The sequence below is a fragment of the Equus caballus genome, chromosome 5 (genome assembly GCF_041296265.1).
Source record: "Equus caballus isolate H_3958 breed thoroughbred chromosome 5, TB-T2T, whole genome shotgun sequence".
NCBI lineage: Eukaryota > Metazoa > Chordata > Mammalia > Perissodactyla > Equidae > Equus > Equus caballus.
Genome location: NC_091688.1, coordinates 3,023,204 through 3,084,151, shown reverse-complemented (window position 1 = coordinate 3,084,151; position 60,948 = coordinate 3,023,204). Strand labels below are relative to the sequence as shown.

Below are 60,948 nucleotides of genomic sequence, written 5' to 3'. Positions count from 1 at the left end.
TACATAGAAAGAGCAATTTTATTTAGTTTAAAAAATTTTATTCCTTTTAAACACATTCCCTTCTCTTGCTTTTGAATTGAGTCTTTATCAATAATGTACTGTTATGCTGTCCTGAGATAGGGTAGGCTAGGAAGCTGAAAAGACACAGCCCTGTCCTCCAGGAACTTGTCCAGCAGGAGCAAGGCACATTCGCTCTCCATCTGTGTGGGAGAGGGCTGGGCAGACAAGTTACACTGGACTATGTTAGAGAAGGCTAGAATCCCTGAAAATAGGGAATTTGGGCAACCCCATGCCATGATGGGAACGAGAGATATGACAGACTTTTTGTATTCTTTTGAGTCACCCCACATCTGGATTTCATTCCTAGGTTTGGGAGACGTCCCTCCTTCTGAGAAGGAGCCCACCTTCCATCAGATGGAAGGCTTGTCCAGCCTCCCTGTCATCCCGGGGATCACCTAGTCCTGCCCAACCAGATGTGTTCCCCTCATATTCTGAATCCAAAACTGGTGATACAGGAACCATGCAAATCTCTTCCAGCAATGGAAGGCAGTAGCAGCCACCTCTGACCCCCTGAGACAGTGGTATCGCATCCAGCTTCTAGAATTCAGAATCATCTGTTCCAATTCTTCCATCTTACAAATGCAGTGTGGAATAAATGAAGACCAACCAAAGGAGAACAGGCAAAGGCTATTTATTCAGAGCTTGCTATAGCAAGGAGGTCAGCCACCATCACTTACGTGTCTGCAGAGTGTGACAGCTTTACAGGAGAGAAAAAGGAGGCCTCAGGTCTGCCTTGATTGGAGGCTGCTGGGCTGGGGAAACTGTCAGGGCTAGCTAGAAGCAGGGTATGCCATGTGGTTGGTTAGGTGTGCGTATTTGGCTTTTTCTGCCTCATGCTAAGTTGGAAGTGGAGATAAAAATTAGTGAAGCTGTCATTTATTAATCAAGTCCTGGCCACTTGGGGCAGATTGCTACAGGGGTTACAGTTTGACTTCCTAGGATGGTTGCTAGAGATAGTGGTCTGACTTCGTACAAGTCTGACTTATAGATAGCAGACTGGCTTTCTGAGCTGGTTACTGTCGATAATGGGTTGGTTTCCGGGCTGGTTGCTGCCAATTATGGATCCGAGTTCTATTTTCATAGGTAATCTGGCCATTGTCCATTTGTATATTCAATCTCTCTGAGGTGGAACTGAGGCCCAGAGAAGCAGAGTGGCTTATCCAGGATCTAACAGCTAAGAATAACCAGAGCTGACAGGTCAACCTGAGGTTTAGCATATTTGTCTTATCACCTCCAAAGGAACTTACGTCCTGCTTATTAAGGAGACAAGGTTTAGACCCAGGGAAAAGTGAAGTTCCACACAGGCGTCATGGAGATAAGTTGTGCCGGGAAGTTAATAGAGCTGCGACTTGGCAGGAAGGCTCATCGCTCTCCTCTCCAGGCAGAACCACTATCAGCAGAGCCTCTGCTGATCCCGCGCTTTCTGTGTGCTGGGCGTTCCAGCCAGTCAGCAAAGCAAAGTGATCAAATGCACGGTTCTCCAGTCTGCCTACTGGCTTTGTACTTCAAGCCCACCGTTGCTAGCTGTGTGAACTTGAACAAGGTATTTTACGTTACGGTCTTCAGTTTCCTCATCTGTAAGATAGAAATAGCAACGGAGTCTATCTCTTCATGTTCTTGTGCAAATTCAACAAGCAGACACCTGCAGTGGAATGGCACCTGATACACAATAAGCACTTGTACAAGTCAGCTATTACAGTCGCATTTAGTCCTCACATCGACCATCTGGTAAGCAGTATAATCCCCACTTTACAGATGAAAAAACTGAGGGTGGTTATGTTGCTTGTCCAAGGTAGTGAGTGAAAATTCACGTCTCTATGAAGCCAAAGCTCCTCATTCCTTCCTGCTGGGCTTCTGAGCACAGACGTCATTGTTGGGAGAGAGGACAGTGGGGCAGGAAAGCATATAGGGCTGGGGTATCAGAGTGCCCACACTCAACTCCCATATTAGCTGTAACACCTCCACAAATTTCATACCGTCTCTGAGCACATCATCATTTGCAAACTGATAGTAATACTACCTACCTCCCAGGGTTGTTTTAAGGATGTGTATGTGAATGTATGTGAAGTTCCCAGTACAGTGACTGGCACATGCTAAGTACTTAACAAATGACAACAGTTATTTTAATTCTTGAATTGGAAGTGACAAGCGTAAACCATTCTTTAGGGGCTGTCCCTCAACGGCCGCACCTTCGTGAAGTTTTTCCTTAACCCCTAACCTGGCTGGACCTCTCCACTGCTGAATTCCGCATTATTGGTACTGTGGTAGGTCAAGCAGAGAAGAGACCAACGACTTGGAGGACGAGATGGGTCCTGCAGGGGAGGGGAATAGACAGGCAACGAGGTAACGAGTCAACGGTAACATGGTAACACGAAGTCCCAGAAGACCAAGGCTTCCCAGGGCCCCGAGTTTCAGAAGAGTCACAGATCCCTCTCGGGAAACAAACTAAGGCGCTTCCTCCTCAGCTCTGTGAGTCAACCTCAGACACACTCACCAGGCAGACACACACCCTCGGCAGGTAACACCAGCCTCCTCATTGCCACCAATGTCTCCTGGAGGGGGAGGTTCTAATTTTACCACTGAGTTCAGTGACGTTGACTTCTCAACTATTCCTTGAGAGCTGAAGCCAAGCGGCTTGTCAGCCAGGTCAGAGAAAACCAGGAGACACACAACTGGAACATCTGACAGAAGAGGGCTGAGATGAGATCAAAATCTGATAGGAAACGGGTGATTATAATGGGGAACATGAAAGCAGAAAATGCCTTCTTTTCAAAGGAATATAAAAGACCATCTTTTCCATCACCGTGAAAGGTAGAGATTATCGTCCTCTTTTCCAGAGGAAGAAACTAAATTCCAGGAAGGTTAAGTTTTACAGCCGAAATCACTCAGGTAATGAGAGCAGAGCCATGATTTGAATCAAGGAAAAAGGATATGGGAAAAACACACCTAAATGTTTGCGTAGTTATTCGTGAGTAGTAGGATTTTAATTTTCTTCTTTACATTTCTCTGTATTTTCCAAATTTTCTCTGTTGTGTGGTTGCTACTTGTATAATGAGGAAAAAAGTCAATGAAATAGTTTAAACAAACCAGGGCCCAGACTGAGGGCTGGAAGCAGAAACCAGAGGCAGTAAAGAGAGTTCTGTGCAGGAGCCAGGGCCTCAGCGTGTCTGCTGTTCTTGAAATTAGGACAACTAAACTGCTAAGTGGGGGTGCCGTTCAGAGTGAAGAGGGAGGGAGGACGCAAGCAACCCAGGCCAGAATCTGCCTCCTTTTGCCCGGGGCAGCTCGGAGTGAAAGGGGCTCAGAAAGAGAACACTGACCTGTTAGCTGGTCACAAAGACAAAGACTTGATCCAGGAACTACCTAGACCCTGGGGCTACACAGAATCCCAAATTGGAGGGTCTCAAAAGATAGTTCCTGCACCCCCCAGGGTAGGCCCAGTAACTGCACTTCGCTCCTGTATGCCCTTCACCCTTGTAATTGAGCCTCCTGCCCACTGGTGTAATTTGTGTTGCAACCAAGACCCCTGATGTGAAAGCACGAGAACCTGAAGTGAGAAGGAAACCCAGGGTAGACAGACGCTGGCACTCAAAGCCAATGAGGTCAAAGCAGGGATGGCGAAGCCCCTCACTCAGTCACAGTCCCTTTATGTGGACATCAGAGACGTGAGGGAATCAAGAGACAGAGCTGGGAGTGCATTCAACAGGAGAGAGAGGGCCCAGGTTCCCACTCGCATCTTTCTTCCCCACAGGAACAAGAGGACCCTGGGCGATATGAGATTCAAGCTCACCCCCACCATTGTTTCTGCTCCAGAAGCATTTTCTTTTTTCTTTCTTTCTTTCTGTTTTTTTTTTTTGAGGAAGATTAGCCCTGAGCTAACTACTGCCAATCCTCCTTTTTTGTTGCTGGGGAAGACTGGCCCTAAGCTAACATCTGTGCCCATCTTCCTCTACTTTATATGTGGGACGCCTACCACAGCATGGCTCTTTTGCCAAGCGGTGCCATGTCTGCACCGGGGATCCGAACTGGCGAACCCCGGGCCGCTGAGAAGCAGAACATGCAAACCCAACCACTGTGCCACCGGGCCAGCCCCCATGAGCATTTTCAAACTCCAAGCAGATAGTATGCAAAGCAAACTTTATTTGTAGAAATACAGCTTGGCCGTACAGGATTTCACAGCTGGAAGACACGCAAGCATGGGTTTGGGGAGTTGGGTAGTGTGGTCAATAACTGTAAGACAAGGCTGCAATTTCACTGCGGAACTTCTTGCACGACCCACACGGAGTAGCCATTGGTTCTCAGAGAGCACTGGCATCAGTAAAGATGTCCTTAATTTGATAAAAACCAATAACCCCCTGAGCTGCTCCTCTAGAATTTATAGAGTTTGTTTACTGTACGGAAATACGTGAGATGCTCTAGTCAGGCTATAAATATAATCCAGGAATTTTTTTTAGAAAGTCTTACATCAAGTACAAAAATAAGTTAAATAGCAAAAATAAATAAAAATGTTAACTGATAAATATATCCAACAGTAGAAAAGATGTTACTAAAATCTTATAAAACCGTGATCTAGATTAAGAATGGGGACACATGAAGACAACCACAATAAAGAAACCAATAATAAATAAATAAGGTACACAGTGACCAGCACTAAATTACAAAACAAAGAGATGGTGTTTTGGGGTCCTGCTTCCACATGGACTAAGGGCTGGGACTCTTGGCCAGGAATACACTCAGCCGTGTCATCCTTTTCCTATTCCGCCTCCTCCATCCATCGCAGGAGAATGTCGAGCTCTCCCAAAGCCTTCACCACCGCTTCCCGAGGCTTAAGCTGAAAGAAACATACTTATGTGGTGAGCGAATCATAAAGAGACAACATGCGCTCCTGGGGTAATCCTCTCCTTTCATTGGCGGGTTTGTTAGGGATTGTAAGCAGAGCGTTCTTTTCAAGATGAAGAGTTTGAAAGAAGTTATGGAAACTCAAGATCTCATAAGAAGAAGGAGAATTACTCAGTCCATCACCATAGGCTTACAGAGGGAAACTGAGGCCTGGATAGCAAAATTGGGACTACAAACCAAGTCTCTTGAATCCCAGAGATCAGAGTAATTAGGCTGTTTTTTTGAGAAAGGTCTGTGTGTGTGTGTGTGTGTGTGTGTGTGTGTGTGTGTGTAGGGGCTGCCTACTGTGCATACTTCAATTGAACAAATATTTATGGTGTTAAGCAGTGGGCTGGCTAGAGATTCAGAGATGAATGGCACAATCCTCACCCACAGGGAATTCATAGTCTCATAGTTGAGCAAGGGAGACAGGCAGAACACAACAATTAAAATGTAGTACGGTAAATAGATGATGAGGTCCCCACAGGGTGACACCTAACTCAGAGAAACAGCCAGTGCCTCCGTTGGGATGATGCCTAGGCTGAGTCTTAAAGGATGAGTAGGAATTAGTCAGTGAGGAGTGAATTCCTGGCTTTCCTGGCAGACGTGCAAAGGCACTGAGGTGAGAAACAGTGTGGCACCGGCGTGTGTGAAATCGTGAGTGACTGTTTTTGAGGGTATGTATAAGTGTATGAATGCTGGAAAACTACTCCCACTTGCTTATGCAGCTAGAAGATCCAGAAGTCTCTGGAGAGACTTGATGGAATCATGGCCCTTCCCTTTCGATTCTCAGAGCATCTTCTGGGGACAGTACCCCTTCTTGAGCCTGAATGAGTGTCCCTGGTTAAAACAGAGGGATAGTCCACATGATCTCAGAGGGCTATTAACCTAAGGACTGACTACAGGATTTCTACCAATGTGAATATTCATCTGCAATCTCAGTTCTGAAAACATACTCATCCCAACAAAGGCCAAAACGCATATACCTCTTCGAAGTGACTCAGAATCCGGCTGTATTTCTCCATTGCTTCCTCCCAACAAGGGCATGTCATACGGTCATGCTAAAAAGAATGCCAAAGAATGAGAGACTTTGTTAAAGATTCTGATTTCCTGCCATTGCCATCGACAAGAAGTCGGGGAGAATTCTACTCTTCCACCCGTGTTCCCGTAGCTATTCCATGCCTACAGAACAGCCTTCCAGATTTCATCTTTTGGGATCACTAAACTAGTCATCAGCTAGAAGAGGAAGTCAGCTTTTAGGGCTCGAATATGGAGCTCGTTGCTTCTTTTTAGAAACAGGAGGCGCTGAAGGAGCTTGTGATCAGCATGTCCTGTCCGGCCTGCACCCCCGGCCCCAGCTCTGGTCTAGCTCCCTCCCGGAGAGCACCCATGGGAAGGGAGGATTGGATTTCCAGGTCCTGTTCACACCCTATTTCAAGATTGAGTCCAGTGGCCTGCTGACTGGCTGCCTGGACACAGGTCGCACTAGGACACTGCAGGATGCCTCGCCAACAGGAAAAGCATAACTTCATGGAGAATAGGTAATTATCATTAACATCAAATAGCTAGCATTTTATAGTTCTTAAGGCTTTTTACATGGAGCATATTACCCAAAAGTCAATAAAACTGAATTCTTATTACCTAAGCACATGGCTCAACACGGGTCATTAGCACTTTTGGACTCAGTTTTTCCCTCCATTAAATGGAGGTAAGAAAGAGTTTGGTTGCTAAGTCATGGAAGTTATGTGCTGAGATAAATCCCTTTACCCCAGACCCTTACTCACACACAGCCGCAGGTCCTTCTTAATGGTAAGAAAAGAGTTGGCAAGACTGCTGAGCTTCCGGAGGATGTGGTGGTCAGGGGTCTGGTAGTTTTTGAAGACTTTGTCCAGGTAGAGTCTCAGGACATGGCGGAGGAGGCAGCACTGACCTGCAGGCTACACAGAGGACAAGTGGCGAGGGCGTCCAGTGACAAGACCCAGGTGGGGCAGAGGCCCCCCATCCCATTTCCTCCCAGAACTCGGATGTGCCAAGCACATACCTCTGTGTCTTGCAAAGACACCATCTTCCTCAAGATTCTGACGTCAATGATCTCATCTTCAGCTTGCTAAACAGAAGGAGGCAAGGCAAGAAAGGCCAGGTCAGTCCCGCTACCGGGGTCGCAGACACCAGGACCTCTCATCCACTCCTTGTCACAGCCTGGTGCGCAGTGTCCCTCTCCAAAACACTTCAAATTCCTGGGGATGCAACCTCCTGGTGAGGAGTCCCCAGCCTGCCTGTTTCTGTGATCACACCGCTGGGCTGCCGGGGGACAGAGAAAGGCAAGGAGAGAAGAGGAGAGGCCGCCACAAGGTTGGGGGGTGCCTCCCTCACGTACCACGCGGTCCCGTATCTCAGAAAATCCATTTCGCATTTCCTGAAGGTTTGTGGTGATCACACAGCTTCCCAAATGGAGTGTCTTCAGCCCAGCAGACGGTGTCCAGAAGAGGCAAAACACAGCAGCAAGAAGGCAGAGGGCAAGACCAGAGCCGTCCATCTTGTGCTGCAATCTGGAGACCACGGGAGCTGGGGATTCACAGGAAAGAGCCCGACTTTAATGATTTCCCCATCTCGTGCCTTAAGAAGCCAACCCAGTCACCAGGGACAAGCCTCTCCCAGGTGTCCCCTGAGAGTGAAACTTAATAGCTTTATCTGGCTTCCCAGGGTCTGGCCCATTCATGTAACTTACTAAGAAGAACTGCTGAGCCTCCTGGAAGAGAAGCCTTCCCTTCCTGTGCTTGTTCAGGGTCTGGGTGTGAGTTGGTGCTACAGATCCCAGCTCCTTTATCCTGTCCCCACCCCAGCCCCGTCGTCATTGCCCGGCACACAAAGCCTGGAGCAGCAGGCACTTGCAGTGAATAGACAGAGGACGACATTTCAGGGAAAATGTCAAAACTCGTTTTGGCGAAATAACGTACAGAGTCTTTCCTTCCAGAATGCCCGTGTTGCTCACCCTCCTGGTCCCCTAAACCCACAGGGGAACTGGGGGAAAGAGGACTTCAGAGAAGTTTTAGCTGAGCCACCAAAAACACATGGGTTATTTGGGGATTATAGATTTATTTCAGCCCCGAAGGCAGATAGAAAGGCAATGATTTCATAACAGACCTACTGGCAGGGAAAGGCAAAATACCGCGGGCGCTAGCCCAGTTCCACCTAAGGCTCCTCCTCCCTCCCGAGGTCTCTGGGCTCCACAGCCCCCTCTACAGGAAGACGGTAGTCAGGTACACACGGCCGAATCCAAGACCCCAGGCTTTCCTGGCCCTGCAACTCAGGCTGCAGGTCAAGTAAGCGATCCCAAAAGAAAGAGGAGAAAGGCAGGGAGGGAGCTCAGTTCTTCTCGGGGTGAAGCTGCTCTGTGAAAGAGGGCATTTTCTGGTGTCCTCTGAGTTTTAAGATAAGATGATAACAGGCTGGGATTAGGGTGAGGAGAGTGAAGCACTCACCTTGGGCACAAAATTTAAGGGGACACCAAAAGCCTCAGTAATCAAGATAAATAATATTTTAACGCACTATCAAAATTAATGAAAAAATCCATGACGAACAAAATATCAGCATTTTAAATAAAACAGAATCCGCTGGTGCCACGCTGAGACATATTGGAACCCAAGACCAAAGGAAAACTGAGTACTCCTACCTATCGATCATCGACCTATCTGTCTATCTAGCGTTTTTATGTATCTTTAGTGATTAATTTTTTCCCAAAAGTATATGATAAAAATATTAGTGACAAGTTTTCTTCCCTTAAAACCAGGAAAGTAAAATTATAATAAATTCTATTTGGGGCATAAATGAAATATTTAAATTTAAAATAATGTTGTGAGTTGTACTACAGCTCCTTTTAAATTTTTCAATATTTTTCAACTACTTTAATGTTTTGGAAAAAATAACACACATAAAAACACACATGCAGGGGTGTACACCTCTCCCGTGCCTCAGGCTGCAGCACGGCTTGGCACAGCACTGACAGTCGTGACCACTCACGGAGCTTCTCCTTTGGGCCAGGCAAGACGCTGGAAGTATTCTACGTTCCTGTCCTCCTGAGACATGGCCAAATGTAGGAAAAGGGAATAAACCGCACACGCCCAAAAGGATCAGAGGGCACGCAGGGTTTTGGAGACGGGAGAACGGGGTCCACATGCCTGCTCTTCAAGTTCCCACTGGTGCAGGTTGTCCCAGTTTGCCCAGGACCGAGCCGGGTCCCAGGACACAGGGCTTTCAGTTTTAAAACTGGAAAAGTCCCAGGTAAACCAGGATGAGTTAGTCACCCTACATCTCTGTGACCTTGGACAAGTCAACTCACCTCTCTGGGTTTTGTTTTCTTAGCCCCAAAATGGTGCTAATTAAACTTACCCCAGAAACTTGTTTTGACATTGAAATAAAATGATGCATGATTTATACACCTAGCACATAGTGAGTGATCGACTGATCTTAAATAAACAGTGATGTTAGTTGCCTTAAACATAGTGAGTGTATAGTAAAGAGATGTTAAAGTCAACAATTCGATCAGCATGTATTGAGCACCCACTGTCTTGAATCTTGTGCTAGGGACTGAAGTATAAAGATGACGTGACAATGCCCTGTCCTCTAGGAGGTTTTGTCCTCATGGCAAGGGCCCTTCGGATCTGGCCCTGAACACACCAGGGTAAATGAGTGGGAGACGTGGGCTGCCCCAGAACTGTGCCAATAGCAGCTAGGTCGGGGAAGGGCTCTTACCTGAGCTCAGGGAGTGCTGATGCTTCTGGCCTCCTAGGAGTCTGTCTCCAGCTAAGAGGCTTCCGATCATTTATACCTGTGTCACATGAAGGAAGTGAACCTCCATAGCCGAGGGCTGGCACTCCCTTGGAATTTCTCTGGTGGCATCGCACTTCCTCCAGTCCTAAGGCAATCTCATTGCAGGCTGGATTACCTCAACGCCTTCCTCCTCTAAGAAGTGCTTCCTCCTCCAAGAACCCTCCTCTAGGGGATCACTGGTTATAGCTGCTGGATAAAGGACATGCCTCTTTCTTTCTGGTTCCCTTCCACAAGGAACGTAAAATGATAATTAGGACAGAAAAGATTACAGAACTGGAAGAGAATTCCTGGAGATGCTTCTGCCTTCTCCTTTAAATCTGGTTCTCCTTAACAAGGTGTCTCCCCAACCCCAGACACTGAGGGCTCCCTCCTGCTGTCTCTCCTGTGCCTATGCTATTCCTACCACTTTTCTCCTACAAGGGCCGCCCTTCTTTCCCTCCATTCATCATTAAAGAGTGGCCCCCAATTCTTTATTCCTGAACTGCTCCAGGCCAACCGATCTCTCTCATCTGATTTCCAACAGCAGATTTTCTTTGGCCCATGAGAGAGTCTAAAGTTGCCCTCTGTCTCATGGGCCTCAGCCTTTTCTCCCTAACGACACTGGGAGATTTTTTTATACAGGGACTAATCCACAGGAAGGACCACACTTCCAGGCAAGAGAGAATCAAAGCATCTGGGATGAACCACCGACAATGCTTTGAAAACTCTCAACAGGGGAGAGATTATGACATATTCCTTTTCAATCTTTTTCCTACTCAGTACCTAAGACTGTGACATCCCGAATTTGAGTCCAGAGATTCCCTAGTTTATGGGATGACGTTGGCATATTACTGCATCTTTCTGGATTTCAGTTTACACATCTGTAAAATGAGAGCAATAGGACAGACAATGCATAAGATCTTTTCCAGTTCTGACATTCAATGTCACCATGATTCTTTGCTCTTCTGCCTTTTGGATCAGAACACTGTTTTTAACGTCTTTTAATGTCTTCCTAAAGTTCCTTGAAAATAAAGACCATAACTTTCCACTGTGATGCTTGGTAAATGTTGAAAATATGTGTGAACATCCAGTCTAAACATCTCTTGAGCTCAAGCCAGTTTTTCCATCATTGGTGCTAAGCAAACAATTTCTCATGATCATCCGTAGCTGATTAAAGTAAAATTGAGAAGCATGGTCTGACAAGAATATTTGAAATCAAGACTTTCAGGAAATATAAGCTGTATGCATGATAGTCAATTCCTTTCCTTTGACCAAGAAGAAACCAACTGCTTTGTTTTAAGTTACTTCTAATGATGAATTAAACTTAGTTAATCATGTGCAATCCCAATTCTACTTTAATAATCAAGTCTCTCCTTTTTCTATTCCAAAACACTTTATTCTTTTAAAATCTGTTGAATAGATCCCATTCCATACTCTTTATAGACACCAATTTAACTCGCCTTCTCTACAAAATGTGCCCTGCCTCACCCTAACCTCTCTCTCTCCACATTTCTCAAGGAAAAACTGATCCCTCCTGCTCCGGACCACCCCTTTGCCTTGTATATACCGCTTTTGTACTTATCACAGTTGATTGCAATTCCTTGGTTACATGTCTGTTTCCCCCACTAGCCTGAGAGCTCCTTGTTCATCTTCAGGTTCCTGACATGCAGGGGCTCCTGGTAGGTGCTCAGTTAGTACTTGATGACCATTGAATGAGCGTATTGATTTAAAATCCTTTCTTCTTTACGTTACATCCTGAAGCCACAGGATCTCAGGCTTGCCTGATCCTAAAAATGGAGACATAATTCGTAATCAGTAATTACTAAACAGCCTAAAATTCAATCGAGATAAGAGGGTAAGGAGAAGAGAGTAAAAGATAGGTTCGTTTGAGGTCAAAAGGAATATTGATCATGTTAAGCAGTTTGGACTTTATCCAAAAGCAAGGCATTACAAAGGCTTTCAGCAAGGAGCAATGTGATCAGATAGGCACACTAGAACATTCACTGGAAGCCGTGGAGACTGGAGATGGGGAAACCAGCCATTGCAGTAGTCCCCGAGAGAGGTCTCTTTGCAGCCTCAACTAACAGCAGTCTAGAAAGAGACATGTGGGTAGACTTAAGAGCATTTAAGTACATTTAAAAAATATTTGGAGATTGATTAAATGTGTAGATTAGGGAGAGGAAGAATCAAGGATAGTAAAAATATTGCTAGATTGAACTATATGCAATTTTCATCTGCGTAAGTCAAAACTGGTCGATATTGGTACTGTCATACAGTTAACCTAACAATAATTACAGTAATGATGCTGTACAGAGGATCCTAAGCCCAGTGCTTAGCATATATTAAATGCTCTGCACATTGTAATACATACACACACAGATATATGATACACATATAACATATATATACTAGTACATATATAATATACACATTCTCATTAATTCTCATAAAATCGCATTGAGAACATAAACTTCTTGAGGGTAAAAATTTCATCTGTTTTATCCACTCCTATATATTACAAATGCCTGGAATGGAGCCTAGCCCATAGTAAGCTATTAACACATATGTGTTGAGTAAATTATTATCTCTATGAGGGGGGTCTTATAACCCAATTTTCTGATGAAGAAACTTAAGCTTAGAGGTTGAACTGTTTGCCCAAGTTCACCCAGTGGTAAATGACAGAACTTACTCAAAAAATAGCATCTCTTCCTACCGTTATTATTGATGTGAGAATACTAGGGTCCAGGGAGGCAACATGAAGATCAAGGAGGCAGTTGGTGGCAGAATGGGGACCTCAACCCAGGTCTCCTAGTTTGGAATTCATCCTTCTTTGTGTTGAACTAATTGTCCTCAGGGACAAGAGGACTCTGGAAAAGTGGTGGGAATGGAGGTGCCGGGGACCAGGATACCCAGTTGTACTTCTGGTCCTATGTATACAAGGAAGAAGCCCAACAAGATGTCCCAGTTGAGAGCACAGATCACCCATCTCACCCATCTGAGAACCCTCCAAAATTAACACAGTAATAATTTCTACAATAATAGAAAGAGTCTCTCTCACTCTAGCACTTTCCATCATCCCTCCTAGGATTCCTGAATCACTGGGATAATTCCATCCTATCGTAGGTGATGCCCAGCTGCTTGAAGACCTGTCTCATAGGCCATAAAGAGCATGGGTGTAGTTACAGAGTTTGTGAAGCAGACAGGGAATTGTTGCAATCCATTCTCAAGTCCTGGAATCAGAAGGTTTTCAAACTTCCCAACATAATAAAATTCACTTCTTTCTTCTTGGAGCCTGAATTTCAATCATCTCGTGTCTAAGAACATGTTGACTCAGCATTGCCAATAACTGACAGAAATTACTGGGAATTACTGCCACACCTTGAAACAAGATCTTCCCCTCAAGTTGTCAAGGACAGAAGTGAAATAGGGTTTCGTTGTGAGTCTCTGCTCTTTGCCCCTGCCTCCTGGTACAATCCCAGATGCTCGGGATGACCGTGGACTGCCATGCCTGTGCTCCATGATCTAATCTGGGGGGACCCAGGGGCTCCCCTGTACAATATCTTCTCCAGTGAGGCCTGGAGGGATCACGGATTTTCCAGGTTAAGGAATTCTATCCCAAGGGCAAGGATTTCCTTACCTAACGATAGACTATCACCCCTCACTGTTAGAGCTAGAAGTGACTTCGAGTACACCTAGTCCAACTCCCTCCTTTTACAAATGGGGACACTATGCTTTGCCCATGGTCACTCAGCTGATGAAAGACCTAGAAGTTGAAATCAATTAAGTGTTCTTTCCAATAAATGACACCCTTAACCCATTATGAACTATTCTTCTGTACTAAGTAGTGTCCCTTAAAAATGAGACCAAGAGAGAAGATTTCCCAGCAGAAGAAATGAATCTCCGCTGGAAAGAATGTAAGGCGTGTCAACACTGAGGACCACATGGGGCTGAGAGCCAGGACGCCCATTCTAATACCTTCTTTCTCACCACCAACTTTCAGGGTCATCTCGCGGGCCCCGAGACTAGTCCTTACACCTTTCAGGCACTCACTGATTCATCAATAAAATGGAGGCTAAAACCTACCTTGCTTGCCCGGCTCACAGAGTTGCAGGAGGATTTCATATATATGCATCGTTATGTAAACCTTGAAGTACGAAAGATTATTTTTATCACTCCTTGTGTCTGATAGAATAGATTTTTTCTTTTTGGTGAGGAAGATTCCTCCTGAAGTAACATCTGTTGCCAATCTTCTTCTTTCTTTCTTTTTGCCTGAGGAAGATTGGCCCTGAGCTAACGCCTGTGCCAGTGTTCCTCTATTTTGTTTGTGAGTGGCCGCCTCAGCATGGCCAATGAGTGGTAGGTTCACGCCGGGGACCTGAACTTGCCGACCCTAACCACTACCGCACGGGCCAGGCCCCTAGAACAGATTTTAAAAGCCATTCTCACAATAACATTTACCAATTGCCTGCTATCTACAAGACGCTGTGCTGGAGGTTGCAAGGATTAGCGAGGCCTCCATTGGGGCTCTGGGCCCTGGTTGCTTGTAGCCTCGCGGGGGGAATAAGGTACATGTTTGCAGAACCACAGAGAAAGTCAGCACCGCCAAGGGAGCAGGAAGCATGTGCTGAGGAGCACGGAGGAGGGAGGGCGCACACGGAGAGTCTGAGCTGAGCCTTGAAGGGCAGGAAAACCCCAAATGGACAAAGACTCTGAAGAGGGGTAGGGAGGAGGTGTGGGGTCAGGCAAGGGGCATTCAGGACATAGACGACTAGGGCAGCAAAGCTCACAATGCGTTTGAGGACTGGCAAATGGACTACCTTGGCTGGAGCTGGATTTCACACAGAGGAGCAGTGGGGGATCGAGCTGGAGATAACGGCTTTATCATCAAGGACGATGAATACCATGCCAAGGAATGGGAATTTGGACAGAGTGTAGAAATCTATGTCCTAGGTCTAACCTCACCTTCAGCCCACTCCGTTTTGTGGTCTTGGGGAAATCACTTCCCTTCTCTGTGCCTCAAGTTTCCTCATCTGTGAATTGTGGGGAAATAAAGGATTTAATTTTATCTTTCAGCTCGGCCTTTTGATTCTGTAATTCTCTGTTTTCCCCCTGAGGCAATAGGGAGCCCTGAAGGGTCTTATGGTGAGGGAGAGCCATGGTAATAGCATGCACTAACCATGAGATCTCAAGGGCAGTGCAGTGCTTGGCACACCGTTGGTGCGCAGACTGACTGGATGGGAGATGATGTGGCTATGGTGGAGGAATGGGGGGTACACTTCATGAGCACGTCAAGCTGACTTTAGGAAGTAGAGTTTCAAAACCAGGGGTCAGCATGTGAGCAGTGCCAGTGCCATCATAAAGACAAGCTGGCACAGGAGAGAGAAGAGGAATCCTTCTTGGGAAATAAACTTAGCTCCCTAACCAAGCCATTTTTGGGCAGGAAATAGTTCCCTAGAAACCAAGAAGAAAACCCAGCCACTCCTTTTGTCCCCAAGGCAAGTCCTGAGTTTGCATCTCAGGGTTTTTCCTGTCCACAGCGTCACAGTTGCTGGCGTCTGGGCTTCCTGCCCAGTTGCATCACTCTGCAGAGAAGCATAGATGCTGGCTTCTGCTGGAGGAAGGACCTCAGGTCGCGGAGCGGGTGGTGGCAGGCAGAGGTCTTGTGCTGGGCAGGCCTGCAGGGCTGGGAGCTCTGCCCGCCTGCAGCCCTGCTACCTCCCTGCAGGGTGAGGAGGGGCGGGGCAGCTGACTCTATCAGGAGCAGATGTTTTCAGTCCCCTGTCCTCAGAGCTGAGAGAACCAGTGACATCATTTCCCTTTCCTGTGTTTCTCCATCACGCTCTATTCAACTAGCTTGACCTCCTGCCATCCTTTTCCTGAGATTTCCTCTGACGTAGCTGGGTACCCAAAGTTGGTTAATTCCTCTGCCCCCTGCCTGTAATGTAGAAGCCACTGGGAAAAGTCTCTCCTGGACACGGAGCCTGGGAACAAAAATCCAGACATGGCTTTGAATTAACAGTTTCCTCGCCTAGGAGAGCAGAGAGGTACTCGATTCTTTTCCTTTTGATTCCACAAACAAGCATGGAGACTATCCCACGTGCGGGCACCGACCCGAATGACCCACAGGTACCCAAGTGGAAAAGACATGGTCTCAGGCCGGCCCGGTGGTGCAGCGGTTAAGTGCTCATGTTCTGCTTCGGTGGCCCAGGGTTCACCGGTTCGGGTCCCAGGTGCGGACATGGCACTGCTTGGCAAACCATGCTGGGGTAGGCGTCCCACATATAAAGTAGAGGAAGATGGGCACGGATGTTAGCTCAGGGCCAGCCTTCCTCAGCAAAAAGAGGAGGATTGGCAGCAGATGTTAGCTCAGGGCTAATCTTCCTCAAAAAAAAAAAAAAAAGACATGGTCTCTTGGGGTCCCTCACGGGGCCTCAGAGCATCGTAGGGGAATAGACTTTCTAAAGTAGTAGTTCTTAACCCAGGAGAAGGTGGGTGGAGAAAAATGACATCTTTTTTTTTTTCACTAACCTCTAATCAAAGTTTAACATTTTTTTGGACTATGAGGATAGGAAACAAATACACACCACAATGGTGTGAGCAGTGCCTCTGACTCAGTCACTGATGGAAATCACAGACAGTTTGTATCACATTCCAGTTGCTTCGGACACCTCAAAACATCAGTACACTCCTCACTCCTTAGAACGTCAGTCGCTTGTGGGCCCGCTGCTAGACCTTGTTAATGAGTGCATTAATAAAAAGGTACGTTTATTGTGTATTACCTCTTGTCATTTCTGTATTCTGATAGCTGTATTTTAATGTCATTGGTTTCTTTTGTAATCCTCGTATTTTATTTTATGCCTTTAGAAACAATGCTCTGCGTGGGGTCCATAGGCTCTTCTGGAGTGCCAAGGGGTCCATGACGCACAAACCGTTAAGATTCCCGGCTCCAATGGCAGGCACAAGGCCCAGGGTGCAGCAACCATACCCTCCCAACTGTGACACGAAGTCTGAGGAGAATGAGGCTGTTTAGGGGGGAGACGGAAGAGACTGTTACCAGGACTTTCCTGGACCAATTCGGGGTCTGTGTTCACCACAGGCATTGGGTTGGGGGGGGCTGGAGTTAAGATTACTTCTGAGAGACAAGGAGAATGTCTGGGAAGGTTTCTTGGAGAAAGGCTGGTTTGAACAAGGCTTGAAGAACTATTGATGTTATGAGCTTTTTATTTATTTATTTTTTAAAGATTGGCCCTGAGCTAACATCTTGTTGCCAATCTTTGTTTCTTCTTCTTCTTCTTCTCCCCAAAGCCCCCCAGTACGTAGTTGTATATTCTAGCTGTAGGTGCTTCTGGTTGTGCTGTGTGCGACGCTGCCTCAGCGTGGCTTGATGAGCAGTGCTAGGTCTGCGCCCAGGATCCGAACCGGAGAAACCCTGGGCCGCCGAAGCGGAGCGCGTGGACTTAAACACTTGGCCACGGGGCCGGCCTCTTTAGGAGCTTTGGGGATGCAGAGATTGTGGCAGGAGCAGAAGGACCCTCGCTCCTCTCCACAGCTGGGAAAGCTGGAAAGCTGAGGCCAAATTCCTGAGAGCAGGAAACACTCCAGCGCCTGAGGGAGGGCCCCCTGGGTGCTGGGTCGGGTAACCGGGCTGGGATTGAAGAAAGTTGAAAAAGATCAAAATGCGGTGAACCGTGAACATCCACCTGCGGCAGCTGCGGTCTGAGACTCGTCATTTCTATGAATCAACGACAGTTTTCCCTGGGTAACCTGTTCAGGATCTCGATCAATATCGCCCACATCACAGGAGCTCAACGGACTTGCTGATAGACGTTTCCTAACGAAGTTCAAAGCCCTTTTTCACGCACTGGCTCCCTGCAGAGACTGAGCTCTGACATCCAACAACTCTCACCTTAGACATCGCTTCTTGACTCCCAGGCAGGATCTCATTGCCAAGAGGTGACTGCCCCAGAGGGTACCCCAGAGGGATGCTGTCCGCGCTCTGCCGCAGGAGTGTCTCATCTAGACTTGCATCTTGCTCTTCCTGGGCTAGCTGTGGGGAGGTCTGGAGGCATTGAGGAGGTGAGAAAGAACAGGGCAAGCCAGGACTTCTTGAGTTCTTTCTTTCCACTCACAGGGCTGCTGGCCTGAAAAAACTGAGAAGCCCCTGCCCGAGAGGAAAGGAGCCTCTGCTGGCCTTGTCAGAGCAGGCCACGCCCCAGAGCCTGCACCCTCGGGACCACATCGCTCCCAGGTAAGCAGGGCCCAGGTGAGCAACATACCTAAAGCGCCGGCTAGTCCAGGAGAGAGATGGGAGGAACCGAGCTTCAGGTTTCAGGATGTGGATGGAGTTAAGGACCATAAGACAAGGATCAGGGACAAATCAAAACCAAAGCCAGTGAGGCCAAACAGAGAAAATGGACTCTGTGCTGTGGGCTAGAAGCAGGGACACCAAACAAGGGATAGAAGTTCCCCATTAGAGGATAAGAGGAAGCCCCAGAGATTCCTCAAGCTAAAAGACAAAGCCAGACGCTTTCTCCAAGAGAGAGCTGCCTAGACGACTAGAGCTGCCATTGCCTCGTTCAGTCATCCAAGGGGTATTTATTTCCGGAGTGCAGCCATTCACAAAGTAGCTGGCCCTGAGGAGCTCAGTCTGGAGAGGAGATACGGATGCTAAGATATCTCTGACTTGGCAAGAACTGGAAAACCACTCTGGGTCCCAGGGAACACAAACGGGGGTGGGGTGGAGAGGAAGGAGCCGGAGGAAGGCTGCTTTCTGCGCCGGGGGTGGGGTGAGGGCTCCTGGGAAGTTATTCCTGGGCTGGGGCCGAGATAAGACAGCAACAGAACTGACCACAGGCTCTTGGCTGTTTGTTTGTAGGACTTACTGTGTACCAGGCACTAAGTACTTCATAAGATACGAACTCATTTGATCCTCAGGCCACCCTATGAGTTAGGTATGATATTCTCTTTTTCTAAGTAAGGAAACTGAGGCACAGAGTCTTCTTAGAGCATCTGGGAAAGTGACCAGACAGAGGCATCCAGACCACCGGTGTGCTGAGTCAGACTCGTCTCCTGGTGCAAGGGCTGGATTCGGAAGCCTCTCCGGGCCCGGCGCCTGCATCAAGCCTGAGAGAAGAGGCCTCTTTACAGCACTCAAATCTTTGCTATGGTGAATCTAGCGCAGAGATGAGAGACTGGGCTAACCAAGTGTCTCTCAGTGACAGAACAGGAAGTAGGAACTGTCTCTAGAATGCTCTAGGGCTCATAAGAACTTGTTAAGAATTTATCCTCCCCCAGACTCGTTGGCCAAACGCGCTGTGCCGAGTGCTGAACCCTCCTCCAGGGATGGTCAGTTTGCTGTGGCGCTCACACTGGGGCATTTGTTCACAGCCACCCGGGGGATAGCATGCAGTGCTCATGGGCCAGGGATTGTGCAGGCGGGAGTGAAGCCAGGCGCGGACGGAGGCTCGGGAAGAGGCCCACACGGGGATGAGCCTGTGACAGAGGAAGGATGGGGTGCGGCCAGCCAGCACGAGGGTGTGTGAGCAGCAAAGAGTCCGGCAGGTGCCTGGAGCCCGGCTGGCCGCACAGGGACTGCGGGCGCCCCTCTCAGACTCAGCCGCCAGCCTCCAGAGATGCAGACATCAAGGGAAGCACGGCTGACCCAGGCCAGAGCCTTTGCCTGGTCTCACTTGCTAGTTTATAAAACATAAGAGGAAGGCTTTCCCAAAACAGCTGTGTTTCATGGCAAATAAGATTAGAAAAGTCGAGAATCATCACATAGTAACAACCGCCATTTTTAATGAGCACCTCTCACGCACCTACTACCACCAGGCGCCGTACAAATGGTATCTGGAATCCTCATGACGATTCTGTGAGGCAGCTCTCTCCTTCATTTGGACAGAAGGGGAAACTGAGGCTCAGATTAAGTAAATTGCCCGACATCACACAGAAAGAGGCAGGACCAGGATTTCACACAAAAACCTATCCTCTTATCCATTTGGGCAAACTTCTGGGCAAGTCCACAGTTCTGAGACAGCTGCCCTGAGCATGTTGACCGCCAGCGATTTGCTCTGGACGCTGGAAAGAGGGTAGAGCCTCCTCCAGGAGGAGCCCAGGCTCTCAGCTAGGCCAGGAATAGCATGTGACACATTCAGAAGTCGGCCTCTGATTCTCGGCTCTGTCTTGGTCCATAAATTCATGTGTACCTTCACAGGCTCGTTGCTATAAGCCCAGGCTCCTTTTTGTGCATCTGAGTCTGGTGATCTGACTGCTGGGCCCTGGTGATACAGCCTTGGCCAGAGCAAAGGGAACTCCCCCAGCAGCAAGGGGAGAGGGCACTGGAGCCAGGAAGACCAGACCTGGGATCATTTCTGGAGCTGCTGTCCCTTAGCTTTGCAACCTTGGGCAAGTCCCCAACCCCCCTGAGTCTCAGACACCTTTGAGGATAACGCACGGATAAGATCTCTGACCCCCTCCGCTCCTCTGAGGCTTGAGTGAGATCAAATACACTAAGTGCCTGGCACACTCCTGCCGTGCTGTGGGGTCCCTCCTTTGCACCTTAGCAGTTGGAGGTGAGCCCTGGATCTCTCAAGGGTGCCTACCCCGGGACTGATGGAGGACTCAGAAGGTGCAGCTTAGGAGGGAACTTTAGACCTGGCTCCTTAGCACGGATGTATTAAGCACCAGCTCTGTGAAAAACACCACTACCAAGGACAAAAACACAGCTCGTGCCCCTGAGGACTGCAAGGGTCAGGCCACGTTCTTCAAGTCTAGAAGGAGAGAAGGGGCAGGTGGACAAGTGGAGTGGCCAAAGCGAGATGAGCAGGAAAGGGACAGGGAGAGAGCTCTTCGCCGCTAGCATTCCTCCTCCACTCCTGCTCCTCCACTTCCTTCTTCCGCTCCTGCTCCATCCCTGCTCCTCCTCTTCCCTCCTCTGCTCCTGCTCCCTCCCTGCTCCTCCTCTTCCCTCCCCACTCCTGCTCTGTCTCTGCTCCTCCTCTTCCCTCCTCCACTCCTGCTCTGTCTCTGCTCCTCCTCTTCCCTCCTCCGCTCCTGCTCCCTCCCTGCTCCTCCTCTTCCCTCCCCACTCCTGCTCTGTCTCTGCTCCTCCTCTTCCCTCCTCCACTCCTGCTCTGTCTCCTGCTCCTCCTCTTCCCTCCTCCGCTCCTGCTCTGTCTCTGCTCCTCCTCTTCCCTCCTCCGCTCCTGCTCCATCCCTGCTCCTCCTCTTCCCTCCTCCACTCCTGCTCTGTCTCTGCTCCTCCTCTTCCCGCCTCCACTCCTGCTCCATCCCTGCTCCTTCTGTTCTCCTCTGCTCCTGCTCCATCCCTGCTCCTCCTCTCCCCTCCTCTGCTCCTGCTCCTCCTCTTCCAGTGCACCGTCCACAGCCATCAACAGGACAGTATTTGTTTCATGCAGGCGCAGCTCATTATGCCAGCGATGCTCCTCTCCTGGCCTCCCAACATGCGTGCAAGAGGCTCAGGCCACATTCCGTCATGACGGAGGGCCCCGGCTTTAGAGTAGGACACTTGAGTTTGAACCCCAGGTCTACAATGAGCTGCCTGACCCAGGTGTGTTGCTGAGCCTCTCTAAGCTTCTGACTTCTTCTTGTGTGTGATTGAGCTGGTCACCAATCTTTACCTTGGGGAACTACCACAAGGAGTAAAGGAGAAGGTACCAGAGAAGCTTTCACCTCAGTGTCTGGCCCATAATGAATGTTCAACTCTTGTACATTGTTGTTGACATTATAGTTCATTCTTGAACCAGGTTGCCTGGATTGGAAGCCCCTGGCTCTGCTGCTTATGAGCTGCGTAACTTTAGGTAAGTAACTTAACCTCTCTGAGCCCCAGTTTCCTCCCTAGAGTTTAATTGTCTGTATTGCTGGCATTCAATGAGGGGGTCTTTTTCATTTTATTTTATTCTCTAAACTTCTACAGAATTGTCATGAGAATTAAATGAAATATATATTTATATTATAATACATTATATTATGTATATTCCTTAGACTATAGCCTGGCATATAGAAAGCACTATATAAATGTATGCTATCATTATTGTTTTAATTCATCCAGATCATTTAATCAAGAAACGTGAATTTAACACCTGCTAAGTTCCAGGCAGTGAAGAAACCAAACTGTGCTTGCCCTCATGGAGCTTACATGTGAGTGGGAAAACAGATGATAAACAAAATAGGATGCTGGGAAAGCAGGAAAGGGTACAAGGCATGCTGAAGGTGGAAATGGGGGTTTTATGCTTACATAGGAGACCTTTTGAGTAAAGGCCTAAAGGAGGCAGACATGCAAGCTGTGCAGGTGTCAGGGAGAAGTTCACCCCAGGGCAGTCATAAGAGGTCAGAACTGCTAAGGAGACCAGTCCTGCCATCAGCCAGCCGGCTCAGGATGGATGTCCATCCAAGGTGGCCTTGGAAAGGTCGAGTCCTCTGCCAAGAGCCTTGCTTCCTCTGAATAGCTTAGTAAGCCCATTAAAGCATAACATTGGAGAGTTTTTCCAACGCTACGTCAGTTTACATGAGTGCATACCCACAGAGTGCAAAGCCCTAAGGCAAGAACACACTTGGTGTGTCTGAGGAACACAAAGCAGCCTGTCGAAGTGCCAGGCAGCAGCAGGGGTCAGCTCCAGCCAACAGGGAAGGGAGCTGGGGAGGCAGTGTGTGCAGCTAATAGGGCTCCAGAGGTCATCGCAATGACCTGGCTTTTCAATGATCATACACAGTAGATAGTATAGGGCCAGGATCCACATTACAGACAGCTAAGGATCAAAGAAATTTAGTGGTCTTCCCCAGGCAATTCGTGGCAGGAGAAGCCTGGAAGCCAGGCACCACAGTCCCCGAAAGCCTTCACCTCACTTGATGCTCACAGCAGCACTTTGAGACTTTGCAGAAGAGGACACTGAGACTTAGAGACATTAAGTAATTTGTTCAAAGTCACATAGGGTTGGAATCAGGTCCGTCTGACTTCAGAGGTCCCACTCGGTCCACTGAAGCATGCTCTGGGAAATCTTTCCCAGGTGGGAATAAAGGAAGGATGCTGGAGCCAGTCAGTTACAGTATAAATACTGACCCAGGAGAATGCATAGGCAGCACTTATTCCAGCACCTGGAGCACGGCAGATGCTCCATGCTAAGTGTCAGTTGTTATTGTCGTTAACTGTCTGAGGAACGTCCATCGCGAAGCTGGTGCTCAGTTTGGGCTCTCTCCCCTGTAGCCTGGGCCAGAGCCCTTCTGCCCAGCATACCCCATGCCTTGTGCTGTGTTTGTTCAGCTTTGTCACCAGGACAACCATCCCTCTCTCTAGCCCAACACATATACCCATGGAGGATGAATTTAGGGTCAAAGATGTATCTAGGTCGGGAACAGTAAGAAACGACAGAGAGAGAAAAAGAATAGGTCAGAGAGACAGAGAGAAAAGAAAGGGACACAGAGCATGAGGGGAGATCAGAAATAGAGTGACGTCAAGGTGCTGGTGGTCAGAAGCTGTACGTCCACCTTCTTGATCGTTATGTGGGAAAACAGGGGCTGGATGGAGACCTTAGAGACCCAGTTTGGAACCCTTGTCTGCACTAACTCAGTTTGAGACCCAGAGTAAATTCTTAGCCTTCTCCAGTCCTCAATTTCCCCATCTATTTATGTTCTTGAAGGCCCCTTTCATCTCTGATAGTCACTATTTACGATTCCTTGACTGACCCTCCCTGAATCAGAAGACACTTCCACTAATCGGGAAAGAAGAGAGTTTATTCAGAAAAGTCGGTCGGTACAATATGCACTGCAGGATATCTCTTGGCTCCCATCACAGCCATGGGATCAACAACCTCACAGGAAATGAGGGGAAGCCAACTTTTCCCTCCAGGGTGGCCCGGACGCAGGACCTTTCAACAGACGTGTTTTATTGCAAATATGACAGTAGGCGATTTGGCTACTTTCAGCGAGGCAGCTGCAGGGTGACAGCTGCTCACACCTAGCTTTTCCCCTCCAATAGCTCATCCCAGAAAAGAGAATTCCAAATCAGCAGAGAGGTTTCCTCAAAAAGGCCCTTATTTGCATAAAATTGGGGCCTCCTGCACCGCCCTCCCCTTCCCATTGGGCTAGCTCCCCAGGAAGCCTCGCAGGGGCTGTTCCTCCCTGGCTGATTAGGTTCCTTGTCATAAGATGGAGGAACTTCCTTGATGGTTCTTGCCAAGCCAGGCTAGAAAGACGTCAAGCTCTCCCAGAGACTTAACGGCGGCAGATTGGGCCTCCAGCTGAAACCAGGAAATCGTCATAAGAGCCTGCCTTCCTAGTTGGGCCAGGGCTTTCGGCTCACTTTCCCCACATTCCAGTCCCCAGGAGGTTTTCTTTTTATTCATCAATTACATATGCAGAGCATAGGAACCCAAAATTATTTTCATCACAGGCAACCCAAATTATTTTCCACACACAAGCAATTAAATCACGTCAGCAACTTATAAACAAAATAAAAAATTCTTTGACCTTTGCTCTACGTTTTTATTCTTCCTGTTTTTCACAGGAGAAAACAAACAAACAAACAAATCTGCCTTCCTGGCCAGTTCTGCTTATTTCGCTTCAGCACTTCTCTCTCCCAGGAGGTCTCCCTCCCGTGGCAGCGGCAGGGAGAGCGTGCTGTCCCCACTTCCGTATGAAAGCACCGAAGACCCTAAGGAGAAGCGGCCTCCCCAACGTCACACAGCAGAGCCGGAGCGAGAGCCCGAGCGCCCCAACAGATTCCACCTCTTCCTCAGCCGGCTAGACGATGGGAAGACCCAAAGCAACGTCCCCCGGAGCCCGGAGGCGGGGATGGCGTCCTACCTCCACCACTTAGTGGCGGTGCGACTTTAGTCCAGTTCCTTAACCTATTTGTGCCTCGGTTTCCTAACTTATCAAATGCAGATAATGGCTCGTAGTAGGGTTGTGGGAAACAACTGTGCTAACCCCTGTAGTGTGCTTAGAGCCATTCCCCGCTCACAGCCAGAGCAGCGCGGGTCTTAGCCCTGGTTCTCGCGCCGTCCGGGGTCCCTGCAGAGAAGCAGAGCTCCCAGCAGACGCCCTTGCCCTTCAGAGCGCTGGCGTCACTTGAGAGTGTGGTGGAAATGCAGAAGCTCAGGCCTCATCCAGACCTAGTGGGTCAGAATCTGCATTTTCACAGGATCTCCAAATGAAGTCGTAAGAGCACGGCCTCTGCCTCCACCGCCGCTTGAGCCGTGCCTGTCCCAGCGACCCCTACGCAAGAAGCACCCTTACCCGCCGCCCGCCGCGATGCTGGGGCGGTCGCCGGCCCAGCGGGTCACGGTTCATGCACGACAGCTTACAATTCACTGGGGATCTTCGCTCCCTCTGGGTCACCCCATCTTAAACGGCACGTGCTTCCCCTCAAAACTTAGCTCAGGTTAGGGCATAGGAAAATGGTGGAGGGATGAGGGGAGCCCAGGAAATTAGCAAAAGAGGTAAGACCAGCGCCCTCTTCACAGACACAGAGAATCAGGAAGGCTGCCACAAACGTTTGTCGAGGAAAGGGCGGAATTCAGGGGAGAGGAGCCTGAAGGGTGAGCGCTTCCCAGCCAGGCTCCCATCTCACCTCCGTCTCCCCGCCCTCACCTGACTGTAGTTGTCGTGGATGGTTCTGGTTGCGTTGGTGGCTTCCTGCCTGCAGTGACACGGCCTCTGCTCCTGTGTGAGAAGGTGGGGTCAGCGCCCATCAGAGGACATCTCCGCCCACCCCCTCCCCCCCACTCTTCCCACCAGTCTCCCCTCCCCCCCACCCCCTCCCCCCCACTCTTCCCACCAGTCTCCCCTCCCCCCCCCACCCCCCACCCCCCACTCCCCCCACCCCCCCACCCCCCCCACCCCCGCCCCGGAAAGCCAGGTGAGTAATCTGGGGTTGGAGCAGCAGGGATCTGTGTGCAGGGTCACCCTGTGTTTGAGCAGGGCGTTTGCTTTTTCTGGGTTTACAGCTCAGCAGACGGGAAAGGGGGTGCGCCATCTGTCCTGTTATCACTCCATGAATGCAGCACCCCGTGAGAGAGGCACTCATAAATATTTGCTGGGTTAGTTAGTTAAATAGTTGGTTAAATACATCTTAATGTAAGCGGGACAAGGATCATGACCTCCTCTAACAATTTTAGAATGGGAAGCACAGAGAGGTGAAGTAACTTGCCACAAAGTCACACAGGAAATTATTGGCAGGGATGGGGGTAGAACCCAGGATGTCTCCTGGTCTAAGTTTTTGTTGGCCTGTTTGGATTTGGTTTTATTTCTGATGTTTGTTTTGAATAGATGGCAGTGAATTTATAGGTGACTCTTAGGGATAGGTTATCCCAGGGAGCCACCCAGAGGTTACCAGGTATAAAACCTCAAAGGGCCAGAAACGAAGAAACTAGGGGGATGCTTATGATAAGCCTGCAATCCTTGGCATGCCTCTCCAACAGGCCAGCCCTGGGATCACCTAAGGGATGCTTTGACACACATGGTCACCCCAGGAGGATTATTTATGAGGAAACCAGGTCTGACGAAGTGTCAGAGAGGAAGCTCCGGGGAAAGAGTGACCACTGGAAGAGGTTCTCGACAGTTCTCCCCATGAACGACAGGCAGGGAATTTCCTTAGACTCCAGGAACCACTTCAGAAGGCTGACCAGGGTCAGCATGCCCTGGCTCTCCCCGGGGCAGCCAGGGAACAGATGCCCAGAGTCCTTATGTGGTGACACACACATTGCCGCAGAGTCTTCCACATGGAGAGAAAAGAGTTGGCAATGCTGCTGATTTTTCTCAAGATTTGGGGGTTCAGCCCCTGATGGTCCTTGAACACCCTGTCCATGTAAAACGCCAGCAGGTTCTGGGTCATGCAGCACACGTCTAGGGGCTACAGACACAAATTAGAGAAGGCCCTGGAGAGCCTTGTCCCTTACCATCTTAGACCAGAGCAGGCTATGTGAGTGGGGGCAGCAAGGAGTGAGAAAACTGAAAGTCCTTTTTTAAAATTCATATTGGTCTCAGAGTGTCCATCTCCTCTTACCGCATCAAAGCTACTTAAGACAAAGGCACTGAGGGGAGATTGCAGTGCACTCCCTTTTGATATGGCCAGGAGATAGATTAACAAGGGGTTGAGCCCAGTCATAGACTAGAATTCTCTCTAGAGCATCCCCAATACGTCATCACTAACTTCTGCTCAAACCCTTCCAAGAATCAAGCATCTCCCTCTTGAGAGGACCAGTGTCTGAGCAGCTTTCTTGAAAAGGACTTTCTAACATTGTGCTAAAGTCTGCCTCCCTGTGACGTCTCCCATCCATCAGCACGTCTCCCTGCCATCCGTTCAATGGCTATGGCATGCCAGGCGTGTGCTGGGCACCTATCCCTTCCATTGTGATGACGCTGTGTTTATCCCGGCCCCCCTGCTCCGCTCTCCTCCTGGCTGTCCTTTTTAAACTGCAGAGATCATTTGGATGGAGCTGAGATTTGCAAGGATGGAAACGGACAGCTGCAGAAATGTGTACATCTGGGCAGGTCTGTAGCCGGCAGAGTGCAGATCTCTCTAAGGGGAGCTCCTGAGTTCCCAGCTCAGAGCAGCTGGCAGGCTGCGTGTCCTTCTGGCAGTTTGCACCTCACCCTGAGAGCCAGTGAGTTACTCCGCAGGAGATTTCTAGTTCTCTGTGAGAAGGGAGAGTCTACAGCAGGACGTGCACCCGTCTTCACCAGCATTAAAGCAGCAAGCCTCCTTGGCCCCGCAGGCAGCTTCTCCTACATGGCAAACTCTTCTTGCAACACAAAACCCGTCTTTGCCTCCACTCCTGCTGGTTCCCTTAACCAAAGGGGCAAAAAGTTGCGTACTGTTTTATAAGGGAGGAAGGAAGCGCGATGGAGGCCGGCCTCCTCATCAACCCTTCCCTTGTGCCGCATCAGCTACCTCTAGACCTTGAGAGGAGAAAGAAATCTGGAGACACAGGCATGAGACTTGGGGGTCTACTCCTGCCTCAATGACTAACTCATCCTTCTCCCTCCTAAGGCTATCGATTTGCTCATTTGAAAAAGATAGTTTTGGAATAGATAGCCTCTCAGGCCCTTTCCAGCTGGATGTCCTATGGCTCTCATAGATAGTTGGCTGGAATAGTATTTATTGTTTTGGGGGGTTTTGGGGTTTTTTTGAGGAAGATTAGTCCTGAGCTAACATCTGCTGCCAATCCTCCTCCTTTTGCTGAGGAAGACTGGCCCTGAGCTAACATCCGTGCCCATCTTCCTCTACTTTATATGTGGGATGCCCGCCACAGCATGGCTTGCCAAGCGGTGCCATGTCCGCACCCGGGATCCAAACCAGCGAACCTGGGCCGCTGAAGCGGAATGTGCACACTTCACTGTGCCATCGGGCCAGCCCCTGGAAGAGTATTTAGTAAGTGATTACATCTGTTTACCACAAATAAATCAGGCACAATACTGCCTACAAGTATGAATTCGTGCAGAGAAGCCCAAGGAAAAAGTACCTCATTGCAGATACACCTTACACTTTGTCTCATAAATACCTGAAAAAGCTGGATCTTTCTGGAATGTTTACCAGGACTGGAGGAGCTCACATGTAAAGGCACTTCTCAGTGGCCCCATCTGTGAAGTGAACTATCACCTCGTGTGTAAGTCAACTGCTCCGGAACGCGGTCACTCTTACTGCCTCTCGTCTGGACAATTGGACTGGTCACTAGCTTTCCTGCCTCAGGTTGTCCACTGTAAAGAGCGTCACCAGACTGTTTTCCTACAAGATTTTGTGTCAAAAAGGCTTTAGCTCAAAAATCCACAGTGACTCCCTATCGCCTGTGTTACAAGGCTGAGAGTCAGCCTGGCTTTCAAGCTTCCTGGTAAAATGACTCCAGCGTCTTTCCACCTCGGCCTCTCCCACTCACCTTCGTGTCCCTCACGCCACCAGCCTGGTTGCCTCGCTGTGCCCTGACACACATTCCTTGGCCTCACACACATTCTCGCATGTTCCCCACACCCCTCCCTTCCCTTTATCCACTCACCCGCAGCCTCTCAGCTTGTAAGTCACTGCTCATTTTCTCAGCCTCCCCATGAAACCTTCCAGAACCACCCTGAGCCACAGACATCCTGCTGCATTTGAGCGTGTGGCACCCCCAATCACTCTCCAGGGATGTGGCATTTCTTGAACCACCCCCCCCCCAGAGGTTTCGAAGTCCCTGAGACACGAATGTGCCCTACCACATCAGTGAACAAATGAGAAGCCTGGAGCATTTAGATGACGCTGGAGATGAGGGAAGAGAAGAAGACAGGGGAGAGATTTCTTGCCCAGCCAACGGCCACTGCACTGTAAAATAACACAGGAAAGAGCAGGCAAGCCAATACCTTAATGCGGCGCAGGGTCTCCACTGCGGACAGGATGGTGACATTTTGGAAGGCGTCCTTAGCTTGCTATGGAGGGAAACATAGCGACAGACACGGCAATGAGTACTCCACGTCCCCCTGAGACACAAAGACAATGAGAAGAAATTTGCTCTCCAGGTTGAAGTGTAGGATGAGGCACGCCCCCTGCCCACACCTTCATCCCAATCCTGTTCTCACGATGGCTCTTCTGATTGCTCAGAAGCTCTCTCCAGCGCGGTGCACATCCGTGGAAATCAGACATTTTCTGAGGCCTCGGGCGTGCATGGAGCACTGCAGGAGCATGGCGCCCAGGAGCCAGAGGGGCACACGCTGTGCCTTCATGTCCTGCAGGGAGGGTTGGGAGGCAGCTGTCAGCCAAGAGCGGAGAGCAGTGAGAGACCCCTGACTGAGCTCCCCTTGGTACCTGGAAGAGCAGGCAGACGGCCACCAAGAGAACAGACTCGGCGCCTCGGCCTGCGGAGGCCAGGGCATGCGTCTCCTCCTCCGCTTCTTGAATCAACTGAAGGCAAGGACTCCCCCTCCTCGCTACGCGCCCCCTAGCTGTGCTCTCTCAAGTCCCAGGGAGTATATCTGTGTGTATATCTCTCTACTATGACTCAACACAGCTCACTTTGTCAACGGGGGGTGAGAAGCATTGTTTTTTAATAAATTAAATAGGAAAAATGGAGTTGGTAACATGTCCTAGGAATTAGGCAACGAATCTGAAATATCATAAAAGCACATTTGGTTTTTTATGTTTGCCCCCAAAATAGGCGACACCCTTTTATTATAATCCCCTTATGTGTATTTGCTTAAAATCATTTGTTTGAAGCCAACTCTAAGATGTCACCTTCTGCGGAAGACAGGAAAGGGAGGCGCAAGGCATCTCCAATGACTAATCAGCCAGAGTCAGGAGAGACCGCTGCAGAGGGCAAGCCGGCCGCTTGCTCTGTCAAGCACTGAACCAGGGGCCCTGAGAGACAGCTGGCCAGCCAGTCCCTAGGCAGGGCCAGACCCAGAAGGGCTTGCTGCCTCTTCTGATTCTCTCATCTTTCCTGCCTCTGTGTTTCTCTCTGCCTCTTTCATTTAACCATGTAAATAGGGGCATGTAACACACACTGAGAAAAGTGCACAAAATGTACTTGTCGTGCAGCTTGTCGAGTCCTCTTGCTCTGACTTTTCCCAGCACTAGCATATGTTGCAGACACAGAGCTTACCCTGAAAGATAAATCTTGAGACAGTGCCTGTGAAGAGACCACCCTCTGCCCAGCATCCTCCACGGTACCCCCCGAACGCTCTCACCTCCAGCCGTGTGCGTGCTGGGTAAGTGCAGCGCGCGGCAGTGGAGGAGAGGGAGGCACCAAACACAGGAAGCCAGCTGACCACCCCAGCTCCTAAGTATGGCTATAACTGCTATAGTTATAAGGCACGTACGTGGGAGAGCGAACCACACTGTCCCCACTCCCACCACCATGCCCCGGATCTCCTGGGAGTCCCAGGCTCTTCTCCAGACACCCAAGAAACAGCAAATCCTGTTTAGAAGACGTTTTGCCTCATCTCTCCTTAACTCGGCATCATTCCAGTGAGTGGACAGGTACGTACTGAGACCTCACCATGGAGCAGCCATTATGCTAAAGAGCTCAATTTCTCTTTTTCCACTCTCTCTTTCTGGCAAAACGAGGGAATAGACCCCATTGGCGGGGAAGTCTGTAGACTCCTCCAAAGTTCTATCCCCGTTAAAGGCAACTGGGATGCTTCTAGAAAGCCAAGTGACTAGGAAGAGTCACTTTTCCTAGTCTTCGAGCAAGATAATTCTCGGAAGCAGTGGGATGCTGCCTGCTTGTCCCGTGCCTGGGGCCTCAGACATTTTGTGCAGGAGAAGGATGCCTCCCTTAGTTTGGTGAGGCGATTCCAGACATTTTGGCCGATTCTGATACAGTGGCAGCTAACATTCATCATACACGCCACGTGCATATGTTAGGCACCGTGTCAAGCATTTTCCATAATTATCTCAGGTTCTATTTCTACCCCCATTTTAGCAAAAAGAGAGCTGATACTTAGAGAAGTGAAGGCACCTGCCCAAGGTACGTGGCCACCTAGTGGCAGAGCCAGGATTTGCAGGCAGGCAGCCTGGCCCTGGAGCCCGCCCTCCTGCCTGTTTCACTTACAGCGCTGCTGCCTCTGGGATCTCAGCTGGAGATCCCAGCAGATCCCCTTACACCAGACAGACAAGAACGCATTTCTGATCAGGTCCCACCATACCAGTGGTGCTCCCTACATTTAAAAAAATATTTGACACTGCAAATGATTAAAGAAAGATGTAATGTGCCCAGCACAATTTCTACAAGAGAAGGGTAATAGCAAATGTTAGATCCATTCCCCTTCACTTCCCTCCTTCCTTCCTTCCTTCCTCTCACCATCTCTTCTTACTGAGAATAAGGTACTAGAAAGTTTATCCTCTTTATGGAATACCCCTATCCATTCTACAAAATATCCAACGCCTGGGACATCGCAGGCCATACACAACGACAACAGGTCACCTCTGCAGCTGTGTAGGGTGAGGGCTAGAACAGGGAAGCCTCTGAAGAAGTCTGGAAGGAGCCTCACCTCTCACCGGGCGCTCCCAGCGGCTCCGGTGTCTTCTCTCTCCGAGCTCCTTGCCACTTAGAAAGGGCTGGTCACTTTTAAGCAGGTGGATAAGAGGAAATGCTGTCAAGGTTTACTGGGTGGGTCCCCCTTGAGAGGTTATTTTTCCCTCGTTTCCTTAGCACCTCATTCCTTCATTGTTTTCCTTTCTTTCTTCTTTGAGATATAGCTGACTAATCATTGTTAAGAAATACCTGTTTCTTCTGGGTCTTGAGCTGCAGCTTCTAAAATAAACTCCCCATTCCATGCAAATAAGAATTTCTTACAATTCTGTGTCTGCACAGAAAAATCTAAGTTAGGTCACTTTCCTGAGAGCTGAAGGCAAACTCAGGACGGCACTCCCCTGGCAGCTTCACCTTGCCAGCAGCCAGCCCGAGATTCCCCAGGCGCCCCTGGCTCCAACCCACCCCATCACCTGAGGCCACATACAGCTTTCAAGCCCCCACCATGTGCCAGATGCTAGCTGCATGCGTTACCTGCACTATTTTGTCTGACTTCATGGGGAACATTTCTTTGTCTCAGGAAGGTGAGGATTTCTTTGACCATCATCTTTCTCCTCTTCACTGTGTCCCTTGGAAGGCCCTTTCGTTTTTGATTAATGCAGAGAGAGAAGATGAGGCTGGGAAGAAGTGGGCTCTGAGAGCGGCCAGTGGCAGAGCTGGGAACAGAGCCTGGCACCCTTGCTCTTATGCCGGAAGAATCTCTATCTAAATTACTTTTTTTACACAGTCTCTACATCATGAATTCTTCAAGGATCAGGGTTTGAGGTGATGGTGATGGAAAGATAGGGTGTAGAATGTTTCCTCCCCAAACACAAACTCCCCAAGTAAACAGAGCTTGTTTTTAACAAACGAAGCCACTCTGGGAAGGGGGGTAATTACAAGAGACGCCATAAGCCACTGGGACGGCGGGCCGGTAGGACGGGCTGGAGCAGCCCCTGTCCTGCAGCCAGCTGGGGAGACAGAGGGTGGGTAGGGCCCCCCGCAAAGAAGGAGGAGGACGGGGAGGGCTGGGGGCTTTTTATGGGCGTAGGTGCAGAGGAGGAGCCCCAGGGGCTGGAAGGCTGTGGTCCAACATCTTGGCCAGAATGAATAGTACTCATTGAGAGGAGCAGTAGATTGTAGTAGTGGTTACAATGTAGCTCTGGATTTCAACTCAGGCTCTCCCTCTCTGTGAGACACTCGACAAGCTACTTAAGACCTTTCAGAAGCCCCATGAAATAGGTAAAAGAAAGTGAGGATTCGAATGAGTTCATGGGCTGAAGTACTCAATAAATATTATCTATTCTGATGCTGTGTGCCAGGCACCTGGAAAAGAAGACATCTTTGTTAGGAGTTCATAGGTGTCTCCCCCTCCTTCTGGGGAGAGGAGAAAGAGTTACTCTTGAGTCCAGAGATCTCTCCCACCCCCGCCCTGCTTCCTGGGGAGGGGGTGAGGCAGGGGAGGTGGGTGCTGTTTTCCCAGCACCGCCTGAGCTGCCTGGCTCATAGGTCACAGATGGTGGCCCAGCCCCACATATGAGATGATTGCAAAACTGTCCCTGCTGACTCTCACCTGGCATCCATCCCCTGGTGCTCAGACTGTATGTTCTGATCCAGTTTTCATCTCCGGGCAAAGATGTCATGTCAGGAAACTTGCAGCGCAAGGAAAATACGTGACGTGTTTATAGTTCCTCTCCAGCATGCAGTGTATCGTGGTGGCCGGGCCTATAGCTCTGGAGTCGGCCCAGCCGAAGCCGCCTGCCTCTGCTCTTGGGGCTGTCAGACTGAAAGCAGCCAGTTCATCTCTGTGCCTCTGTTTATTCGTCTGTAAAATGGTGCTAATCATGCCTACTGAATATTCACCATGAAGGCGTGGCATATTGATTAAATGATTAAACGTAAGACCTCAGCACTGTGCCTGGCACATAATGAGAGATTAGAAAATCACAACCTTTGTAATTAATTTTACAGCCCCGTTTTGAGCCCTAAATTGAGAGGAAGGAGGGACAAGAAGAAATGATTTCCTCCATCCTAAGCCTTGCTGCTAACATTTAATATAAAAAATAATGATACAGATTGAGATGGAATGGCATCCCTCCCAGGATTGCAGTCAAACTACGGATTTGATCTACAGATGTAGGGTTATGTCAAGCAATCGGTCTTCTAGAGCCAGTTGACCCCCCCATTGGGATACCAGAGCTCAATTTTCCCTGTGTTAAGTGGGGAAGCAGAAAGAATGTGAAGGAAGACTAGAGAGCCAGAATGGAGAATGCTCTGAGTCTGACATGTGCTGGACACAACTGTCTCACACTTTCCAATCCCCTAGCCCCACCCACTATCCACACCAACTTCACGAACCGTTCGTGGTCATGCCAAGCAATTTTCTCTCCATAAAAGAGTGGAGCCTGCCCCCTCCTAAGTGCTAAGTCCTGGAGCTCAGACTAAAAGTGAGCTAGGCATTGCACAACTCCAGAGGGCGCCACGCCCACGGCCTCCCATGGGAATGTGGCTCCATGGAGTTGAGGAAAATGTGGCCCTACTGAGTGATCTGGATGAAATGGATTAGGTCTATACGAATAATTTCGGTTAGATTTGAGGAAGAACCTATCATTGTGAGGACTATGTCGCAAGAAAGTACGATAGAGAAAGGATCTGTGAAAGAAAGAAATACTGAGACTGATGGATTATTTCATTTGGAAAGTAAGCAGAGACTTAAAAACAGAAAAAATATGAATATTTCAATGTCTTGGTAAATATGTCTGTATTGCAATGATACATTTGGAATTTCTATATAAGTTTGAAAATAAAGCAAAAAAAGATAAATTTCCCAGTTCTGGGGGGGCTTTAAACCTTAAAAATTTCTCCTCTGTCTGAGATTTAGAAATGAGAGTCATAAAAGAGATCAGCGGTCACTGAGTCCAACCATCCCGTTATAGCGATGGACAGACGGAGACTGAGTCCAACCATCCCGTTACAGCGATGGACAGACGGAGACGTGAACCAGCCCTCCCATCATCCACAAGGAAGGGGCACCCTGTTCTCAAACTGACGTCTTCTGGCTTCTGGCTCAGTGCCCCTTCTAGCCCATGCTGCCTTCCCATCCCAGGATCAGGTGGGGTGGAACAGAACGCAAAGCTGTGGGGAACCTCAAGCCTGTTTAGCGGGGAAGGTGCAGCAACTCTCCTAAGACAAGTTTGGCTTGCCTTCATGCCATCTGGCTTGCCTTCACCCAGGAAGTCCATGGCCTGAGGAAACCCAAACTGGCCGCTCCCATGCTGGTGGGGAGGGAAGGACAAACCTTGTCCACATCTCTGACCTCATCCCTCTTGATGAGCCCGCACACCTTACTGCCCGCTCTTACCTGGAAAGCCCTCCACTGGCTTTTCTGCCTTGCAAACACCTACCCAACTTTCTAGATTCAGCTCCAGTGTGCCTTCCTTTGCGAAGTCTCGCTCTCTTCCTTTCCCTCCCCACCCCCCCCCCCGCCTCCCTACCTCCCCCTGGTGGAGTTGACTCCTGTTTCTTTCATATTCCCACTGGATGGATACAAGATGCCCAGTTAACTCTGAATTTCAGATAAACACATTTCCGTGCTTATTCATCTGAAATTCAAAGTTACCTAGGCGTCCTGTCTATTTCTTTGCTAAATCTGGTAGCCCTACGCTGGACCCTCTACAGACTTCAACCCCAGCCAGGGCCAGGGCCAGGACCAGCTCACATGGGGCCAGTAGCTCATGGGTTGCTCTTTAAGAAAAGGAATTTAAAAATGGAAGTACAAAATCAGAGACAAAGTGAATAGCTATTTAGAATGAGAAGTCAATCACCACAAATTACAAATTTTGAAAAGTTGACAAATACCACAAACACCGCAAAATCCAGAAAGATAATTCAACACTTTTATAAACTACCTGACACCTCTTTGTTTGCTGCTTCTATGACAATGATTTTTTAACTGCTATTTTCTATAAAGAGAATAAAAAGATAAATCAGCCTTTCCTCTGGTATGGTTCTTCAAAATGGGGTTTTGGTGTTGCTAGTTGGAATGCATAAAATATGCTACAGGTTTGTGCCCTACAAACACAGAAATTCTGACAAATCCTGCTTCCTGAGATTCCCATCAGAAAAAAAAGTATATGATTTATTTCTAATTTATACATTGCATTATTGAGTAAATTTTTCCATTTTGACTAGATTTTAATGAAAGCCAAATTTTTGACTTACAATTTTACATGTCTGATGACAGGAAGAATTTTCGACACACTTCTTCTGGCTCCACACATCTCAAACCTTGCTTGTCTTCCACCGTCCGCACACTTCCAGGAATGAAAGTCAGCACAGTGGCAGAAGGAGTATTTCTGGATGCCCTTCTTACACCAGGATGGATAGCAGGATCTTAACCACACACAGATGCGATCACAAGCCGCGGAAACATGTGTCTCTAAGGACCAGGTGGCTCCCCAAGTCAACTGCTGCTTAGCCAGATCCCTCAGATGCCGTGGCCTCCCTAATGTCGCCTGACATGAGGAGAAATGTGACCCAGGGGAAGTCGGAGTGGAAAAGGACACTGGTCTGAACTGATTAAGGCTAATACCCCTTACTCTTGTGAATTTTGCGAGAACACGTGACGTGGGAACACATTGCTAGGGCCCCTCCAGGGCCATGAAAGGAGCTCACGCAAGTGAGATGCCCAAAGCTTAAACTTCCTTAGCTAAACAGTAAATTTCCACTGACCACAGACCCGAGGATAATATATTGCATTTATTTGTAGTTTCTAATTTAATTTTCATTTTTAATCAAAGATTTCCACGTACATAATTTTAGAAGGTATACACATGATGAGAAGCTGTAGTCAACTGCCCCGTCCTGCCTACCCCTCTATTGCTATGCCCCACGGGCAACAGCTTTCAACGTCCAGCTTCCTGTTCTGCTGTTTGGCTCCATAATTCTAAAGAACACACAATTATTGCTATTTCTTAACTCTTCATTATAGAAATGATTTATCAGCTCCCTACGATGGTAGATAAAGATTTAATTCTTTTATAACACCCCATACAAACATGCTCACTTCCCTCTCCCATCCTGCCAATATAAACGTATCGTAATAGTGCCTCTTTTGAAGCAACACGTCACGCAAATCCGCCCAACGTGGCATGAGCCATCGGGAGAAAGTGAAGTCCTGCTCTCCTACGGCCCTGTGTGTCAGCTCGCTCCAGGGAGAACCGGAAGAATGGTATCAAGTCCAGATGTCTCACGTGCCTTTCATTCCACTATCTTACATTTCTCATGGTCACAAACTCAAAATTCCTAGACTGAAGGAGCTAGACAGTAATAGCTAACAAGTATGAAGCACGTTTATCAGCCCAGGCACCCCAATGCACAATATGGATTATCTCTTTCAGTCTTCACACCTGCCCCGGGAGGTGGATGCTGTTTTTGTGTCTATTGTTTTTGATGAGGAAGCTGAGACTTAGAGCTGCCCGGTGCCTTGCTTGCCCAAGGGCACCCAGGGAGTGAGAGGCCGAGCTGGATGCAATCTGGGCAGCGCGGCCCCAGCTCCTCCATTCTTACCGCTTCACTTTAGCAGGCATGAGGAGCATCTGGGCCAGCCTTCTCATTTACAGGTGAGGAAACGGCTGAGGCTCAGAGAGAAGCGCCTTGCCCAAAGCTACACAGCTGAATAGTGGTGGAGCGGGAGAAGAACCCACACCCCTGAACCCAAATCCAGTGCTCTTTTCATTCACACACTCTTTGTCACCTCTTCTGACGTCAAACCTTCTTTCCACAGAAATGAAACATCTCTTCCGTCCAAGCAAAGGAAAAGCAGGCAGCAAAAGTTATGGAGTATGGCCTGAGAGCGCTCTTCCAAGCCGGCAAATCCAGGCACGTCCACAGAAACTGCAGTTCTGAGGAAATCAGACATGGTTTTTCCCTTATTGGTAGAATGAACGCTGTCAATTGAAAAGAGCTGCTCCGGCACGGGGAGCCAGGGAGTTCCAGGGGAGAGCTGGGAGGGGGAGGGGTTTGGGCTGGAGGCTGCTGGCTTACTGCATAGTTAGACTGAGTGGGCAGCAGAGTGAGGCTGGTGGGTCTGAAATACCTGAGGTGTGAGAGCAGGCCCGGCCCAAGGACCCCACCTTGCATCCACAGTGATTCCTGGAGGAGACCCCAAGGAGCATCACTCTCCCCTGGTGGCACCCCAGCTCTTAAGATCCTGTCCATCCCAAAAGCCAGGGGCTTCACTTGGACTTCCTTTCCTAGAAGGCTTTTCTCCTCTGGATTGACGAAACCACCACCGTATTCCAGGTACAAACTCCCTCAGTGTGGCATGCTGAGTGGGAGCCAGCTGTCGCATCCCTTAGAAGTGAGCTAGGATTTTCAGCCTAGGGCTCAAGCTTACAGCAAGATGCAGGTCCTCCAGGAATGCCTCTCTCGCCGCCTCACTGATCCTTTTCTGTTCCATCTTCCCCCAGCACCTGTGAACTTATTTTTGCTCTGTTTGTTTTCACTTCAGGTTGTTTGAGCCATTGGAAATCGCTCTCCCATCAAACTTGAAGCCTGAGGGAACTGAGACCACGTCTCCCCCGTTAAAGAGTGCATTCCAGCTAGTGACCAGATGGCTCCGTTGTTCAATCAAACTTTTACCTTGAGAATCTATGATCAAGTTCTTGCTTGGGTAGAAACTCCATGGTGCAGGGATCTTGTCTTTCTTGTCGTTACTTTACCTCCAAAGTGTAGCACATAGTAGGCTCTCCATAAATGTTCATTGAGAGAATGAAGGAAGGAAATATGGAAGGACGGGGGGTGGCACCTCCCTGTCCAAAGGCAATTGCACAGTTCTATGGTATTGCCCTTCAGCCAGCTGTATGGGATTTTGACAAGTTCAACATGAACAGCTTGCCTGCTAAGCTGGGTGCCTGGTGGGGAGGGCCCCTGGATTCCTACCATAAACACGCGATTCCTCTGTGCCCCTTCGTTGAAGCCTCCTAGAGAAAAATCAGAAAGGTCAGGCCCAAAGGGTTTACATGCTTCCCTCCCAGTGTCCAAAACAACCACCCCCAGGAAGTGCTGGAGGCAAGAAACCCTGGCTGTTGAAGAGTTGAATTACACGGGCCTTTTTCTTCAGTGTGTGAACCTATGTTGAGGACTAAATAAAATGTGGCACTAGAAGAAAAAATTCTGAACATGACACATTTTATAGATTTGAAGAATTATCAAACAGGAAGAGAGAGAAAACTTAATTTGGCCAGCTGAGTCAAAGTAAAATGAATCGTTTGCCTAATGCCCTTGCAGCACAATAACACAGAAGCGTGTGTTAAGTGCTAGAGTAACTTGCCACCCCTAAAGCTTTTCTTGTAGCATGGTCAGTGTTTAAACACAGGAAAAGTCAATCGGGCACAGATTGTAGATGGAAGATGTCTGATTCATTTCTTTGAGAAATTGATGAAATATATGTAATGACCCCCAAAAATATGTAATGACACGACACACAAACTCTCCCTGTCCCATAGATGGACATCAGAACTCTAAATTAAAAACTTTAAAAGACTTGAATTTAGGTCTAATTTTGACACTTGCAGGCTGTGTAACTTTGGACACGTCAACGTTTCTGTGCCTCAGTTTGCTCATCTGGAGAAATGGGGGTAATAATTTCTGCCCTGCCCTCCCACATTACACGGAAGGGATGATTAGCACACAGGGAGGGACACTTACCTAGAAAGGAAGAGTTCCCTTTTCTCTGCCTATTTACCTAAGCGTGGGTTACAACATGCTCAGTGACGGAAGTGACGGAAAAAGGGAGATGACCTACACTAGAAGGGAGCTGCCTACCCGGTCTTCAGTGGGGTTTGCTCACGCTAGTCCTGCCTGTAGAAGGGTTTTCACGTGGCTCGGGGCTTGAATCATTTCTCCCGTGGGAAGAAGCAGGGGTGACTCACATCTGGCTCCTGTAGACCGACAGCGCCTGCTGTGGTCGGCACATCTAAATGATGCGAAGTAATGGAACGAGCACTAGAGTTAGGTTGACCAACAACCCCAGGTTGCCTGGAAAGGAGGGGTTTCCTGGGACCCAGCACTTTCAGTCCTAAAGATGGAGAAGTCCCGGGCAAACAGAGACAAGTTGGTCACCACAAGTTGGACCGAGAAAAAAGAGCTGGCTTTGAGTTCTGGCTCTGTCACTTATTAGCTGTGTGACCTTGGGCAAGTCCCATAAGGCTATCTTCTATTAGCATTAGTTTTCTCATCAATAATATGGGGCCAATGAGGGTGAGACAATGTAATATATAGGATAGCTCCTAGCTGAAGGAGGAAACTCAATAAATTTTTCTTTTTTGAGGAAGATTAGCCCTGAGCTAACATCTGCCTCCAATCCTCCTCTTTTTGCTGGGGAAGACTGGCCCTGAGCTAACATCTGTGCCCGTCTTCCTCTACTTTATATGCGGGACACCTGCCACAGTGTGGCTTGATAAGCAGTGCATAGGTCCACGCCCGGGATCCAAACCCGCAAACTCTGGGCCACCGAAGCGGAATATATGAACTTAACCGCTGCACCACTGGGTCGGCCCCACAATAAATGCTTTTTAATATGAAAATGCAAGCAACAGGACCATAACTCACTGAGGAGAGTCTGTGCTCTCCTCTTCTCCATCAATCTTCCTCTCATTCGCAAATAGCATCAGTCCATCACTTCATGCTCTCCAAAGCATTCTCAAATATGGTATTGCTCTGAACTCAAAATTCCACACAAGTAGGGAAGATGTTCTTATCTCCTTTTTCCAGATGGGAAAACTGAGGCTCAGTCACTGCAGGATCGTGCAGCCAGGGAGAGCCAGAACTACATCCTAAGCACCATGGCTCTTAGTCCAGCCCTCTTCCCTCGAGACCATTCTCTCCGTCTCCCTCACGAGGCAGCTTGTAGTGCTTCCCCAAAGATGGGGGTCCCAGGTCTCCAGAGACAAATGCTCCACTGATGTGAAGTGGCAGTGCCAGAGTGAGCAGCAGAGGAAGAGCTTTCACCCCTCTCCACACGTGCTCATGGTCATTTGGGCACCAGCAGACTCAGGGCTGAGAACATTCCTTCCCTCTGAAGACGTGGAGATCCTGTTAGGACTCAAATTTGCTTCAGTCAGATCCTTCTCGAGTAAGGAGAGCAGGAGCCTCATCGCCTTGGCCGTGTGCCTGGAGAACCCCTCGGCAGGACGTGTTCTGCGACCTCAAGGGGCCTTGGAGGGCTAAGAAGGCTGATGGGAAGGAGGACAGAAACACGGCCACTCCCTGCACAGCCTACCCGTTCTGATGCTTCGGTGACATCGCCTCCCTTCCAGAAAATGCGTAGTGTTACACTTATTTAGTAACATTTTCTCTTTTTTAACTATTAGAAAAGTAATCCTTGTTTTAGTATAGAAAAATTGTGGAGAATACAGAGAAATAGAAGGAAAGAAAAATGGTCACCTACAATCATCCTATCCAGGAATAACCTTTGTGTCCTTTTTTAACTTTGGATCACCTAGAGAAGAATGTTTAAAGGATGCATACAGTGACCCATAACCCTAGACTCTAACCCCTGCAAGGGCCCTAACACCTGGTCACTTATACATTCATTCAACAAACGTTCACTGAGCCCCTACGACAAGCCAGGCACTGAACTAGGTTCCCGGGATACAGTGGTGGACAACACCAAGAGTCCTGGCCCCCCGCAGACCTCACAGTAGTAGGAGAGACAAGCCGTTAATCGGTCATTGTCATCACATCCCCTCACCGTGCAAGCACTGGCCTCTGTGCTAAATACTTCCAGTGTATTATTTTCTTTCATCTTTACGATACTGTGGGGAGATACTATTTTCAGCCACATCACACAGATTGAGGGAACTTAGGTAAAAAGAGCTTAAATATTTGGACTGAGCCCTAGAGTTAGTAAGGGAAGGGCTGGGGTCTGGACCGCAGAGTCTGACTCTGGAGTGGGGTGCAGGTTATGACAGGGGAGCCTGTAGAGGAGCACCTAACCTGGTCCAGGGGTCAGAGAAGTTCTCCCCAAGGAAGTGAGGTTTAACTGGAAACAACAGAGGAGTACCGGAAAAAAATCTGAATCCGTTCTTTCCCCAGATCATCCGCTCGACTCCAGACCCTGCCCCAGATTCTTGCCCTATTTCCCCTGAGCTGGGGTTCTTCAAGGTCCTGCATCTGCCATCCTCACGTGTCGTGCTTTCAGTCCTTCTCCCCTGAGGGCGCCCCGTCACCCTCCTCAGTTCCCGCTCACTCAAGCCTCTTACCCAGGACCCTGCTCTGTTCATTCTCCCAGGGGCGTCTTGGAAGCTCCCCTTCCTCCCTTGCCCGAAACACTTGCAAGCTTGGCCTGGAACCCCGGTTTTCCCAGCAACAAATATTAATCACAGTTCAGGCTAAAACTGCCATGCTCAAGTTCCCCTAAAGTCCAGGCAGGGTGGGTCAGGGATCTGTTGAGGAGAAATCTGGGGCTTTTCAGTTCCCGGCCACCCCAAGAAAGGCAGAGCAGGGGCAAGTCCAGAGGGAGCTTGAAGAAGGTGGGCCCCCTCCAGATTAAGGTGCAGACCAAGCCTTCTCCCCGTCTAAGCAGCTTTCACTCAGTGGGAGTGCTTCCCCCAAAAGACCCCAGGTTTGAAGGGCAAGGTGGATGCTGATGCCAGGGTGGCACATACTAGGGGAGTCTGTCGCTGACTGACTTCTGCCTCTGCTTAGCCCCGCTGCCCCAGGGAAGCTCAGAAGCACCTGGCGTCACCTGCTGCAATGGGAGCCATTGCGGGAGAAGCTGATGGCAGTGCAGCGGGGACTAAGCTTTTGCCAAGAGGAAGACACACCCGGACTTCCTCTTCCAGAGGATCCCTCTTGTGGCAACTCTAACTTCAGGGAACCCCCAGGGCCTGAGGAGGAAGAGTATCTGGGAGGGTGCTAAGGTCGTTCAGGGTCCCATTGAAAGGAAAAGCCTAATGAGAGAGCAAAAAGAAGTTTTGACAAGGGCAGCTCCACCTCTGAAAGCTGCAGAAGTCTGCGTCGTGATCGTCATAGTAACAGCAGCAGCAAACACCTAAGTAGCGCTTCCTATGTGGGAGGGACCCTGTAAAATGCTTTATATACTCATTTAATCTTGGGTCCAGGAGAACCCGCCTCACTGAGTCCCTTTACAGGTGCTGGGTCCTGTTGCTAATCTGGTATCTTGATAGCATTATTTTAACTTAGAAAATCTGTTTTATCATCACATTATTCATTGATTCAACATACTGAGCATCTACTGTATCCCACACACTGGGAACACAAAAACACAACAGCTCCTTCCGTTGTAGAGCTAAGAGTCTATGAGAGAGACAGGGAAATGAAAAGGACAATCCATTACAGAGGGGTAAGTGCTTTGAAGGGAAACACATTTGCTGTGGGAACAGTGGAGAGCATGTGGGGATGGAGGGTATCAGAGAAGCCTTCCAGGTGGAGGTGACACTTTAACAGAGTCTTCAAGGATGCGTTGGAGTTAGTCAATGACAGGGAAGCAAAAGCATGCTAGACAGAGGCCTGGAGACGGCTGAGGGTGGCAAGTCCTGGGAAACCCATGCTGGTCAACGTGAGCAGTTCGGACTCGGGGTGGGGAGGAGAGAGGCAGGAAGGCACGAGGCAAGATCATGAGACCCTGAGAGTTTACACTTAATGAGTTTGTGTTGGAGGAGGCTCACCATGCCGGTCCCCAGCTGTCTTTGAAGCCACCCCAGCTGATGCTGTGTGGAATAAGGGGAAACTGCTCTCGCCAAGCCATGCCCAAATTTCAAATTCGCGAGCAAACAAATGATTGTTATTGTTTGAAGCCTCTGTTTTGAGATGGTTTGCTTTCTGGCAACAGATCATCAAAGCGATCAGTTTAAAGATGGGTCAGCTGAGGAAGAAGAGGAGGACTGAGCAGAGAACAACAAGCGTCAACACTAGGTGTCAATATCTTCTGAGCTGGTTGACTTTTTTCTTCTAACTAAAGAGTACAACTTGATAAACTCTGACATATGCATACACCTATAAAACCATCAGCTCAATCAAGATGATGAACATATACAGCACTCTTAGCAGTTTTCTCCTGCTCCTCTGTAATCCCTCACTCCTGCCCTTCTCTCTCATGTCCCTGCTCCCACCCCTGCCCAGGTAACCACCCATCTGCTTTCTGACAGCATAAATTAACTTGGCTCAATACAATTCATCCATGAGATTCATCCACGTGTTACATTACATGAGCAGGTCATTTCCTTTGAGTGCTGAGCAGCATCCTTTGTATGAATAGGCCACAATTTCTGTAACCATTCACCTTCTAAAGGACATTTCGGTTGTTTCGGTTTCAAGCTGTTACAAATAAAGCTGCTATGAACATTTGTGTAGAAGCTTTTCTGTGGCCATATGCTTTCTTTTCTCTTGGGTAAATGCCTTGTAGTGAAATGGTTGGATCATGTGTAGACGTCTGTTTAGTTTTTTAAGAAACTGCCAAACTGTTTTCTAAAGTGCTTGTACTGTTTTCCATTCCCACCCATAGAGGTATGAGAATCCTCACCAACACTTAGTGTTTTTTAAGTTGTAGCCGTTCTAATAAATTCCAGTGTACTAGTATCTCGTTGCAGTTTTCATTTGTAGGTTTCATTTCCCTAGTGACTCAGGATGTTGAGTACCTTCCCATTGTTTATTTTTCATCCACATAACATTTTTGGTGAAGTGTCTGTTCAAATCTTTGGCTCATTTTTAAAATTGAATTGTTTGTTTCTCATTATAAAGTTTAGAGAGCATGCTATATTTTCGAGATATAAGTCTTTTATCAGACATATGCTTGTAAATACTTTCTCCCAATCTGTGGCTTGTCTTACATTCTCTTAACAGTTTTGAAGAGCAGTTTTTTATTTTGGTGAAGTCCAATTTATCAGCTTGTTCTTTTATGAATTATGCTTTTGATGTCATATCTTTGAAATCTTTGCCTAAGCCAAGGTCACAAAGATTTTCTCCCATGTTTTCTTCCGGAAGTCTTATAATTTTAAGTTGTACTTAAATCTATGATCTGCTTTTGTATCTGGTATGTAGTAAAGATCAAAGTGTTTTTCTTTTTTTAATGTGGATATCCAATTGCTCCAGCACCGTTTGCTGAAAAGACTATCCTTTCTTCACTGAATGCCTTTACATCTTTGTCAAAAATCAGTTGTCCCAGATGTGTGTGGGTCTCATTCTGGACTCCTTATTCTGTTTCACTGATCTACTTATCTTTGTGCATAGTCTTGGTTACTATAGCTTTGTAATGTCTTGAAATCAGAAAGTATTAGCCCTGCAAATTTATTCTTCTTTTTCAAAGTTGTTTTGGCTATCCTCAATCCTTTGAATTTCTACCTGAATTTTAGAATAAGCTTGTCAATTTCTACAAAAAGCATCTGTTGGCATTTTGATTGGCATTTGCTCAATCTGTAGATCAGTTTGGAGACAAGTGCTATTTTAACAACATTGAGTCTTCCGACCCACGAACAGGGTCTCTCTCTCCATTTATTTAGGCCTTCTTTAATTTCTCTCAGCAGTGTTTTGTAGTTTTCACTGCACAATTTTTCATATCTTTTATCAAATTTAAACTTAAGTATTTCACATTTTTATGCTATTGCAAATAGTATTTTTAAATTTCAATTTCTGATTGTTCATTGCTAGTATTTAGAAATGCCATTGAGTTTTGTACATTTAGAAACACAATCAACTTTTCCTATGTTAATCTGGTATTCTGCAATCTTGCTTGACTCGTTTACTGGTTCCAGTAGCCCATTTGTATATTCCGAGGAATTTTCTATGTAGACTGTGAATAAAGACAATTTTTTACCTCTTCCTTTCCAATCTGGATGACCTTTATTTTATTTATTTTTATTTTTGCCTTATTGCACTGCCTGAAATCTCAAATACAATGCTAAATACAAGTAGTGAGAGTTAATATCCTTGTATTGTTTCTTATATTAGAGAGAAAGTATTCAGTATTTCTCCATTAAGTATAGGTTTTCCATAAATGCCCTTCAGCAGATTGAGGAAATTCTTTTATAACACAAGCATTTGGTGCTGCAAACATTCCCCTAAGTATTGCTTCAGTAGCGTTCCACAAATTCTGACTTGTGGCATTTTTGTATTCATTCAGTTCAAAATACTTTTTGATTTCTCTTTTGATTTCTTCTTTGATCCAAGGGTTATTGAGAAGTGTGCTATTTAGCTTCAAAATATTTGGAGATTTTCCAAATACCTTTCTCCTATTGATTACTAAGTTAATTCCATTGTGATCAGAAAACATATATGTGTGCACGTGTGTGTGTATGTGTGTGTGCATGTGTGTGTATAATCTCCAGTTTACTTTGGACCAATGTTAGCATGGTATGTCTTTTGGCATTTTCTGCATTCTTTTACTTTTAACCTAGTTTGGTGTTTAAAGCATGTTTCTTATAGACAGCATATAGTTGGGTCTTGTTTTTTAAATCGAATCTGACGAGCTCTGCTTTTTAATTGGGGGGTTTAGGCCATTTCCATTTAAGGTGCTTATTGACGTGGTTCAATCTAAGTCTACCTTCTGGTTATTTGTTTTCTATTTGTACCATCTATATTTTTTAGTGCTTTTTCCCTTTATTTTCTGCCTTTTGAACTCATCGAGTTTATTGTCATTATTACCATTATTATTCCATTTTATTTCCTTTATTCCTGTATTGGCTTATTCTATTGAACTGTTTGCTTTGTTATTTTAGTGGTTGCCTTAGGGCATAGTATGCATCTTTAAATCATCGCGGTCTGCCTTCAAATCACATTATGTTGCTCCATGCAAAGTAAAAAACCCTTACCAACATGTCCTTTCATTTTTCCCCTCTCTGTCTTTATGGCGTTGTTGTCATATTTTACCAATACTTATGTTATAAACTCCAAAATACATTATCGCTATTTTTTAAACAGCCAATTTTTGTTCAGAGATTCTTAAAAGAAAACGATCTGATGCGCTGATTCATGCAGCGCCGTTCCCAGGGCTCTTTGATCCTCTGTGTGCATTCAGATTTCCATCTGCTCTCACTTTTCTTCTGCCTAAGGGACTTTCTTTAACATTTCTTGTAGTGCGGGTCTGCTGACAATGAATTCTTTCAACTTTTGTATGTCTGAAAAAGTCTTTATTTTGCCTTCATATTTGAAAGCTGTTTTCACTGGGTAGAATTCTAGATTGGCAGACTCTTTTTTCTTTCAGTACTTTAAAGATAATCTTCCGCTGTCTTCCCACTTGCGTTGTTTCCAAGAAATCCGCTACCATCCTCATCTTTGTTTATCTCTACATAACGTGTCTTTTTTATCTGACCGTATCTAAGATATGTTTGATTATGATTTGCCTTGTGTTCTTTTCTTGCTGAGCCTGTGTTTTACATAGGATTATGTTACTCTCATTTTGTTGATTCTAATCCCCAAGATCTTGTTGATAATCAGATAGGATTGACCTAACCAAGACAGCCACGTGTATAACAGTAAAGAAAGGGGTGCTTTAACTCAGGATTTCAAAAGGACTACTGTGAACCCACCCAATGGAAAGGGAACCACCTACACTTTTCCAGTTAACTTGGCCAGCTAGGCATTCTCGAGAGTAAAATTTTGGTTGGTTTTTTTAATATTTCCTCTATGGTAGTTTTAAAACATGGCCCCCAAAATTCTTCAACATTCTTCCCACTGAGAAGTAGATCTATATCTCTTGCCCTTGAACCTGGGTTTTGTGACCACTTGACTAACGGAATGCAGCAGAATCAACACTGCCAGTTTCTGGAGCCAGACTTTAAGACATTGTCAGTTTCCACTTCCTCTCTCTTGGGATGCTCGTTCTTTGATCCCAGCCATTCTGCTACGTGAGCCCAAACAGCATGAGACAGGCTCACACGGAGAGGAGGCTCAGAGCCCACCACCTCCACCGAGCTCCCGGAGAGCCAGCTCCAGCCACACGAGTGACACGTATTGAAAGCGGACCTGCCAGCCGCAGTCTAACTGTTGCAGCTAATATTGTGTAGAATAGAAACGATCTCTCTGCAGGGAGCCCTGCCCAATTTGTGAGCAAAATGGATGGTTGCTGCTGTTTTAAATTTCCATGTTCTTAGATGGTTTGTTACACAGGAAGAGATAAACAGAACATCCTCCCTACAGAACTGGACCCTAAACCAACATCTCTACAAGTAACTTCTGCTCGGGGCCGCTGTGGTCTCCCATCTTCCAACTTCTAACCTTTTATACATCCCAAGGTGTTCCGTTCTCTTTTTCTTCTGCACTTGGATGACCCTGTTCTTCTAGAAGACTCGAACTGCTATTTGGAGAAAGCACTTGTTCTTCAAATCTGTATATGTTCAAAGAGCACTCTAATTACAGCTTTATCAACTAGTTTCTTCTGAGGCTCTAACACCCTCCATTATGCTCTGAAGAATGCTGCTCACCTGCTGTGTGTGTTAATCCTTGTCTCTTGTTAGTCTTCTAACCTACACACTCTACTCTGGCATCTATTTTCTCTGCCTAAGCGATGATCTATTTACTGGCTGCAGCTCACATTTAGCATAGGAGTCTTTATTGAAAACTTCCACCGATTGCACATCACTGAATCATTTCGAGTTCAGTCCAGAGATCAAAACCACACCAGTCATTTGAACAGAGAGAATTTAATTTGTTAATAGATACAAAGATCCTAATTAGGTAACTGTATCAGTCAAGGATCACCAGAAAAAACAGAAGCAAAATCTCTTCATGTATATAAATAGATTTATTTCAAGGAATTGACTTACACAATTGTGGGAGCCAGCAAGTCTGAAATCCGTAGGGCAGGTCGGCAGGCTGGAAATTCTCAGACAAGAGCTGCAGTCTTGAAGCAGAATTTCTTCTTCCTCCAGGAAACCTCAGTTTTTGTTCTTAAGGTTTTCCGACTGATTGAATGAGGCCCACCCACATTGCTGAGGGTAATCTGCGTTACTTGAAGTCAGTTGATTACAGGTGTTCACCGCACCTACAGCCCATCCTCACAGCAACACCTCGATTGGTGTTTCATTACATAACTGAGTGCTACAGGCTGGCTAAGTTGACACATAAAACTAACCATCACAGTAACTAAAAGGGTTAAAAGAGAACTGTAGAATACCATGAAAGTTGCAGCTGCTAAGATCTAAGGAAGCAAAGGAAAAAGGTAGAAACTTTTAAAACTTAGAAACTTAGTAGAGAGGCACTAAGGAACTGAAATCCAGACCTCTGAGCAGCAGGCATCGCTCAGCCAGTGCTGGGCAGCCGAGTTCGGAAGGGGGCACCCAGGGGACTGGGACCCAGATCTCTGTGGAAGGGGCACTGGCTTGGCTGCTGCTGATGTCCGCAAGGGAGACATGATGAGGCTGATCCTGCAAGTGTTAGAAAAACTGAAAACTGGATCCAGCTGCTACAAGAAGAAAACGCTTATGTTATGATGAAGCTTTGCTGGGGTGATACTCACAGGAACAACCAGCGGACAGGAAACTCTTGGGAAATATAGAGCAAACCCCTCGTTTCTCCTCCAGCCTTGTAGCCTCCAACTAGTTTCCCTATTGGCAGAGCCAATTGGGAAAGCAAAACTTTCTATTAGGCCTGCTCCTTCTGAATGGTGGGATATGTGATTGTACCAGTTAATTCCACGGGCATGAACCCATTGCTACACTTCTTCTGAAATGACTTTCTTGATCAGAAGCAATGTTATGCACAGTACACCATATTTTGTAACCATAGATGTTGCTGGCAGAAGATTCTTGGGCAGGAAAGCAAATATGTACCCAGAATACATGTCTCCTCCAGTGAGGAAATTTGCTCTCCTCTTTGATGGAAGAGGTTCAATATAACCAACTTGCTCCTGGGGACTGGCTGGACCCCTTAGGGAATGGTGCCATTCCAGGGGCTTAGTTTAGTTGCCAAGTTAGGCATTCACCAGCGTTGATAGTCAGAAAAGCCTTGGTCAGAGCAAGTCCTTGTTGTTGAGCCCACACATAGTCCCCATCCCTGCCGTTATGACCACTGTATACACAGGCCCACTGAGCAAGCACTGGAATAGCTGGGGAAAGATGCTAACTGAAATCCACAGGAGGGGTCATTTTTTCCCCCTTCAGTCACAGGACTCTGAGTCTGGAACTGGCTTAGGTCTGGAAATTGGTTGAGAGGACACTCAAGTCAGGTTTTTGGCCATGAGACTTTTTCTATAAATCAGCTGACATTTTAGCAGGCCGTCAATCTTTTTCACTCCTTGGTGCGCCATGACAAATTAGTCCCACTAAAGATCCCTAGGCTTCAAAACAGTTTGATTGACACTCGGTCTCTGCTGCCTGTTATGGTGAGTGTGGTCCCCTTGTCTCTGGCTGTTAAGTTCTGTCACTTGACTCTGCCATAAGGGAATCCCATCATTCCCACTGAAATCAGGAGCCTAACTCAGTGGAGGTGTCTTTCGCCACTATATCTGGCTTACAGAAAATAGTTACCACAGAGATTTTCAGAAGTGCAAATGCTACCCTCAGCAATGTGTTTCTCAGTGACTTAATGAAGTATCCTCCAGACCCTTTGGTTGATGTATTTGGGGGGTAAGTGTGCAGACTTCATGTGATAAAGTCACTTCATCATTCCTCTCTCCCTAAATCTTGAATGCCTTCTTCTACATCATGTCAGGGAGGTTCTAGCATTCCTAGCTTATTAAACAGATGGCATCGTTGAGTGCAAGGTTCAGCAAGCCAACCAAGAAACTTCTAGAGCCACTTCCAGTTGAAAGAGCTAATTCATCAAGTGTAGAATATCTAATAAATACACCCAATAAGTTCGATCTGATACAGTGCTATTTTCCATCATCCTTGGTCTAGCACCCCTAGAATATACTCCTACATATATTTCCCAGGTTTCTGCTAGTAAATATTACAAAATCTTGTACTTGCTTTAGCATACAAACTATTTCCTCCTGAGCCAGCTTTTGTACCTGTCCACTCCTAGAGAAAGCTGCAATCCGACCCTAATTTTGAGTCTAGTGGTGATCAAGAGTGGTCTTGAGAAGAATGGGCATCCGCTTGAAGGCAACTGCCCCCAGTAGAAGTTGCTATAAGGTTTTCAAAAACATAGATGGAATGGTTGACTCTGAGTCTGGCAATCGCTGAGCCACAACACGCCATCCGCTGATTAATCCAAGGAAATTCCTGTCAGTCTCTTTAGATGTGAAGGAAAGTATCTTGCCAGTCATTTACTGGAAATATACCCTTCTCATCGCCCCCAGCCCACTCCCACAGCTACCATATTTCTTGTGTGAAGCGGTTCTTATCTGATGTGCCGAGACTGCTATGGTGCCATCTAGTGGCAATTGCTCATTGAATCTTATTTTTTCACGTGCTACTTTTAACAGGTAAAGAGGGCACAGATTCACCTTTTCTGATGATTCTCCTAAAACTAGATAGGTGATCAGAGGTTAATATGGGTGTGTTGCAGACTTTCTCAGAGACTGGGTGAAGGATAAAATCATGTTTTAAAGTCCCCCCCAGAGACGAAGGCCGGCAGCAGAATGTTCTACTCTGCTGGCCAACAGCCTTTCTTCAAGGCTGCGCAGAAGCAAGGACCTGGCAGGAAAGGCCAGTGGAGGTCAGGCCCACAGACAGCATTTCCAGAAAGTCGCTAACCCCGACATCATGCAGGCCTGAGTATAACTGACATTACAGATTGCAAAGCCCTTCACATATGGGGGTCGCACACAAGGATCGGGGGATCATTAATTATTACCCCTTCCTTTCAATGAGAACAGTCCTAAGATATTGAACTAGCTTGAGGCTACATAGACATGAAATGGCAGGGAGCAGTAAGCCGGCCCAGACCTTCTGCCTACAAATGCTGCACGTGCCACACTTCACTGCTCCCTAAGGTGCCCAATCCCCAGGCAGCAACACCCACGGGGGCCGCCTTGAGGCAAAGATCGTTTTTTATCGACATACAGAAAGATTGTTCTCCAGGAATAGAGAGCAGCTTTGCCCACTCCCCCTCAACACGACCCACTCCTGGGTTCATGGAGAGATGTGCGAGTTTGTCTGCAGAGCCTTCCACCTTCCTTTGCTGCCATCCAGGATCCTCGTGCACCCCTTTGTTCCTGTGCCCCACCCCAGGCCTTCCTTTCTAGGGCAGTCCCTCAATGCCTGTCACCTCTTTGCTACGTCTGTCTCACCCCTTTCTTGTTGTGCCACAAGATGTCCTTGTTGTCACAGACCAAACGTCCTAGGGCTGCTGCGGGCACACCATCAACCCCAAAGCCCCTCAAGGAGAAAACTTTGTCCAGTTTCTGGATTTCTTCTGAATTTTAACCCACTGTGCGTCCTCTGGTACATGGAAGTCTTCTGAGCTCTTCGTCCTCTCCCTCACTACACATACTCCACCTCAACTCTAGACCTCTGCTTACTTAGTCTTTTCCTACCTTACCCTACACACATGCGCACACACGCGCACACACACACACACATACACACACACACACACGAGAAATGCCCTTCTTCCCTCCCCCGATTCACTGCATTCTCCCCTTCCCTCAAGACCACAACCGCTCTATGTGCACAGCTAATTCTGCTCTCAGAGCCTCTGTATCATGTAAGTCAGTCTACAGCAATTTTTATGGCACTAAATCAGGAATAGAAAGCACTAGATACTGGGTTTGTTCGTTTAATCTAGAACTTTAGGAGCCGGCCCCACGGCCAAGTAGTTAAGCTCGTGCGCTCCACTTCAGCGGCCCAGGGTTTCACCGATTCAGATCTTGGGCGCAGATGTATGCATCACTCATCAAGCCACGCTGAGGTGGCATCCCGCATAGAAGAACTCGAATGACTTACAATTAGGATGTACAACTATGTACTGGGGCTGTAGGGAGAAAATTTTTTTTAAAAAGAGGAAGATTGGCAACAGATGTTAGCTTGGGGCCGATCTTGCTCAGCAAAAAGCATACCTTTAAAAACAAAACACACTGACTTAATCTAGAACTTTACAATCTGCTCCCTAGTCCATTTTGTAACATCATAATTCATCTCTTTAATAGAAAAAATGTTTGCTATCACCTTAAAAATTACAGTTAAATCATTTACCTCGACTTCTTTCTACATATATTTATTTCTATATATAGCTACCTCATTTCAATGTTCCTTTTCTCCTTCCTCCTACAAATACATATTGTGCACCATTTCTGTGTCCCACACTCTGCTAAGACCTGGGAATTGCAGTCCATGTGGACACTGGATAGAGTTGACCACCCCTCATTCCAAGAGTGGGAGTGTGCTGCCAATCAAAGAAATGCATCAACCCTTCTCAGCCACCCAGACTGATTCAAGGGTGAGCGCATGACCCAAGCCAGGCCAATTGGAGTCAATGAGGATCAACCCAAGGTTAACACCACAAACATTACAAAGAAAGAACTCTTTCCTCCTGTTGGGCTTGGAAAGCTAGAAGAATATAAGCCTGGAGTGACTGGGTGGTATCCTGTGGGAACTACCTATCCAAGAATGAATGCAATCCAGGGGGAAGTCAGAACGAGAGAGATGGACTCCTGGTGAACCCTTGAACCTCATTATGTGAGTCAATAAAGTCCGTTTTTTGTGTAAGCCCATCTGAGCTGGGACCCTGACATGACCCAAAGACTCCTGATTAATACAGTAAGAACATTCAATTTTTAAAACAAAATATTTCTTAAGGCCAACAAATGTTCTAACATATGGCTTCTGCTCCAAATGATTCTGTTAATTATTTTAGGAACTCCTATTATTTGTGGGTTGGCTCTTTGATCTCTGTCTTTCAGAATTATTCTGTTCTTTCATTTTCATTTCTTTATTTTTTGCTTCTGTGTTCTAGGAAATTTATCTTCACTTTATCTTTTACTCACTAATTTAGTTTCCTGCAGTAGCCATTTGCAAGTCATGGCTTCCATTTTAGAGTTTAATTCCTAACCATGTTTTGTAGCTTAATGACATTTTTCTTCCACTTGGATCATTTCCTTTTTATAATGGCTTGTTCTAATCACACAGACGTCAATTTCTTTTTAGCACCTAGGATGTGGTATTCTTAGATAAATAAACAAAAAAAGTGAGTGGTGTTCTCATGCATTTTTCTGATCAATGATTTCCCTTATCATAGTATTCGCCCCCCTTAGCCGACTTTGTCTTTATAGCACCTACCACCTGAGACATAGATACTTACATATCCATCTCCCAGGACCCAGAACAAGGCCCGGCATAAGTGGGCACTCAAGAACTATTTGTTGGCCATGTAAATGAATGATGTAAATGCATTAATTTGCTCACAGCATCCTTGAGAAAGTAAAACTAGCACAAAAATAAAAATAACAATCCAAGCCAGCTAATTGAGAGTTATCAGAAATACGTACATGATTAAGAGCTGAATGAAGTGTACAGATACAGGTGTGCTGTAGGATCAGAAGCAGGTGTGGGCAGGGGGACATCACTTCGTGCTTAAGTGATCAGAACAGTGTCTACGGAGGAGCCAAGGACTGAGTGGAACTTTGAAAAAGGGCTGTGCTTTGGGAAGGAGGGGGACTGGTGGATTCTTCTTCCAAAGCGCAAGCATTCTTCTGGGATGCAGGTCATTTCATCCACAGCAGTCAGCACGCATTTGGTTCTTCAAAGGCACAGCTGCTTTTCCTGTAATATAATGGACTCTCGGAGCCCAAACAAATAGAGGATTGTAAACTGAAAAGTCCCAGCCCATTTTCTATCCTCCACCACCAAACACAAGTGTGGAAAGCAGTTGAGGAGCCTGGTCAAGGGAGGGTTCTCCGTGGGTTGGTCTCTTGGGTCTCTGTTTGATTCCCGGGTCATTATGTAGGGCATCTCTGGTCGGAAACACTTTTAAGTACCAAATCTCTTCTTTAACAGGCTTGTAGTGGGCCTGAAAAGATGCTGACGTTGATAAAGGCTGGTTATTGAGAGTAAAGATGCAGGCTATGACTCAAATGGTGCACACTTGGGGGGACTTCATAACCCTAATTCATTCCATGTCTAGTCACTTTCAGCTTCTCACTACCCATATGATTCCAATTCACCCAACCTGGGGGTTATCCCCAAGCAGGGAAACTAAGGAGGTGTAGAAAACATGAAAATCAGGGGGTATGGAAATGGTTAACATTGAAGCCACGGAATGTCTGTGTTGAAAAGGATTCAGAATTCATTGGCCCCAACTCTCCCAGTGCAGGTGCTCTCTATGCCCTGACTTGGACACACGCCACCCAACTCAGCTTCATGACTTCCAGAGCCTGGGAGCCCACGCCCTGCAATTGTCATCTGCAAATTCAGCAGGCAAGTGTAAATGGCAAGCAACCTATATTTAAACATAATCAAAATAAATATAGGTAATGTATTTAAATTTACAAAGCCCTTCTGGATTTTACACAGCTAGATAGGTCCCTGTGCTACCCTACAAGAGAATTGAGAGATGACGTTTTTCTAAGCCTCCTGCCATGCTATGGCCAGAAGGGAAGGGAAAAGACGAAGAAGGGGAGAGGAGAGAAAAGGTGACCTGATATTGCAGTGTGCAAGCTGGAATGATTTTCCCTTTCACCCTAGTGGAGTGGCTTCCAAATGCTAGTCCCTGCAGCAATGCCAGACTGGCTGTTCCAGAATCCCCAGGAAGCCTTGTACGATTCCCAGGTCTCACCCCCGAAAGCCAAATTTAGCAGATCTGGGGTGACGCCTGGGTGTCTCTATTTTTTAAAGCTTCAGATTGTTTTGAAGGGCATCCAAATTAAAATTCACTCTTTCTCTGGCCTGGATCACTCCACCCCTGGTGACAAAAAACAAAAACAAAAACACTGTGGTCCCTAAAACTTACGCAAGCAGGTAGCTCTTATTCCTCTGGCAGTGTTTTCTGTATCATATCTTTGTGCCACTGAAGGCAGGTTGATTAATGCTTTCCTGCTCTCCCCAACCCCCGCCATGCCCTGAAGCACCACCTGAGCATCATCATCATCTCCGTCTCTCCATCTCATCTTGCCCTCTTTGTTGTGGGCCAGCCAAGATGCTGACAGGAACAAAAATGACTTGTTTTTGAGAGTAAAGATACAAGCTCGGACTGAGATGACGCACACACGTTCATGGAGGGAGACTCTCACATCCGACCTACCTTCCTCTGTCCACAGAAAGTCACGTTGCTACTCTAACCATAACACTCATTCCGAAAGATGGGGACTCCTACACACGGCCTCCAGGTCAATGTCCCCGGTGGAAGCAGGGACCTGGAGGGCGTCCAGCCGAAGTTCCTGGCACCTTAAGTGATCTGAGCACCAACGCTAAAGCCCATGGGTGTAACTGCGTTGCGGAGGCACTGTCCTCAGTTTGTAGAATCTCGGAGGTGCTTGTTTAAGAAGCAGACTCTTGGGTGCCACAAAAAGCCTTCTGAATATCTGAAGCGGGCCCAGGAAATCCGCTTTTGAATAAGCAGGCCCAGGTAATTCTGAGCAAGGCTGATTTTGAGCTTCACTCATTCAAGACTGAATCCCTAAAGAGGAAAAGTGTCTGGAAAATGGAGCAAGTCCCTCCCTGCCCTCCCGGGACCACTGCCCCATTATCTCGAGAGCTGGGCCTATTGTTTTGACATTTTATTCTCTTCCTCAAGAAGAGTTCTTATCTGCCAGAAGATTGGTCTTTTTTTTTAAGGTTAGTGGTTAGGCTGGGGTGGGTTCCAGTTCTATCCATTTAGGCAGAGCGGACAGAGCAAAGAGACAGGACAAGTGGGCAGAACCATCCAGAGAGGAAGGGACAGTGTTGGAAGAGAAGCCCGGGTTCAGACTTGCCTATGTCGGAAAAATAAACCCTCCCCCTTAAGCCTGGGCTGTGGAATCAAAAGATCTGGGTTTAGTCACGGCTCCATCACTTATTGGCTATGTGACCTTGGGCAAATTATTTAACCCCTCTCAGATTAAGTTCTCTTACTTATAAAATAGAGGTGATCACCTAATAGGACTACTGTTAGTTTTAAGGAGATGATATATTTAAAGTATCTAACTCAGGTTTTGGCTCATGATAGATTTTATTAATAATATGACTCGGTAATGTACACCTTTCTGTATTTCCCTCCTCTTGCTCCCTAAGGCCATGGGCTTTAAAGTCGAACAGAATTGGTCTATTCCCATCTCCATCACCAACTCATGAGCTGAATGACCCCTCTGGGCCTCAGATTCCTCTGGGAATAATAGCCAGCTCGCCGGTTTTGTAAAGGCCTGGTGCAACAGTGCATGGAAGGAGCCCAACACCACACTTGGCACTTGGCCTGCTCCCTCCTGCCCTCCTTCTCTCCTTCCCTCCAGGCTCCCATCTTTGTTCATGCTCTCTCACCTTGGTGACTTTGCTCATACTGCCTCTTCCACCTGGAATGCCCTTTCCCGTTTTCTGCTTGTTGAAATTCTTCCCCAAGCTGTCTTCATACTACCCAACTGCACCAGACAAGATGCCCAGATGAAGCACCTTTCATTAACAAATGGAGTATGTATTGAGAATCTGTTATATGCCGGGCACTGTCGCTAGTGCCCAGGGAGAGAGATGACTGAGGCCCAGTCCCTGAGCCCAACAAATTCAGTGGAGTTAACATAGAACAGATAAGTGTAATACTATGAGGTGAGGGTAGTAAGAGCAGTGAGTCTACAGTGCTGGGAGAGTACAGAAGAGGGAGCTCTTGGGTCAGTGGGTTGGGGCAGGCTTCACAGAGACAAGGACTTTGGGTTTGACCTGGAGGATGAGTGATATTTGACAGGCAGAGAAGAGCGAAAAGGATGTCTAAGACTGTCCCAGAGACCTGAACATCTGAGATAGGCAGGAGGGAGCATGGCTGGAGGCTAACCTGGAGTTGGGAGGGGGTGGAGACAGACCTGAAAAGGTAGGAAGGGACCAGGGTGTGAAGGATGTTGACTTTAACTAGGAAAATGTCCCGAGAAGCTGGCTCTGTTCCACCACTGCTCAGGCACATTGGGACAACGGAGAGCAGAACTGCCGTCCCATGAGGAGCACCATCCCAGGACAGGAGTAGTCTCTGGAAATCACTTATCTCTGGCCATCACCATATCATTGACTCAGGGGCCATGGGCTGTAGGATTGTAATTCAAAGGATGCACCGGTAAGAAGGCCCCCTTCTGCTGGGTTTTGCTTTTTTTTTTTTAACTACAAATGGACGACTTTTCTCTTGATTTCTTAAATTCAATTGCAAAATCTAGAAAATCCCACTCCACTCACGAGGGAGTGAAAGTTGGAAGATCTTGCACTTTCTGAGGAAGGTTGCAATGTGGGAGTGAAACTTTCATGTCACCATCAAGCCATCTCTCTCTATGAGCCAGAGGTCAACAACTCCAGTGCTGGTACAATGCCTCATCCTAGGGTCTTCTAGAACACATTTCTGGCCAGGTGTTGTTGCTGGTTTCCAGGCTGTGCCTGACCTCATGCCTGAAGCAGCCACATCATTGCCCTCCAGACGCCAGGGCAGCTAGCTGTTGGTACTCATCGCCTCTGAGGCTTAGCACACAAGGCCAAGCAAGGTCCCTGGCCAGCTTCACCACTCTTTACCCCCATGTTCTTTGTGCTCCAGACACACTGAATGTATCACCAGGACCTAGACATGGTAGCCTTTTGACAAATACTTGAAATCTCCTTTGCATGTGCCTGTCTATAAGGGTCTGATCACCTCCTAGGTCCTGTCCCCTGCTGCCAATCCACCAAACACACACACATTCACATACTCAACTCACGCTCTCCCCAGCAAGCTCCTACTCACCCTTCAAGTTTAGTCATGTGTCACGGTTCTCAGTGAAAGCTCCCTTGGCTGCCCCCTTCTCCCCCAGGTGGTAACTCACTCTCTCTTTGGAGTCTTACAGCACTTCTCCTCCATCCTTTAACAGTACTGTCCAGTTGTGGAGTAGCATGTCCTGGTCCGTCTGTGACCCCCAGGGAAACTGAGCTCCTTCAGGGCAGTGCTGCAGACTGCGCAGCTCCAGCCTTAGCAGCCAGCACAAAGTCTAGCTCATAGTAAACACCATCTGTTGACGGCCCCACCGCTAAGTTGGAAACTCAGCGAGGTCAGGACTTTCTTTGTGTTGTTTAGCCTTGTAACCTCCACACGTCAAGACAGGGCCTGCAATGGAGAAGGCACTCGAGAAAGACTGGTTGAATTAACTGAATCTAATCTACTGAAGACAGTGCCCCGAAATGACAGACTTAGACAAGATGTTTAAGTTTCCTGAAAATTGATTTATTTGCGTATTATCGTGACTTTAAATATTTACTGAGCACATGCCCAATTTTTTTACACAAACTCTTAGATATACAAAGATAAACAAACAAGAAACTTATGGATTTGTAGGATAGAGGATGAGATGGTTATCAAAGCAATACTAACACAAGGTAGGAAGGAATGAGTGCCCTAGAAGAGGGACAGATAGAGTGCCACGGGACTCGAGAGAGACGGAACTGCTTCCATAGGATTGGTCAGGGGTCTGCATGGAAAACAAGCCGTTTGGCTTGGGGCACCAGTCATGACATTTTCCCAGTCTGGCCCTGGCAGCCACAGGACTCTGGTCTCCTAGAAGGGGCTGAATGGAGGGGGGATACCTGGCCTAGGCTGAACCGTTAGTCTCTGGCTCCCGGGAACTGGGATCTGAGACTTCAGGGCACTAATCCATTTTTGCTGGTCTCTTGAATTAAAGAAAAACAGCCTCCGGAGGCGTTTTGCAAACTGGCCAGAAATGCAGAGAAGTCTGGTCTGGGCAGAGAGCAGAATACAAGGGTACTAAGAAAAGCAGGCAGGGCTGGCCATGTGGCCTCAGAAAGCAAGAGGCCAAGGCCTGGCTTTATGACAACTTCTGCTCCTGGTTCGAGCCCCTCAGAGACCTACAGCAGCATCTGCCCATGGATATTCTGAGACACTCCAGGCTCATTACAATAAATACCCTCTTTTTGCTTCAGCTAGGGGGACTGTATCACTGCGGCCAGCAAACTTTGGTGAAGGTTGTGTAGTTGTGAAGAAACAGACCTTGGCCAGGATGGGGCTATGGGAAAGGGAGAGGACAGTGTAGTTTATTGGTCTTAATTTCCACCCCACATTTCCTCACTCCCCTTCAGTGTCTCCAGTCCAGGGCCCCTCCATCTCCTCTAAACCCGGCCAGCAGCCTAGAAGTCAGTTGAGAGTGTTTACATAAATGCGTGATTACATGCATCCACACGTGTGGATGGTGAGGAACACACAGATTTGTAAGTAAATGCTTCCTCTAAATATCTTCTTGGAATCATGTCAGTGCATACAAGCATCTACCTATGGAGAAAAATCATGGAGAGTCATCATTACAAAGAAAGTACACTAAGCTCTCTTCTTCTGGTGGCTTTGAGGTCTACAAAAATGCACACAGGGTAACCTCTTTACAAAAACTTTACCCAGCTATTCCGAGCTGAATCACACCCTCAATCAAGGCTCACACTGTGTGGGAGGGCTCGGGACGAGAGGAGGGGTCGGCAGTGTTTCTCAGGGGTTGTGGGACTCTCATATTTGGCTGATTGTTGGGGGTTGGGGCACAGCCTGGTTTGATGGGGCCTTGAAGCATATACAATTGGAGGGAGAGCTCTCTTTAAGAAAAAATGTGTGTGTGCCTGTGTGTGTATGTGTGTGGGTAATTACTAATGTTAAACTTGGTCCAGGGCTATGGAAAGGGCTGGTGCAAGTTCAAGACCCTGAAGACTTAGTTTTATTAGCTTCACAGGAAATTGACTTGTAGGATCGGGGGATGGGAGCTTGATGTTAAACTTCACTTTCCTTTCTTCTCTCATTGTCATTTGCATACAAATTGAAATTCCCAGAGGATCGTGGTTCAGCAAAAGCACCACTTTCCTCACAGAGATGACCCCTGGGCCGTGGTGGGGCTGGCAGGAGCCCCTGCAGGCCAGAGAGCACAACCTACAGCAGGTGTGTTCTGCCTCCTCCAACTCCAGGCCAGCACAACCAAACAGAAGGTTCTGGATCCCTGAGCAGTCAGGAGGTCTGTGGCCCTGATAAATTCCTAGCTCTGCCAATAGCTATCTCTGAGAATCAGTTGTTTTTTCTCTAAAATCAGACTGGGCTTGATAATATCCAAGGTTCTTATCTTAAACCTCTTCAGAAATTGCTTCATCTCAAAGTCACTTGGAGAAAGAGCCAGAGCCAGTATCCCAGAATGTGG

The 60,948-nt window shown here is 47.5% G+C and overlaps 2 protein-coding genes across 2 annotated transcripts; both read right to left on the bottom strand.

Moving 5' to 3' along the window:
* Positions 1 to 4,182: 4,182 nt before the first annotated feature.
* On the bottom strand, positions 4,183 to 7,500 carry IL20 (interleukin 20). Its single transcript, XM_014739439.3, has 5 exons — positions 7,316 to 7,500; positions 6,980 to 7,045; positions 6,723 to 6,875; positions 5,925 to 5,999; positions 4,183 to 4,891 (listed from the first exon to the last, which is right to left on the bottom strand). Exons 1-5 carry the CDS (start codon positions 7,472 to 7,474, stop codon positions 4,814 to 4,816), a joined length of 531 nt encoding a protein of 176 aa, XP_014594925.2. The 5' UTR covers positions 7,475 to 7,500; the 3' UTR covers positions 4,183 to 4,813.
* Positions 7,501 to 23,903: 16,403 nt separating this feature from the next.
* IL19 (interleukin 19) lies at positions 23,904 to 29,454 on the bottom strand. Its single transcript, XM_005609713.4, is given in 5 exon segments — positions 23,904 to 24,002; positions 25,354 to 25,425; positions 26,462 to 26,614; positions 29,095 to 29,160; positions 29,311 to 29,454. Coding segments are annotated over 5 exon segments (534 nt in total).
* Between the last annotated feature and the right edge of the window lie 31,494 nt (positions 29,455 to 60,948).

Excerpts from the sequence above, each read along its gene's own strand:
- IL20 (XM_014739439.3), bottom strand. The coding sequence starts at position 7,474 with ATGGACGGCTCTGGTCTTGCCCTCTGCCTTCTTGCTGCTGTGTTTTGC. Across the intron at positions 6,876-6,979 it reads TGTCTTTGCAAGACACAGAG|CCTGCAGGTCAGTGCTGCCT; the intron begins GTATGTGCTTGG and ends TCCTCTGTGTAG. Across the intron at positions 4,892-5,924 it reads TTCTGAGTCACTTCGAAGAG|CTTAAGCCTCGGGAAGCGGT; the intron begins GTATATGCGTTT and ends TGTTTCTTTCAG.